Raw genomic sequence first — 72,089 nt, 5'->3', positions numbered from 1 at the left:
AAGTGTAACAGCTCACCCGAGAGTAAGGCATGGAGGGAGACCGAGAACTGTGATTGGTAATTGGGTTTGGATTGGGCTCTTTTGTCACGCTTAGTTCAAACAGTTAAAATGTGTGTCTCTTACACTGCAGGGATGTTGTCATGAGTTTCCCTGAATTTGAGTTTGAAATCCCACTCACACAGGGAAAGGGTGTTTGTTGTAAGTGGATATAGTATTTCATCTCTTTTTCTCTGTCTCTCCCATCTCTCCCTGCTCCTCCTACACCAACCGTCACCTCTCACCGTAACCTTCGCTCTCTCTCCCCCTCTGTCCTTGCCTCCACCGCTCTCTCTCACCTACCTCCTATCGACTCCTTCTCCCAACTCTATATAGACTCTACCTCCACTCTCTTCTCCTCCCTCACCTCCTCCCTCAACTCCATCTTTTCCCTCACCCCCCGACCTGCTCGCTCCTCCCCTCCCCAACCCTGGCTCTCCTCTGTGCTCGGCTCAGCAAGAACCACACTGCGATCTGCTGAAAAGAAATGGAAGAGAACCAAACTCCCTGCTGCCCTAGACCTCTACCGCTCTCTCCTCTCCTCCTTCTCCTCTACTCCCCTCCTGCTAAATGTTCTTATTTCCAATCTATAATCCAAGCCTGCACTAACAACCCACGTAAACTATTCTCTACCTTCTCCTCCCTCCTAAACCCCCCCTCCCCCCTCCCCCTCCTCCTCTATCTCCTCTGATGACTTTGTCTCTTTCTTCTCTTCTAAAATCTCAGATATCCGCAAACGCTCCAACCCCTATACCCACTGTGTCCCCTACTAACTCACCCTCCTTCTCCACCTTTCCTCCCCTCTCACCACTCCTCCCTGCTCCAGGGTCACAAACCCACCACGTGTGCCCTGGACCCCCTCCCCACTCACCTCTTTCAAGCTGCTGCTCCTGCTCTACTTCCCTTCATCTCCTCCCTTCTCAACACCTCTCTCCTTTCTGGTCTATTTCCCTCTGCCTTCAAACAAGCCTCTATCACTCCCCTCCTCAAAAAACCTGCCCTCGACCCCACCTCCCTCCAGAGCTACCGTCCTGTCTCCCTCCTACCCTTCCTCTCCAAAACCCTCGAGCGGGCTGTACACCGCCAGCTCTCTGCTTTCCTGTCCAACCACTCTCTGCTTGACCCTCTCCAATCTGGCTTCCACTCTGCTCACTCCACCGAAACTGCCCTCCTGTCTGTCACTAACTCACTAAACTCTGCCCGAGCTGCCTCTCTCTCCTCTGTCCTAATTCTCCTCAACCTCTCTGCTGCCTTTGACACTGTCGATCACTCTATTCTACTATCCTCTCTCACTGACCTGGCACTGCTCTGGCCTGGTTCTCCTCCTACCTCTCCAACCGCACTTACCAGGTAACCTGGCGTGGAGCAACCTCCACACCTCGCCCTCTCTCAACAAGAGCCCCCCAAGGGTCAGTCTTGGGTCCTCTCCTGTCCTCTCTCTACACCCGCTCCCTGGGCCCCCTCATCGCATCCTATGGTTTCTCATACCATTTCTATGCTGATGATGCTCAGATTTTCCTCTCCTTCCCCCCCTTTGACTCCACCATCCCCTCCCGTATCTCTACCTGTCTGTCTGCTATCTCCACCTGGATGCACTCGCATCACCTCAAACTCATCCTCTCTAAATCTTTTCTTTCCCTCCTCCTCCTCCTCCTCTGATCTCTCTATCGCCATTCCTCTGGAATCTACCACACTCTCTCCCTCCTCCTCAACTAAGAACCTCGGAGTCACCCTGGACCCCTGCCTCTCGTATTCCCAGCACATCTTCACTCTGGCATGCACTTGCCGATTCTTCCTGAGCAACATACGAAGAATCTGACCCTTCCTGGTTTAACGTCAATTCTTCCGATCTGAGCCCCCCATACCGCTGCAGGAGGCTCGGAGGCAGCTGACGAAAACTCTGAATCCTTATCGCTCATTCCCTTGCCTGGAACATCCTCTTCACAATTTCTACATTTATTCGAATTGCTGTTATTTATACAAACAGCTTGATCCGAATCTGATTTTACAGAACTTGTGGCAAAGTATTTTCGTAGCATACTGTCTGTTTTCACGCACCACCGTTTTGTGAGAATGATAACTGTGACGCTACAGTCAGAACATACTTCCTTCGACTGTTTGAACAAATGCCACCTTTCAGAACACTGTTTGTGGTGCCAGATTATGAATGTTTCTAAAGTTTTTTCTTTCGATTTTTCCAGTCCTTCACTCCATTTTCAGTGAAAGCGGGGTCTTTTGAACTTCTGAAAAGGTGTCTGCAAGGAAAGCAGAGAACCGCATCTGCCTGCTTTACTGTACTCTAAATATGAAAACGTATCACCAGGGTCCAAAATACAGGATTTAGTTGCATTTCAATGTCATTCGAGGAGGCAGTGCTTGAATGACATGCTTGGCTGGTTTAACGTCCATTCTTCCCACCGATCTGAGCCCCATATAGATTTTGGAAACTTAACAGTAAGAGTGCAGTTATTTTTTTTGCAAACATACCTTATGAAATACGTTGAATGCCCCTTGATTATAAGTATGATAATAAGTGTGTGTTTAGAAGCTTAATAGACAGTATTAATAATTGATTAAAATTGGTGTGGTGATGGAAATGGTGTTCGAAATTGGTGTAGGTACTGTAAACAGGTTAACGGATTTAAAGGAGGCTGTGTGGTCGAGTGGTTAAAGAAAAGGGCTTGTAACCAGGAGGTCCCCGGTTCAAATCCCACCTCAGCCACTGACTCATTGTGTGACCCTGAGCAAGTCACTTAACCTCCTTGTGCTCCGTCTTTCGGGTGAGACGTAGTTGTAAGTGACTTTGCAGCTGATGCATAGTTCACACACCCTAGTCTCTGTAAGTCGCCTTGGATAAAGGCGTCTGCTAAATAAACAAATAATAATAATAATAATAAAGGTTTATAAAAACAGTGCACCTTGTTATCCTGACTGTTTTTCTAATTTGCTAACATGTTTTAAAGTACAAGCTAGTGCTATGTTAAACTTCATTGATTTGGCCGCCTTATGTTGTGGGGGGGGGGGGGGGAGCCAAATACATATGTAGCATCCCTGAGTGGTCTCGGGGTCTGTTTTGTGCTATAAATTATTATACAGTACCAGTTCTCAAAAAGATGCAGGAGAATGAATCCGGTTTACAGCTTTTATTTGTGTCCCTCAGTCCGACTATTTTTCAAACGCAACACAATGAGACTCACTTGTAATTCAGACTCACTTGTAAACAGAGTAATTAAAATATATATATATATATATATATATATATATATATATATATATATATATGTGTGTGTGTCTCTTACTGTACGTCGTTGGGTTCAATAAATGCAGGGGGAAAAGTGTGGAATAGCTTCCCCAAACGACTCACACGCCGCCTATGGAGAGGAAAGTTATTGGTTGTTTTGCCGAACCTAAAACAGACGAAGTCCTAAATATCATTGCCAGTGATCGGTTTCCGAGAGCTTGTTTGAACAATGGTTAAAGCCAGGAAAGAAATGCAGCCGCTGAGTGTAAATCTAACGTCTGTGTAAATGATGGTGATGAAATTGCTGTTGTTCCGGAAGCTGTCCGGAAGATATGTGAAATACAAATTAGAAGGGGGTTGTTCATGTGGAGATGAATTTGTAATTATGAAAACTTTTTTTTTTTTACATTATGTAATAATTGTATTACTTTCCGCAAACAATATAAAATGATAAACTGAAATCGCAAGCCCTTTTGTAAGTGTTACTTTGAAATGTGTAATACTGGAATTGCTCATTGTTGAAATGATGCGTAATAAAACGGTATTCGCTTTTCTGTTGAATTGTTCCGAGTGTGGTTTCGTTGACAAATCAAATTACCTCAAAGTACCACAAGGTAACCACATACTACCACAAACACTCTTTCAATAGCATAAACAGCAATGCGTTTCTCTCATTTGAGACGCTGTACTTTGTTGCGTTTCAGTGCAGTACTCACAAGAACATTGGTTTTTAATGTTTATGTAAACGAGTTTAACTACACGTAACTTAATTAATGGCTTTTTAAACAAAACAGGTAATGGAAATACGCATTGAGAACCTCATGCATCAGGATCTATCGTTCTTACACGTATTTCTTCTCTCTTCTCGTCTGTATTTATTTATGACTTGTAGCGCTTTTTATACAATAGTATCTCAAAGCATAAATAAACTGCACGTCCCCTGCATGACAGGAACCCGCTGTAGCCCGGCCTTGTGGCTGTGTCGGGGCCGTTGCTGTGATCTATGTATACATGTATTTTATCATTGATTGAACACATTTTTTTTCCTGTATAAATATATCCATGTTCTTTGGTTAATTAGTAGGACCAGTTTTTTATGGATTCGTTAATCAACAATATGCATGCCCCGCATCCCCCCTCACTTCAAAGCCACACAGCCACTTTTAGTTAAAAGATTCGTAGGATTGATTAATCAAAATGTCCAAGGGCGACGTCACGGAAATGTTTTAAAAACAATTAAACGCGGTTTATATTGCACAGATGATACTGTAACCGTTAAAACACAGAGGTGTGGTAAAGCATGTTAAAACATGTAAACCAACTCTTATGAAGTCTCCCACAAGCTCAGCAAAGTGTAATAAAGCGCAGTGAAAGCATGGTAAAGCATAGTAAACTAACCCTTATGAAGTCTCCCACAAGCTCAGCAAAGTGTAATAAAGCGCAGTGAAAGCATGGTAAAGCATAGTAAACTAACCCTTATGAAGTCTCCCACAAGCTCAGCAAAGTGTAATAAAGCGCAGTGAAAGCATGGTAAAGCATAGTAAACTAACCCTTATGAAGTCTCCCACGAACTCAGCAAAGTGTAATAAAGCGCAGTGAAAGCATGGTAAAGCATAGTAAACTAACCCTTATGAAGTCTCCCACAAGCTCAGCAAAGTGTAATAAAGCGCAGTGAAAGCATGGTAAAGCATCGGGAAAGAGAGGTATGGTTAAGCATAGTACAAAAAAAACCATGGTAAACTAACTCTTATAAAAGTTTCCCATAGTACAGCAACGATTAATAAAGCACAGTGAAAGCATGGTAAAGCAGAGAGAGAGGTACGGTAAATAAATCAAATATTAAAATCAAACCATGGTAAATTAACACTTATAAATGTTTCCTACATTAAAAGCACAACAGCGTGTAATAAAGCACAGTGACCGCACGGGCATAGGCAAGCATTGTAAAGTACAGAGAGGTATGGTGAAGCATATATATATATATATATATATATATATATATATATATATATATATATATATAATACACAAACATAGTAAAACTAATGCATAGTATAACCATGAGAACTTTACCATGAAAACGTATTGTAAAGTTAATTTGCGACTAAACTTTTACAATTAGCGAGGGGGGATTTAAGAATTATATTTGATTTAATAAATAAACGAATCAATATGGAAGTACATAAATAAATAGGAATCCAAGTTCCGATGAGGACGCGAGTATATTAACATTGCACCGCCCTGTAAACGATTAGCTGTCACATTGTACGAGTTTTTACATATACAAAACTGCAGTTTATATACAGTATTTTTTTTAAGAAATTCATTGTACTCACCGGAATTCTTCAGTCGCTGGATTTGTTTTTCACCCAAGTTTAGTTTTTATTTGTTTTCTGTTTAACTTCCTAAGTCCCCAAATTTCGTTCCAAACAAATCTCACCGAGCCGAGCCGAGCCGACAGAAGGGGTAGAGAGAAACGCCAGACACCCCCTCACAGAAACACGCAGCACCTGTTAAGGGAATCAATCTCTTTTTGCTGCCAGTTACAAGATAGCCCGGGGGGGGGGGGGAGAGAGAGAGAGAGAGAGAGAGAGAGAGAGAGAGAGAGAGAGAGAGAGTGGAATTTTGTGAGAAACAGAGAGAGCGCGTGTAGCTCTTGTACATTAAATTTAGACACACTAATTTGGGCGATACTGTTTTGGCTGATACATCCATTTTGAATTTGAATGAGAGAGAGAGAGGGGAATTGATGAGTGTGTGTTTCTCTAGTAAAATAAACAGCCACTAGAAGTCTTTCTTTAATGTAAATTCAATGTGCTCGTTCGTGCGCGCAAAACGCTAAGGGGTGCAAATTAGGGGTACCTCATATAGCGCCATCAACATTAAATTCTGGCGCCAGGAGATATATTAAAAAAATATATTTTTTTATTCCTAAGCAACTCTAGATGATGATAGTTTATCATTGGGTCTGGACTACTCACATGACCCACCCACACTCATTCACATGCACAGGAGAGAAGGTTCGTGTCGTGTGGGAAAGTGATAGCAAAGTCACAGCGCACTTTTACACAGTTATCAATCAAGTCTTTGTTCAATAAGTTAAAAAGGTATGTGGGCAATAGCAGACTTAACAGGTAACAATACTGTAGCGTGCAAGGGGCTGGGGGTCATGACTGGTAGGTGACGCGATCTAAACATGAAGACATAACCCCGAGACCAGCTCCTTCAAGGTTAAGCATAGCTCCTGTAACACACAGGCTAATTCTCACCCCGTGATTAACCTTGTTGTTACGTTAATTAAATTAAGATTTATTATTTTTATTACTTTAATTTACTTAGTCTCCTTAACTTTAGTCACGTTTGTATGTTAATTGTTCTATTGACAGTTACGTTTAAATTGTTATATTTTAATGAGTAGCACATTATATATATATATATATATATATATATATATATATATATATATATATATATATATATATATATATATATAATGTGGACAGTATTCAACTTTTTGTGTGTATTTCCATTGGAATATAATTTCCATTTTAAATCCTCCCAATCAATGAACTTGAAGTATTTTTAGATGTGTCTGTCTGCATGGACTATACAGTATGCTTTCCTATTATTTAGGAATTTATATATATATATATATATATATATATATATATATATATATATATATATATATATATACACACATCACATTATTTTTACATACAATTACCCATTTATACAGTTGGGTTTTTACTGGAGCAATCTAGGTAAAGTACCTTGCTCAAGGGTACAGAGCAGTGTCCCTGTACCTGGGATTGAACCCACGACCCTCCGGTCAAGAGTCCAGAGCCCTAATCACTACTCCACACTGCTGGAGAAGGGGTTGTAGCATTCTGTGGCCCGTGGTCCGGACCACTCAGCGCTGTGACGTCACAGTGGTCCGGACCACTACAGTTGTCGCTGTTATGTTATGATTTCACAGTTTCCTTTTCATTTTCTTTATTGGCAGTTATGTTATTTACAAATACGTATGTTGCAGTAATACATGCCAGTGTTAAGGTTTATAATAATCAGTAAGGTTTAACTGAGTGTAACTGAGTGGTCCTAGTGGTCTGGACCACTGTGACGTCACAGCGCTGAGTGGTCCGGACCACGGGCCACAGAATGCTACAACCCTTTCTCCACTGTTGCCTCTTTAGTATAGTTTTCAAACTCTTACTTGTCAAACAGCTGCAGAGACAGGTTTGGAAGTACACTCGTCAGAAACTGGTTTTTATATGGTCATCTTACAGTTAAAGAAAGTGATCCACTCCATTTTTCATTTTGAATAAAAAAATTATTATCTTTATTATTTAAAACATTGATGTTTATATTATGTCAATAATGTTGTTGTGACAGAGACACTTGATATATATATATATATATATATATATATATATATATATATATATATATATATATATATATATATATATATATCAAGTGTCTCTTGATAGTTCCCTTCTTCAATTTCAGTATCTGCCATATGATATTTATAATGCACATTTTTATTGCCTGCATGCCATACTTTACACTTTTCTCTATTAAATGTCATGTGTCTGCCCAGTTCTGAATGCTGTCTAGATCATTTTGAATGACCTTTGCTGCTGCAACAGTGTTAAACACTTCATAATCCATGTGCATGCATTTCCTTGAATCCCTACTGCTTTCAGTTTGAGAATTAATCTTTTATGCAGGACTTTGTCAAAAGCTTTCTGGAAATCTAAATAAACCATGTCATATGCTTTGCAATTATCCATTGTCGATGTTGCATCCTCAAAAAAATCATGCTGACTGTCTCCCAGGATACTGTTACCATATAGGTAATTTTCCATTTTGGATCTGTTATAGTTTCCATAAGTTTACATATAATAGAAGTCAGGCTTATTGGTCTGTAGTTACCTGGTTCGGTTTTGTCTCCCTTTTTGTGGATCGGTATTACGTTTGCAATTTTCCAGTCTGTCGGTACAACCCCTGTGTCAAGAGACTGTTGCATGATCTTGGTTAGCAGTTTGTAAATAACTTCTTTCATTTCTTTGAGTACTATTGGGAGGATCTCATCTGGCCCAGGGGATTTGTTTATTTTAAGAGCTCCTAGTCCCTTTAACACTTCTGCCTTGGTTGTGCTAAAGTTATTTAAAACTGGATAGGAACAGGTCGACATGTGGGGCATGTTGTCCGTGTCCTCCTTTGTAAAAACCTGTGAAAGTAATCATTTAATATATTTGCTATTTTTTTTTCTTTGTCTATGATTTTTCCATTTGTATCTCTTAGACATTTAACCTCCTCTTCAGCCCCCTTAGTAATGTTTCTATCTCTCTCTTGGCCTTTCTAACTTCCTTTTTGACTTGTGTTTGCAGTTCCAAGTACTCTTTCTGTGTGCTTTGTTTTTGGTCCCTTTTAAACGCTCTGTAAAGCCTTTTTTCGTGGATTTTTTTTTTTTAATTGATCTATTAAACCATTTTGTTTTAGATTTAGATTTGTCTACTTATCTACTTAGATATATCTACATGTTGTCCAGGCTAATATATTTCCTACTGCTGAGATTAGTTCTTGTGCAATGAAAACGATTATGCTATTTACAGAATACTGTGGTGAGACTTGGCCCAGGCTAATGGTTTTTCCACCCTCAGAAGAGTACTGGGGTGAGAATTAGTCTGGGGTGAGAATTAGCTTGTAATGTCGGCTCTTTGTACAGCAGTATGTGCGCTATGCTTCAGCAAGGGAGCTCCTGGGTTTGTGTCCCACCTCTCCGCCTGTGAGCCGTGGTTCTCCACACTACATTGTAAAACATTTTTTCGTGTTCGCAAGCCTTTTAATTTACCACGAAAGGTATGCTTTACTAGTTTATAAACACATTTTGTTGATTAAAAAATGCTGATGCTTTGGTTAGATACATACCTGTAATCACAGATTTATGTTAAAAAACAAATCAATTGTTGCAGCTAATGTAAATATAATCCATTAATACAATGTAGCTGAATTCACAATCTATTTTTCGTTTATATGTTGAACGTTTGGACTACTCAGATCTGCAGTGTTAGGTTTCTTAATATAGCAATTTTGGTTTTAATATATATATATATATATATATATATATATATATAGTAAGGCAGCAGGTTGAGTGAGACAGCAGGGAGGGGGTTAAAACCTCCCTGCGAGAGAATGTACGTTTGTTTGGTTGTTTGCTTTATTGTTTCATTTAATTTGATAATTGTGTTATTGTTTAATTTAATTGTTTGTTAATTGTTTTATTTATAATGATCCCCTGCACCTGGCTATTATTGTAAATTAGAGCCAGGTGCAGGGTATTTAAAGAGGAGCAGTCCGTCTGCTCGAGGCTTCTGAGGAGAAGGAGTGCTCTGCTTCCTGGCAGTTGTAAAGTAAGGTAAAAGTGTGCTGTGTTAAACCTGCGTAGGTGGTGTTGGCAGGTAAACGGCTTAGCCGTCCTGCAAGTTAGTGAGGGAAAAACTTGTATAGTAAGCGCTCCGAACGGAGTTAGGTTTTGTTTTGTGTGTTTTGTTTTCATTTTTGTGTTCATTTTTGTGTGTGGGTGCAATTTGTTACTATATATATATATATATATATATATATATATATATATATATATATATATATATGCAGTGGCTCTCAAAAGTATTCACTCCCCTTTGACTTTTCCACATTTTATTGTGTTACAACATGGAATCAAAATGGATTTAATTAGGAGTTTTTGCCACTGATCAACACAAAAAAAGTCCATAATGTCAAAGTGAAAAATAAAATCTACAAATTGTTCTAAATTGATTACAAATACAAAACAGAAAATAATTGATTGCATAAGACCACCACATGGTCTCATTTGAAGTATTTTTTAAAACCCCAAAAGTAATGACTAAAGCTAAGGTTTACAATTTTAGAAAAGCAAACTACGAAGGTATGAAACGGAGACTAACAGAAGTAGATTGGTGTAAAATAGAGAAAACATCCACAGGAAAAGGGTGGCTGTTTTTAAAAATGTAGTACTAGAGGCGCAAAACAATTACATCCCAAAAGTAGACAAATCTAAATCTAAAACAAAATGGTTTAATAGATCAATTAAAAAAAATATTCAGTGAAAAAAGGCACTTTACAGAGTGTTTAAAAGGGACCAAAAACAAAGCACACAGAAAGAGTACTTGGAACTGCAAACACAAGTCAGAAAGGAAGTTAGAAAGGCCAAGAGAGAGATAGAAATCAATATTGCTAAGGGGGCTAAAACCAATTCTAAAATGTTTTTCCAATATTATAACAGCAAGAGAACATTCAAAGAGGAGGTTAAATGTCTAAGAGACACAAATGGCAAAATCATAGATGAAGAAAAAAAATAGCAAATATATTAAATGATTACTTTTCACAGGTTTTTACAAAGGAGGACACGGACAACAAGCCCCACATGTCGACCTGTTCCTATCCAATTTTAAATAACTTTAGCATAACAGAGGCAGAAGTGTTAAAGGGACTAGGAGCTCTTAAAATAAACAAATCCCCTGGGCCGGATGAGATCCTCCCAATAGTACTCAAAGAAATGAAAGAAGTTATTTACAAACTGCTAACCAAGATCATGCAACACTCTTGACACAGGGGTTGTACCGACAGACTGGAAAATTGCAAATGTAATACCGATCCACAAAAAGGGAGACAAAACCGAACCAGGTAACTACAGACCAATAAGCCTGACTTCTATTATATGTAAACTTATGGAAACTATAATAAGATCCAAAATGGAAAATTACCTATATGGTAACAATATCCTGGGAGACAGTCAGCATGGTTTTAGGAAAGGGAGATCATGTCTAACTAACCTGCTTGACTTTTTTGAGGATGCAACATTGACAATGGATAATTGCAAAGCATACGACATGGTTTATTTAGATTTCCAGAAAGCTTTTGACAAAGTCCCACATAAAAGCTTAATTCTCAAACTGAATGCAGTAGGGATTCAAGGAAATGCATGCACATGGATTAGGGAGTGGTTAACATGTAGAAAACAGAAAGTACTGATTAGAGGAGAAACCTCAGAATGGAGCGAGGTAACCAGTGGTGTACCACAGGGATCAGTATTAGGTCCTCTGCTATTCCTAATCTACATTAATGATTTAGATTCTGGTATAGTAAGCAAACTTGTTAAATTTGCAGACGACACCAAAACAGGAGGAGTGGCAAACACTGTTGCAGCAGCAAAGGTCATTCAAAATGATCTAGACAGCATTCAGAACTTGGCAGACACATGGCAAGTGACATTTAATAGAGAAAAGTGTAAAGTGTTGCATGCAGGCAATAAAAATGTGCATTATAAATATCATATGGGAGATACTGAAATTGAAGAAGGGAACTATGAAAAAGACCTAGGAGTTTATGTTGACTCAGAAATGTCTTCATCTAGACAATGTGGGGAAGCTATGAAAAAAAAGCCAAGAAGATGCTTGGATATATTATGAGAAGTGTTGAATTTAAATCAAGGGAAGTAATGTTAAAACTTTACAATGCATTAGTAAGACCTCACCTAGAATATTGTGTTCAGTTCTGGTCACCTTGTTACAAAAAGGATATTGCTGCTCTAGAAAGAGTGCAAAGAAGAGCGACCAGAATTATCCCGGGTTTAAAAGGCATGTCGTATGCAGACAGGCTAAAAGAACTGAATCTATTCAGTCTTGAACAAAGAAGACTACGCGGTGATCTGATTCAAACATTCAAAATCCTAAAAGGTATAGACAATGTCGACCCACAGGACTTTTTTGACCTGGAAAAATAAACCAGTACCAGGGGTCACAAATGGAGATTAGATAAAGGGGCATTCAGAACAGAAAATAGGAGGCACTTTTCTACACAGAGAATTGTGAGGGTCTGGAACCAACTCCAGTAATGTTGTATATATTATATATATATATATATATGCATACATATACTGCTGTGTAAAAGTCTTAGACATGTTGCATTTTTCTACTCTGTTGCATTATGAGCATCAACAATTTACTCAAAGCCTCCACTAGTGTTTTCTACTATTATAATAACCTTGACTAAAGAAGGAAATAGCTTGCATCACTTGATTTTCAAGGTCTGGTACCCAAAGCATAATCAACAAGTACAGAGAAACATCATCTGTAATTGACAAACCCAACCTAGGATGAGCAATACTTGAAGATAATATCCTTAAGGAATAGAAAGATGACAAGCGTTGAATTGACAACAGAACTGACAGAAGGCACAGGTGTCGTTGTCCATCCATCAACAGTCCAAAGCACCTTTGACCATTGTTCCATAGTCCAATTTCTGTGTTCTTGTGCAGATTTTAGCCTTTTAGTCTTGTTCCCCTTTCTTAACAGAGGTATTCTTACTGCAACACATCCTTGGAGTCCTGATTTCAAGAATTACCTTCGTATTGTTGATTTGATGGACAACGACACCTGTGCCTTCAGTCAGTTCTGTTGTCAATTCAATGCTTGTCATCTTTCTATTCCTTCAGGATATTATCTTCAAGTATCATTACAGTATTTTTCAATTGGCCTCTATTGATGCCTGTTGTGTCATTTTAGAAAAAGAATCGTGCTATGTTTGAAGTAGACTGGAATTCTGAGTGCTTGAAGTTGTGAATTATATCAAATGATAAACAAACACATTGAAAGAAGTATTTATTAACATTTGAATATCATGAATATTATTTACCGTATCTTAATGTTAGTATATGTCGGTGCATGTGATTACATGATGCACCTCTATACTCACTGTTAGATGCAGTTGCTACAGTAGCATTCATTTGATGTTCTGGACCCCGCACTTAATCATCACCACCTATGGCCCCACACAGCCTAAGACTGGCCCTGGTCTAATAATGTAATGAGTTTATTTTGATATTTCTAAATTCAGCACAACTGAGTGTCTAGTTATGAAAGATGTATTTTAAATTAGACGTACTAACTTTGGCGATATTTTCTGACAGATACATTTAAAATTGTAATGGAGAGATGGAAGAAAGGAAGAAAGAAAGTAAGAAATCTGTTTTAGTTTTGCTTCCTGAGCTCTAGCAGAGCTTGAAGATGTCATTTCTAACCTCCTATACTACTGCTGCGAGTAATAGCAAGAGCATGCCTGATTTGTTCTGTTCTGTTCTGTTCTGTTCTATTCTATTTCAGTCTATTCTAGTCTAGTGTTATATTCTATTCTATTCTCTGTGTGTGTCACTGTGTGTGTGTGTGTGTGTCAGTGTGCATCTCAGTGTGTTAGTATGTGCATCTCAGTGTGTTAGTATGTGCATCTCAGTGTGTTAGTATGTGCATCTCAGTGTGTTAGTATGTGCATCTCAGTGTGTTAGTATGTGCATCTCAGTGTGTTAGTATGTGCATCTCAGTGTCTCTCAGTTAATGTAGATACTTTAACCACCACAGTCCTCAAGATGTGCCACTGCTGCTAAAATACTGCAAAGAAATTTGCAAATCTTCAACAGCGTTTGAAAAAAGGGATTACCAATACATTTTAAACCGAGTGTGAAATCAAAGCTGGCTTACTGCTTTAGTCAGCAAATGATGCAACAAGAATACTAATTACATGATATTCAGTCTCCCTCCCCCTACTTACCACTAGAGCCATTCTCTCCGCAGCCCTAACCACTAGAGCCAGCCAGCCTCCCTACCAGTCCCTAACCACCAGAGCCAGCCTCCCTCCCTCCCAGTCCCTCATCAGCTCTAACCACCAGAGCCAGCCTCCCTCCCTACCAGTCCCTAACCACTAGAGCCAGCCTCCCTCCCTCCCAGTCCCTCATCAGCTCTAACCACTAGAGCCAACCTCCCTCCCTACCAGTCCCTGACCACTAGAGCCAGCCTCCCTCCCTCCCAGTCCCTCATCAGCTCTAACCACTAGAGCCAGCCTCCCTCCCTCCCAGTCCCTCATCAGCTCTAACCACTAGAGCCAGCCTCCCTCCCTTCCAATCCCTCATCAGCCCTAACCACTAGAGCCAGCCTCCCTCCCTGCCAGTCCCTGATCACTAGAACCAGCCTCCCTGCCTACCAGTCCCTCATCAGCTCTAACCACTAGAACCAGCCTCCCTCCCTACCAGTCCCTGATCACTAGAACCAGCCTCCCTCCCTACCAGTCCCTCATCAGCTCTAACCACTAGAGCCAGCCTCCCTCCCAGTCCCTCATCACTAGAACCAGCCTCCCTCCCTACCAGTCCCTCATCAGCTCTAACCACTAGAGCCAGCCTCCCTCCCTGCCAGTCCCTGATCACTAGAACCAGCCTCCATGCCTACCAGTCCCTCATCAGCTCTAACCACTAGAACCAGCCTCCCTCCCTACCAGTCCCTGATCACTAGAACCAGCCTCCCTGCCTACCAGTCCCTCATCAGCTCTAACCACTAGAACCAGCCTCCCTCCCTCCCAGTCCCTCATCAGCTCTAACCACTAGAACCAGCCTCCTCCCAGACCCTACTCAGCTCTAACCACTAGAACCGGCCTCCCAGTCCCTTCCCAGCTCAGATCACTAGTTAGCCTCACTCTCTTCTCCCTCTTGTTCTTCCTTGTCCCCCTCCCTCTCCCTTATCTTTAGCACACATGAATTTTAATGACATAAAACCTGCAGTAGCGTTTGTGACTTGCATATAAATGGGTATAGCATTGGACTCAATAGCAATAGCAATACACTGTGTTCTAGTATAGCTGCCATAGCACTGTCAATAGAGTGTACACCAGGGACTGATTCACCTGCCATAGCACTGTCAATAGAGTGTACACCATGGGACAGATTCACCTGCCACAGCACTGTCAATAGAGTGTACACCAGGGACTGATTCACCTGCCATAGCACTGTCAACATCAATATCAGGGTCTACTATATCGTATTTACTGAAATTAGTCGCCCCTTAATTCAAGTCACACCCTCAAATTCGAAGACCTAAAAATAATAATAATAATAATACGCTTCATGCAAGTCACATTTAACTCTTAAAAACCCCACAATAATAGGCAGTTAAATTGCTTTTTAATTTCTAGGTGCCAGCGTGTAACACTGTATTACCGTACATGAGTGCATCAGAGTAAGTAATTTACTGTATTAGAAATGTGAAAAGGAAACAGACACAGTGCAGTGCTTACAGTATTGAACGGCAGTCCTGGCAGTTTACAGCAGCTGGAAAAGAGCAAATTACTTTGAACTATTTTGTTCTCCTTTGTTTCATTTGTCCAAAGTGACTTCCTGTCACGTTCGCAAGCAAACATAGCCCTTCAATTGCGTCTCCATCTCCTGACACGTCTCAGACACCCCAAATTCACACTAGAGGGCTGGATCGCATCAATATCAGGGTCTAGTGCTGTATATTATAAAGACATTTCAGAGGGCTGGATCGCATCAATATCAGGGTCTAGTGCTGTATATTATAAAGACATTTCAGAGGGCTGGATCGCATCAATATCAGGGTCTAGTGCTGTATATTATAAAGACATTTCAGAGGGCTGGATCGCATCAATATCAGGGTCTAGTGCTATATATTATAAAGACATTTCAGAGGGCTGGATCGCATCAATATCAGGGTCTAGTGCTTTATATTATAAAGACATTTCAGAGGGCTGGATCGCATCAATATCAGGGTCTAGTGCTTTATATTATAAAGACATTTCAGAGGGCTGGATCGCATCAATATCAGGGACTAGTGCTACATATTATAAAGACATTTCAGAGGGCTGGATCGCATCAGTATCAGGGTCTAGTGCTATATATTATAAAGACATTTCAGAGGGCTGGATCGCATCAATATCAGGGTCTAGTGCTTTATATTATAAAGACATTTCAGAGGGCTGGATCGCATCAATATCAGGGTCTAGTGCTTTATATTATAAAGACATTTCAGAGGGCTGGATCGCATCAATATCAGGGTCTAGTGCTATATATTATAAAGGCATTTCAGAGGGCTGGATCGCATCAATATCAGGGTCTAGTGCTATTTATTATAAATACATTTCAGAGGGCTGGTTCGCATCAATATCAGGGTCTAGTGCTTTATATTATAAAGACATTTCAGAGGGCTGGATCGCATCAATATCAGGGTCTAGTGCTGTATATTATAAAGACATTTCAGAGGGCTGGATCGCATCAATATCAGGGTCTAGTGCTATATATTATAAATACATTTCAGAGGGCTGGATCGCATCAATATCAGGGTCTAGTGCTTTATATTATAAAGACATTTCAGAGGGCTGGATCGCATCAATATCAGGGTCTAGTGCTGTATATTATAAAGACATTTCAGAGGGCTGGATCTCATCAATATCAGGGTCTAGTGCTGTATATTATAAAGACATTTCAGAGGGCTGGATCACATCACTATCAGGGTCTGCTATATATTATAAAGACATTTCAGAGGGCTGGATCGCATCAATATCAGGGTCTAGTGCTGTATATTATAAAGACATTTCAGAGGGCTGGATCGCATCAATATCAGGGTCTAGTGCTATATATTATAAAGACATTTCAGAGGGCTGGATCGCATCAATATCAGGGTCTAGTGCTGTATATTATAAAGACATTTCAGAGGGCTGGATCACATCACTATCAGGGTCTGCTATATATTATAAAGACATTTCAGAGGGCTGGATCGCATCAATATCAGGGTCTAGTGCTGTATATTATAAAGACATTTCAGAGGGCTGGATCACATCACTATCAGGGTCTGCTATATATTATAAAGACATTTCAGAGGGCTGGATCGCATCAATATCAGGGTCTAGTGCTGTATATTATAAAGACATTTCAGAGGGCTGGATCGCATCAATATCAGGGTCTAGTGCTATATATTATAAAGACATTTCAGAGGGCTGGATCGCATCAATATCAGGGTCTAGTGCTGTATATTATAAAGACATTTCAGAGGGCTGGATCACATCACTATCAGGGTCTGCTATATATTATAAAGACATTTCAGAGGGCTGGATCGCATCAATATCAGGGTCTAGTGCTGTATATTATAAAGACATTTCAGAGGGCTGGATCACATCACTATCAGGGTCTGCTATATATTATAAAGACATTTCAGAGGGCTGGATCGCATCAATATCAGGGTCTAGTGCTGTATATTATAAAGACATTTCAGAGGGCTGGATCGCATCAATATCAGGGTCTAGTGCTATATATTATAAAGACATTTCAGAGGGCTGGATCGCATCAATATCAGGGTCTAGTGCTGTATATTATAAAGACATTTCAGAGGGCTGGATCTCATCAATATCAGGGTCTAGTGCTGTATATTATAAAGACATTTCAGAGGGCTGGATCACATCACTATCAGGGTCTGCTATATATTATAAAGACATTTCAGAGGGCTGGATCGCATCAATATCAGGGTCTAGTGCTGTATATTATAAAGACATTTCAGAGGGCTGGATCGCATCAATATCAGGGTCTAGTGCTATATATTATAAAGACATTTCAGAGGGCTGGATCACATCACTATCAGGGTCTGCTATATATTATAAAGACATTTCAGAGGGCTGGATCGCATCAATATCAGGGTCTAGCGCTGTATATTATAAAGACATTTCAGAGGGCTGTATCTCATCTATATCAGGGTCTAGCGCTATATATTATAAAGACATTTCAGAGGGCTGGATCGCATCAATATCAGGGTCTGCTATATATTTAGGGCTTCTAGTTTTTAGTTTTTATTTTCCATATCGCTCCCCCCATTTAAACCTTAATTAATAGTTGTTAAGCCTTAAGTGAATACCAGCTTGTTTAAATTAACGATGCACTACTAGAAACTAACGCAGTGGACATTAATACGCTGAATTCGGTGATCAGAGCCAGAATGAAATGCAGGTTCAAATAGAATCAGGTGAGATCAATGCACGTCGTTTGTTAACTCAATCAAGATATACAAGGTTAAAAAGAAACAGCTTCCTTTAGTAATTAGTGTTTGAATTAAGAAAACGAATCGGCTCAAAATATGTTTAAAGAGACATCACGTGATCAAAAATAAAACCCGAAAACTAGAAGCCCTATATATATTACAATGACATTTCAGAGGGCTGGATCGCATCAATATCAGGGTCTACAATATATTATAAAGACATTTCAGGTGGCATTTCAGGGTCTACTACAGCATATAATTTGTACAGTATTGACATCTACTGGCTACTGTAAGCACTGCAATGGAAATCTAAATTTACTTCTGTGGAGGCTGTGTGGTCCAGTGGTTAAAGAAAAGAGCTTGTAACCAGGAGGTCCCCGGTTCAAATCCCACCTCAGCCACTGACTCATTGTGTGACCCTGAGCAAGTCACTTAACCTCCTTGTGCTCCATCTTTCGGGTGAGACGTAGTTGTAAGTGACTCTGCAGCTGATGCATAGTTCACACACCCTAGTCTCTGTAAGTCGCCTTGGATAAAGGCGTCTGCTAAATATACAAATAATAATAATAATGCTAGGAAACTTATGTGGACTGTCTGAATCGTGTTTGGTGTTGCTGTATAATATATCAAACTATGGAGATTGAAACTCAGGGGGACTCTCTGAATCGTGTTTGGTGTCACTGCTGTATAATATATCAAACTATGGAGATTGAAACTCAGGGGGACTCTCTGAATCGTGTTTGGTGTCACTGCTGTATAATACTGTATAATACTACAGCTATTGAAACCGAACGTGGTAATATTTAGAAAAATGTAAATAAATAAATAAATAAACCCAATCCCATTATAAATCTTTTTTTAGGTTTATTAAAGTTTGATCAAATATTTAGAAGACGATGGCAAATATTTACAATTGATTTTAATTTTTTAAAACAGTACATAGTTTCAAATATCAAATGTTATGTTTTTTGTATTTATTTTGTATATTCCCCCTTCTGAAGACTCCAGGGCTGGACGATATTGAAAGTGCCAAGGGTTTATAAACATGGGTTTATAACATGGGTATTAAAACAGGAGAGACACACACTATAGGATATTAAACAGGGGAGACACACTAGAGGATATTAAACAGGGGAGAGAGAGGCACACACACACACTATAGGATATTAAACAGGGGAGAGAGGAATTAAATGGGTTTTCGTTGTTTTAAAACAGAGTTCACTTCTTTAAAAGTTCATGTCTCTGTTTTTATATTTTATTATATTTTTTAAGTATTTTATTATTTTTCCTTGACCCCTCATCTTTTCATGCTTGCTATCACTGAGCGCTCAGTATCATTACAATTAATCAAATACTGTGGGTTTTTTATAGGTCTCTGTTGCTTTGACTACGAGAGCCTCTCTTCAGTTCTAGTTGCATGCCATAGACATGTGTCCTTTAGTTTTGTTGGCAATACCCTAGATGGCGCTGGTGCTTACTAATATAAAGATGATCTAGCGCAGGGGTTCCCAAACTGCGGCCCACGGCCCAAAGGTGCTCTGCAGGTTTAATATAGCTACAAGTGTAATGTAAGCTAAAGGAATGTACCTTTGCAAGCTGTATTTGTTGTAATGGAAACAAAGTTGCAATGTGTGAACGGTAACTTAGCAACAAAAGTACAATCCATTCTACAACTCTAAAAAGTAAGAGCTTGCAATTTGAATTTGTCACAATGGATCGGTTTATTCTTCAAAAACGAGAAGGTTACACTGGTGGTGAAGATGAGCTTCTGGACCTCCTAAATCTACTCAGAATGAGCCAGTGAAAAAATGTGGTGAGAAACTATGATGATGATGAGTACTTGAAGTTTGAATTTTCCTTTAGTGGATCGAGCGAGTATCCTTTGCCTCAGTGTGTTATAAGCTATGAAACTAGAAAATGAGTGTTTAAACCGTCAAAATGTGAGCGTCACCCGAAGCAAAAACAAAGTGCAGTACACTGCAAAATAAAGCACTAGAGTTTATCTGAGAGGAAAGACTAAACACTGAAGATGGAATCAGGTGGAGCACCAGTATGAGAAACTGTGCAAGGAGGAGCAGGCTCACCTGTCATATTAAGAACACTCCTGGACTGTAAGCTGTATTTATAGTTTCTATTTGCGTCACTTGTTAGGGTGCAGGTAGCTCTGGTGTAACTCAAATTTGACGCCTGTTCAGGTGTATATGAAGAAGGAAAAATTAAAAATAGCTTAATTTCAAAAGGTATTTAGCTGTGAAAAGGTGCATTATTTCAAGATTTGATTAAAAACACCTGTTTAGTATTTGCAATTTACTTTATTAAAACTGAAGTGTTTCAAAGAATGTTTCAAAGATCTAGAAGAGCTTCATCCAGTGCAGACTGCTGGTGATTTCTATCCTTAAAAATATTAACATTCAAATGAAAATGTAAATATGCATTTACAGTGTTACAGGTTTAAACATACAGTTGTATGCAAAAGTTTGGGCACCCCTGGAAAAAATGTATGTTACAATGAATCTGACCTGACCTCTGCATGGTACAAAGTTAAACATGACACCTTTCTGCAAATTTTAATACAGGATTACTATTTATTTGTATTTATTACAGATTCAAAATAATAAACAAAAGTGAACATGGCGCGTGCAAAGGTTTGGGCACCCTGTCACTTAGTACTTGGTAACACCTCCTTTGGCAGATATAACTGCTTCCAAACGTTTCCTGTAGCCAGCTAAGAGTCTTTCTATTCTTGCCTTTGGAATCTTTTCCCACTCTTCCTTGCAGAACTCTTCCAGCTCAGAAAGATTCTTAGGTCTCCTTGCATGCACTGCATGTTTGAGATCTCCCCACAGATTTTCAATAATATTCAAGTCTGGGGACTGTGACGGCCATTCCAAAACCTTTCTCCTCCTTTCTTGTAAATATTTCATGGTTGATTTTGAGCTATGTTTTGGATCATTGTCTTGCTGAAATATCCAACCTCTTTTCAGCTTCAGTGTCCTGACTGACTTTAGGACATTAGCTTCTAGGATTTGTTGATATTTAGTTGAATCCATTCTTCCTTCCACCCGCACAATATTTCCGGTTCCACTGGCTGCCACACAACCCCAAAGCATAATAGAGCCACCCCCGTGCTTAACAGTTGGCAAGGTGTTCTTTTCTTGAAATGCTTCACCCTTTTTTCACCAAACGTATCTTCTTTGGTTGTGGCCAAACAGTTCAATTTTCGTTTCATCAGTCCAAAGCACATTGTTCCAAAAAGCTTCAGGCTTGTCAAGGTTTTCTTTTGCATACTTTAGACGCTGACTTTTGTGATGAGGTCGTAGAAAAAGCTTCCTCCTGACAACTCTCCCATGCAGATCCTTGTTGAGTAAGGTACGCTGGACTGTGGACCTGTGAACAACTACTCCAGTGTCAGCTAAACTGTTCTGAAGGTCCTTTGCAGTGACCTGTGGGTTCTGTTGTGCAGATCTGACCAGTTTTCGGGCAAGTCTATGTGATATTTTTCTTCCAGATCTTGCCTTGACTTTAACTGTTCCATTTCTTGACAGTGTTTCTGACAGTTGAAATTACTAGCTGGAAGCGTTGAGAGAGTTTTTTATAGCCTTCTGTTTTGTGAAAGTCAATTATCTTCATTTTCAAGTCCTCAGACATCTGCTTAGAGGAGCCAATGGTTGTTGAAACCAGGCAGAACAACCATCACAGTCTGACAGATTAGAAGGTATGAAGTTACTTCAGAGTAATAGTTCAACACTGGAATTGACTTCACCTGACTAATTGAAGCCCTAACAAGTGAATCAACCTTTCTGGGTCTTAGTAATCATTTTTTTAAGAAGTAATTAAGAATGGTCCAAAAGGGTGCCCAAACTTTTGCACGCGCCATGTTCACTTTTGTTTATTATTCTGAATCTGTAATAAATGCAAATAAAAAGTAATCCTGAATTAAAATTTACAGAAAGGTGTCATGTGTAACCTTGTACCATGTAGAGGTCAGGTCAGATTCATTGTAACATACATTTTTTCCAGGGGTGCCCAAACTTTTGCATACAACTGTATACAGTACAATGTTTCAGTTCATTTTCTTCAAGAAGTGTTACTAGTGGGCTGCGGTGCCTAATGCAGCTGCACAGGTGGGCCTCAGGTAAAAAAAAAGCCTGGGAACCCCTGATCTAGACTACATTACACATGTCCATGGCCAGTATCTAGAACTGAAAGCAGCTGCTGAACTCCGAGTCAAAGCAACACAGACTTACCCTTTTGTTTTTTTTTATTTTTTAAGCACAGTATTTGAGTGACGGCAACAATAAGAAGCACTCGGAATGACTGCAAACAAAGGTAAAGGGGGCCAGGAAAAAAAAGTCTAAAAATCAAGCAGAAAACAAGTCAAGCGTTTCAGCTCAATGCCTTCATCAGTGTAATGTGTATCATCTATTTAAATCCAGAGTATATGAAAACAAATTTTAAAAAACCTACAGTACAATTCCTGCCCTAATAAAATATAATTGAATTTCTATTATAAACAAACACAAACATTTCTCTTATATTTTATGTTATCTCTAACTAGCAAATAGATTGGAGTGGAGTTTATCTTGTAATAACATTGAGAAGTGATGCACTCTGGGAGTTGTAGTTCTTAGGGGGCACAAACTCATTTTATATTACAAATACAAGACCACATTTCCCAGAGGTTCTCTTCTCCAGCTGATTTCCAGATGTATGCTGGGATACTGGCGGTCCTAGGCTGGTAAACTCAACTTTTTCCCTTTTAAAACTGTGGAGAGAGAGGAGAGAGGGAAGACATGAGAGGGAAGGGAGAGCAGATAGGGGAGAGGAGAGAGGGGAGACAGAAAACCAATGTTATATTTAACATTTTTTATGTGGTAAGGACAGCGTCACTGGCACAGCTGTTACTCCCAGGAAGCAGACCCAGAGACAGAAGCTGCAGTTTAAACGCCAGTGCTCACTTTTAATAACAAAACAACAATACCCAAAACACACGGACAAACAAACAGGCGCAGAGGTCAAAATAAACGACTCGAAACAAGACAAAAAACACTATACTACTCATCACTATACTACTCATTCGCTTTCCACTTCTGCAACCCAGAGTATCTCCCGTGACTCCACTCACCTCAGCACCAACGAGAACTCCCAATATATCAGAGCACCGCAAAACACACCAACACCAACACTATCCTTCACCAGCATTCACTCTAAAATGAACACCCGTGATCACCCTTTTTATACACTTTACGGCTCCAGCCACATTCCCACGGGAATTTAACCCCCTCCCTGCCTGCCAAGCCAACAGACAGACAGACAGACAATGAGATTGACTGACAGACAGACAATGAGATCGACAGACACACACACACACACACACACAATGAGATCGACAGACACACACACACAGAGACAGACACACAGACAATGAGATCGACAGACACACACACACAGAGACAGACACACAGACAATGAGATCGACAGACACACACACACAGAGACAGACACACAGACAATGAGATCGACAGACACACACACACAGAGACAGACACACAGACAATGAGATCGACAGACACACACACAGACAGACAGACAGACAGACACACTGACAATGAGATCGACAGACACACACACACAGGCAGACACACAGACAGTGAGATCGACAGAAACACACACACACACACACACACACACACACACAGACAGGTAGATAGTCACCCTTGGAGACGTAGAGGTAGAAGAAGTCGCAGTACAGCACGGTCTGCAGGACCCCCGAGAGGAGCGCGATCAGGTCGTAGAACCCCTGGCTGAAGAAACGCCACATCCAGTTGAGCAGGTAGAGCAGCCGGTACGAGCCGAGAGCAAACAGGTAGTGACTGGTGATAGACTCTGCCTCCCCAGTCTTACTGACCAGGAACAGCTGCGGCAGGATCGCCACAGACTCCAGATAGATCGAGAACGTCCACAGGATCTACAGCAGGGACAGAGACAGACTGGGGTTAGAGATCGAGAACACAGCACCTGGAGCAAGGGTAGAGGAGGAGTTAGAGATCAAGAGCAGGGTAAAAGATCTAGAGCAAGGGAGAGAGAGAGAGAGAGGGTAAACGGGGTTACAGTGATCTACGACAGCAGCAGCAGGATTGCAACAGACTAGAATCTAGAGCAGGGAGATGGTACTGGAACAATCAGTAGAGCCATCAAGAACAGTAGAGGCTAGAAGCGTATCCGCGCGTTACCTCGAGGGGGGTGAAGTCATGGTTGACCAGGAATGCCAGCAGCGCGCACGGAGCGATCAGGAACTCGATCCGGAATGTGTCATGATTCCCGTCGTACGAAGCCTTGAACTTCCCGTAGATCAGGAACACAGTCGTGTAGGAGCACACAATATACACCACCTAGAACACACAGAACAGAGAGGATATAAAAACACATAACCTACAACACACAAAGAGAATACACAATCACAGGATATACACCACCTAGAACACACAGAACAGAGAGGATATAAAAACACATAACCTACAACACACAAAGAGAATACACAATCACAGGATATACACCACCTAGAACACCCAGAACAGAGAGGATATAAAAACACATAACCCTAACCCTAACCCTACAACACAAAACAACACCCTACACACCACGGATTAGTTTCTATAAGAGACACCCTACACACCACAGATTAGTTTCTATAAAACACACTCTACACACCACGGATTAGATTATATAAGAGACACCCTACACACCACGGATTAGTTTCTATAAGAGACACCCTACACACCACAGATTAGTTTATATAAGAGATACCCTACACACCACGGATTAGTTTATATAAGAGACACCCTACACACCACGGATTAGTTTATATAAGAGACACCCTACACACCACAGATTAGTTTATATAAGAGATACCCTACACACCACGGATTGGTTTATATAAGAGACACCCTACACACCACGGATTAGTTTATATAAGAGACACCCTACACACCACGGATCAGTTTATATAAGAGACACCCTACACACCACGGATCAGTTTATATAAGAGACACCCTACACACCACGGATTAGTTTATATAAGAGACACCCTACACACCACGGACTCACTGTAACTCTGTTTCTTACCTTCATGCAGGTGTTGTACAGGGAGATGTAGTTTGTGAAAAGGTCAAGGTATCTCGCGGTGAAAACGATCGCAAAGAGAATCTGACTGCGCCCAGAGATACCTGTCAAATAATAAAGAAATGAATATAAAATACCATTCAAATAATGAAGGAAGAAATTAATATAAAATACCTGCTGAATAATAAAGACAAGAATATAAAACACCTGTCCAACGCTTCATGTGATTGTAGCGGACATAATCCCTGAATCTGACCTGTCCTGCACTTTCATTCACTACAGGGGTCTCGGATGTGCAGTTTAGGAAGATGTTGAGCAAACATGGATTTTCATTGTATCTGCTGCTACACCAGGGTAAAGAAATCTCTGTTTGCACAAAGCCATGCTTTCAGATCACGCTGAACTTCCTTGGTCACCTGGAGGGTGAAACTGCACCCCGTCCACGGCTTCTTTCATTAACCAATCAGCTGCTGCTTCCCCTGCTGACTGACACGCTTTCAGAGAGACGCTGCTCAGGTGAACTAGTAAGTTTATAAATGTAATTTCATGTCTGCTGTAACTATGTGTTTCTTTCTAAACTGCACATCTGAGAGCTGTGTAGAGAGCGGAAGGGCAGGACAGGTCAGATTCAGAAAGTATTTGATCAGCTACAATCGTTTTTAACCAGGGATGCAACAGGACTCTTACATCCATCCCTGAAGCTGCTCCTTATAACAGAGCTACAGGCTCACAGGTGAGACGCACTCATGTTGTGATGAGAATCAGTTCATTCACAGCAGATTTACCAGGGGTCTGATTGTTCAAACTCCTGGTACCTACCCGTCATTGAACTGTACCAAATGCCAGAGTCGAACAGGAGTCAGTGGGGACGAGATATTGATCATCATCATCATCATCATCATACTAAGAATATCACTTTGGTTAATATAATCACACTCCAGTTACTAGCACTAATATATCAGTGACACAGCTGATTCCCACTCACTTAATCTCTTTTCATATAATTATTATTTTTTTATTATTATTTATTTCTTAGCAGACGCCCTTATCCAGGGCGACTTACAATTGTTACAAGATATCACATTATTTTTACATACAGTGCCTTGCGAAAGTATTCGGCCCCCTTGAACTTTGCGACCTTTTGCCACATTTCAGGCTTCAAACATAAAGATATGAAACTGTAATTTTTTGTGAAGAATCAACAACAAGTGGGACACAATCATGAAGTGGAACGAAATTTACTGGATATTTCAAACTTTTTTAACAAATAAAAAACTGAAAAATTGGGCGTGCAAAATTATTCAGCCCCTTTACTTTCAGTGCAGCAAACTCTCTCCAGAAGTTCAGTGAGGATCTCTGAATGATCCAATGTTGACCTAAATGACTAATGATGATAAATAGAATCCACCTGTGTGTAATCAAGTCTCCGTATAAATGCACCTGCACTGTGATAGTCTCAGAGGTCCGTTTAAAGCGCAGAGAGCATCATGAAGAACAAGGAACACACCAGGCAGGTCCGAGATACTGTTGTGGAGAAGTTTAAAGCCGGATTTGGATACAAAAAGATTTCCCAAGCTTTAAACATCCCAAGGAGCACTGTGCAAGCGATAATATTGAAATGGAAGGAGTATCGGACCACTGCAAATCTACCAAGACCTGGCCGTCCCTCTAAACTTTCAGCTCATACAAGGAGAAGACTGATCAGAGATGCAGCCAAGAGGCCCATGATCACTCTGCATGAACTGCAGAGATCTACAGCTGAGGTGGGAGACTCTGTCCATAGGACAACAATCAGTCGTATACTGCACAAATCTGGCCTTTATGGAAGAGTGGCAAGAAGAAAGCCATTTCTTAAAGATATCCATAAAAAGTGTCGTTTACAGTTTGCCACAAGCCACCTGGGAGACACACCAAACATGTGGAAGAAGGTGCTCTGGTCAGATGAAACCAAAATCGAACTTTTTGGCAACAATGCAAAACGTTATGTTTGGCGTAAAAGCAACACAGCTCATCACCCTGAACACACCATCCCCACTGTCAAACATGGTGGTGGCAGCATCATGGTTTGGGCCTGCTTTTCTTCAGCAGGGACAGGGGAGATGGTTAAAATTGATGGGAAGATGGATGGAGCCAAATACAGGACCATTCTGGAAGAAAACCTGATGGAGTCTGCAAAAGACCTGAGACTGGGACGGAGATTTGTCTTCCAACAAGACAATGATCCAAAACATAAAGCAAAATCTACAATGGAATGGTTCACAAATAAACATATCCAGGTGTTAGAATGGCCAAGTCAAAGTCCAGACCTGAATCCAATCGAGAATCTGTGGTAACAACTGAAAACTGCTGTTCACAAATGCTCTCCATCCAACCTCACTGAGCTCGAGCTGTTTTGCAAGGAGGAATGGGCAAAAATTTCAGTCTCTCGATGTGCAAAACTGATAGAGACATACCCCAAGCGACTTACAGCTGTAATCGCAGAAAAAGGTGGCGCTACAAAGTATTAACTTAAGGGGGCTGAATAATTTTGCACGCCCAATTTTTCAGTTTTTTATTTGTTAAAAAAGTTTGAAATATCCAATAAATTTCGTTCCACTTCATGATTGTGTCCCACTTGTTGTTGATTCTTCACAAAAAATTACAGTTTCATATCTTTATGTTTGAAGCCTGAAATGTGGCAAAAGGTCGCAAAGTTCAAGGGGGCCGAATACTTTCGCAAGGCACTGTACAATTACATTATTTTTTACACATTATTTTTGCATACAATTACCCATTTATACAGTTGGGTTTTTACTGGAGCAATCTAGGTAAAGTACCTTGCTCAAGGGTATAGCAGCAGTGTCCCCCACCTGGGATTGAACCCACAACCCTCTGGTCAAGAGTCCAGTGTCCAGAGCCCTAACCACTACTCCACACTGCTGCCCCAGGTGGTTCGGAAGCTTCCATGTCAGTAAGCTGCTGTGCAGTATTGAAATGTTCTGCTATATAAAGCAGCGCAATCTACCACACAGAACAATGTTTACAGCTCTCTCCTGTGTGCTTAATGGATGTGTTGTTCAGGTACAGTAGACTGTATATTGAAATGTTATTAATGAGCTCTATTGGAATCAGTGCATCTCAACACTTCTCTGTGTGTTTAATGGATGTGTTGTTCAGGTACAGTAGAGTGTATATTGAAATGTTATTAATGAGCTCTATTGGAATCAGTGCATCTCAACACTTCTCTGTGTGTTTAATGAATGTGTTGTTCAGGTACAGTAGAGTGTATATTGAAATGTTATTAATGAGCTCTATTGGAATCAGTGCATCTCAACACTTCTCTGTGTGTTTAATGAATGTGTTGTTCAGGTACAGTAGAGTGTATATTGAAATGTTATTAATGAGCTCTATTGGAATCAGTGCATCTCAACACTTCTCTGTGTATTTAATGAATGTGTTGTTCAGGTACAGTAGACTGTATATTGAAATGTTATTAATGAACTCTATTGGAATCAACGCATCTCAACACTTCTCTGTGTGTTTAATGAATGTGTTGTTCATGTACAGTAGAGTGTATATTGAAATGTTATTAATGAGCTCTATTGGAATCAGTGCATCTCAACACTTCTCTATGTGTTTAATGGATGTGTTGTTCAGGTACAGTAGAGTGTATATTGAAATGTTATTAATGAGATCTATTGGAGTCAATGCATCTCAACACTTCTCTGTGTGTTTAATGGATGTGTTGTTCAGGTACAGTAGAGTGTATATTGAAATGTTATTAATGAGCTCTATTGGAATCAATGCATCTCAACACTTCTCTGTGTGTTTAATGGATGTGTTGTTCAGGTACAGTAGAGTGTATATTGAAATGTTATTAATGAGATCTATTGGAGTCAATGCATCTCAACACTTCTCTATGTGTTTAATGGATGTGTTGTTCAGGTACAGTAGAGTGTATATTGAAATGTTATTGATGAGATCTATTGGAGTCAATGCATCTCAACACTTCTCTGTGTGTTTAATGAATGTGTTGTTCAGGTACAGTAGAGTGTATATTGAAATGTTATTAATGAGATCTATTGGAGTCAATGCATCTCAACACTTCTCTGTGTGTTTAATGAATGTGTTGTTCAGGTACAGTAGAGTGTATATTGAAATGTTATTAATGAGCTCTATTGGAATCAGTGCATCTCAACACTTCTCTGTGTGTTTAATGGATGTGTTGTTCAGGTACAGTAGACTGTATATTGAAATGTTATTAATGAGATCTATTGGAGTCAATGCATCTCAACACTTCTCTGTGTGTTTAATGGATGTGTTGTTCAGGTACAGTAGACTGTATATTGAAATGTTATTGATGAGATCTATTGGAGTCAATGCATCTCAACACTTCTCTGTGTGTTTAATGAATGTGTTGTTCAGGTACAGTAGAGTGTATATTGAAATGTTATTAATGAGATCTATTGGAGTCAATGCATCTCAACACTTCTCTGTGTGTTTAATGAATGTGTTGTTTAGGTACAGTAGAGTGTATATTGAAATGTTATTAATGAGCTCTATTGGAATCAGTGCATCTCAACACTTCTCTGTGTGTTTAATGGATGTGTTGTTCAGGTACAGTAGAGTGTATATTGAAATGTTATTAATGAGCTCTATTGGAATCAATGCATCTCAACACTTCTCTGTGTGTTTAATGAATGTGTTGTTCAGGTACAGTAGACTGTATATTGAAATGTTATTAATGAGCTCTATTGGAATCAGTGCATCTCAACACTTCTCTGTGTGTTTAATGGATGTGTTGTTCAGGTACAGCAGACTGTATATTGAAATGTTATTAATGAGCTCTATTGGAATCAGTGCATCTCAACACTTCTCTGTGTGTTTAATGGATGTGTTGTTCAGGTACAGTAGACTGTATATTGAAATGTTATTAATGAGCTCTATTGGAATCAGTGCATCTCAACACTTCTCTGTGTGTTTAATGGATGTGTTGTTCAGATACAGTAGAGTGTATATTGAAATGTTATTAATGAGCTCTATTGGAATCAGTGCATCTCAACACTTCTCTGTGTGTTTAATGGATGTGTTGTTCAGGTACAGTAGAGTGTATATTGAAATGTTATTAATGAGCTCTATTGGAATCAGTGCATCTCAACACTTCTCTGTGTGTTTAATGGATGTGTTGTTCAGGTACAGTAGAGTGTATATTGAAATGTTATTAATGAGCTCTATTGGAATCAGTGCATCTCAACACTTCTCTGTGTGTTTAATGAATGTGTTGTTCAGGTACAGTAGAGTGTATATTGAAATGTTATTAATGAGCTCTATTGGAATCAGTGCATCTCAACACTTCTCTGTGTGTTTAATGAATGTGTTGTTCAGGTACAGTAGAGTGTATATTGAAATGTTATTAATGAGATCTATTGGAATCAGTGCATCTCAACACTTCTCTGTGTGTTTAATGCTTGTTTTGATGGGTTGCTGCACATAAAGCAAGTCACAGGTTTTTGCTGTCCCTTTGGAGTGATATTAACAGGGTTGAACTAACATAGTTATTAACTTAATTACATTACAACTGCAGATTGTTATCAGTATGAATAACAGGTACAATTATTATTGCTATTGTCAGTTGTATTAGTATTCATATTATTAATAATACTTACCAGCACATGACCGTGTTTTCCAAATTTTCAGAAGCAGAATGACAATTGCTATCAAGTGCGCAAGATCGCCAAAAAATCGAAAAATATTCATATTTTGACTTTAATAACGCCGTGTTTAAAATGTGTCTTAATATACAATCCAGCGTCTGCCTGCCTCACTCACACACTCGAAAATCGAGTAATGAATTGTGTTATAAATTATAGTTCTGTAATATTTCGTCCGTCCTCCCGTCACACTTTATTTTATTTATTTATTTATTTTTGCTTGCTTTATTTTGTCTTTATTGCACTTTCTTCATCATATACATTTATAAACATACACAGAGATTCGTTTCTAACTAGGAAGTTAGGCCCGTTCTAGCCTGCGCTGAGGATGCTGGTATATCGGCGGAGTGAATGTGCTCTCACGCTGTGCGCGGTTTTAATTCTATGGTTTTACGTCTTGCGCTATAGTGTGTTATTGCGGCGTCCCGACACACGGTGGTGCTATTAACATGTCATACAGTCCTGAGGTAAAGTCCACTAATTACAATACTTCAGTGCTCCCGATTCATAATATATGATTTTAAAATGTTGATATCAATTCTGCTTTATAGATTATTTTCCTGAGCTCTAGCAGAGCTTGAAGATGTCATTTCTAACCTCCTATACTACTGCTGCAGTAATAGCAAGAGCATGCAGGTCCTGCTCTATCCTGTCCTGTCCTGTCCTGTCCTGTCCTGTTGCGCTCACAGAGTGACACTCATGTAGTGGCGAGCAGGTTTCATGGGGGCGGCCTGTGTCCCTACAGCTGAAAAAAAAAAAACATGTTCCTTTGAGGGAGGATGGAAACAAACTGGACTGTCTACTAGGCTGTTTCTGGGTCCCCGAGTGGCTCACCTGGTAAAAGCACAGCCGCATGGTATGCAGGGGGTCATACAGCACAGGTTTGCATGCTGGCTGTGTGAAGTCACCAGTCTTTGCTGGGGATTACAAAGGGAGCGTCTCATTGGCTCTGGAGCTCCCGTGGGTTAGGGAGGCAGACCTGCAGGGAGTGTTTCTCCTCATCACGCTACAGCAGACCCTACCGGCCAGGCGCCCAGCGAGCTCAGAGCGGACACCCGCAGGGCTGGCCTTGGTCCTCCAGAGGCCGGTATCTCGCTGACATCCGCTCTCGAGTTCCTGGGTGTAGAAGAGGAAGCTGGCTCGGTCGTGGGATCGGAGGATGCCCGCTGAACCTTCAGTTCTCCTGAGCTGTGTGGGGAACTGCTGGGGTGAGGAGGGGGAAAGTAATTGGACATTCCAAATTGGTGAGAAAATCAGGGGTAAAAATAATTGGGAACACAAATAACAAAAAACTAGGCTGTTTCTATACTTGAATATCTAATGATTTCCTCTTTATACAATAACAACATATTTAATGATCAAGCCAGCAGTGCGAGTGGTACAGGAATCCATGTCTAGGAATGCAGAACGACCGGCGGTGGGGCTTTTATCATTGAGTTTCTCCCACTCAGGCCCCTCACTCACTAAAGAGCTTGGTATCCCTAAGTCATTTAATATAAGCAAATAACAATAACAGGGGTACAATGCATTCACCCTTTATTGATCCTGCTAATACTGTATTCAATTTCAAAATAGTTACTCTTATTTTAGGAATTTTTTTCGAGCGAGACACCTACACATCATGAAGCACTTAAGGAAAGCTACGGCATTGAAAACAATATTTCTTAAATGTATTACATTTTACATTTTCAATTGAAATTATCCAGGATGCACATCGTGTGATATTATTGGGGTGACGTGGTGTAGCAGTGTGATAGCACGGGTGTGCGGGGCGGGGCGGGGCGGGGGGGGGGGGGGGTAGCAGGGAGGGGGTTAAAATCCTCCCTGCAAAAACACGTCGGAATGTGGCTGGAGCCATGAATTGAATAAGTGATTAAATGATTCATTTAGGCTCCAGCCACAGGTGTATAAATAGGGTGATCCCGGGTGTTAGTTCAGGTAGTGATGGTGAGGAACAGCACGGTGGTTTTGTGTGTTTGTTGTTTTTTTTTAATTGTATAAATAAAAGTGCATAAGCGTATAAACTGTAGCTTTTCTGGTCTCTGAGTCTCCTTGACGATGCACCGTGTCACATATGCTGTCAGGAGAGGGATAGTGGCCCTGGAGACTCAGAGAACAAACTGCAGGTTTATTTGAAAAAGGAAAGAAAAAGTGAAAAGAAAATGGAGTGGAGAGAAACTGTGCTGGAGCAGCAGTGCTGGTGGAGGTGGAGGAGGCTCCGTTGTGTGGGGAGTGTGGGTACAGCTTCGAGGAGTGCTCATGGATAGACCCCCTCTTCAGGGAGGCCCTCTATCAGGATGAGGTGGCGTCGGCTGAGGAATGGCTCCGCCTGAAGGCTCTCCCAGCGCTGGCCTGGCAGGAAGAGAAGGAAAGGAGCTGCCGGTCCCGGGGGAGAGCGAGGGAGGTGTGGCTGCTCAAGAGCCATGGAGCCTCATCTGTGAGGAGAGGGGCACTGTGGGGCAAGCGAGGGAGGTGTGGCTGCTCAAGAGCCATGGTGCTTCATCTATGAGGAGAGGGGCACTGTGGGGCGAGCGAGGGAGGTGTGGCTGCTCAAGAGGCATGGTGCCTTATCTGTGAGGAGAAGGGCACTGTGTACTAAACTGCCCCCTCTAAGAAGAGGAGTGCCCATTGACGCGTCATCATTGACACTGCCAGCGTTGCCAGTAGCAGCATTTCCATTGCCAGAGTGCCCCACACAGCTGTCAACATTGACACTGCCAGAGTTGCCACTGTCAGCATTGACACTGCCAGCGTTGCCACTGTCAGCATTAACACTGCCAGAGTTGCTCTGTAACGATCAGGGAATTAACAATATTATAATCATCAGCAAAATCCAAAGGAATAAGTTCAGGACGCAGAATTTCAATAAATAAGCAAGCATATTGTATCAGACAAACAGTCCGCAGTCAGCAGTGGCATAGCTTGGATTTGAACCAGTGATCTCCAAGCTCTAGGGCGCATCCTGCACGCTGGCAGAGTGCCTTTACCAGATGCACCACTCGGGAGGCCCTGCTGTCTTTTCTCTTATAAAACTGAATAACAGCAAACTCAGTTTAGACAAAAACAACAAAAAATATATATGCAAGGAACGTTAATTAGCAAATAATCCAAGTTGCATTGAGAGCTCACTGCAAGAACACTGCGATTGAACAACCAAAAACAGTGTCAACAAATAAAAATATAATAATACTCCACAAGTGCAGTTCTGCTCACCCCGTTACAAAAAGGATATCGCTGCTCTAGAAAGAGTGCAAAGAAGAGCAACCAGAATTATCCCGGGTTTAAAAGGCATGTCGTATGCAGACAGGCTAAAAGAACTGAATCTATTCAGTCTTGAACAAAGAAGACTAGCGGTGATCTGATTCAAACATTCAAAATCCTAAAAGGTATAGACAATGTTGACCCAGGGGACTTCTTTGACCTAAAAAAAGAAACAAGGACCAGGGGTCACAAATGGAGATTAGATAAAAGGGGCATTCAGAACAGAAAATAGGAGGCACTTTTTTACACAGAGAATTGTGAGGATATGGAACCAACTCCCCAGTAATGTTGTTGAAGCTGAAACACTGGGATCCTTCAAGAAGCTGCTTGATGAGATTCTGGGATCAATAAGCTACTAACAACCAAACGAGCAAGATGGGCTGAATGGCCTCCTCTCGTTTGTAAACATTCTTATGTTCTTAAGTTCTTAAATGGTAATGTTTTACCCCAAGGATGAAATATGGTACGGCTGAGATACTTCCTCAGTGAATTGCCCATAAAAGAAAATCCATAAAAATAAAGTCCAAAAAGAAAAAATATTCCACAGGAAAGTGTGGCCAATTATCCGGATCAGGCTCAGCAAACCATTTAGCTAAATAATTAAAGTTTTAGTTTGAACATTTACCTTTCTTATCTTATTCCTTTTTCTCTTTAAATAAATTAAATGTATGTACATAAGAACATAAGAATATAAGAACATAAGAAAGTTTACAAACGAGAGGAGGCTCTTCAGTCCATCTTGCTCGTTTGGTTGTTAGTAGCTTATTGATCCCAGAATCTCATCAAGCAGCTTCTTGAAGGATCCCAGGGTGTCAACTTCAACAACATTACTGGGGAGTTGGTTCCAGACACTCACAATTCTCTGTGTAAAAAAGTGCCTCCTATTTTCTGTTCTGAATGCCCCTTTATCTAATCTCCATTTGTGACTCCTGGTCCTTGTTTCTTTTTTTAGGTCAAAGAAGTCCCCTGGGTCGACCTTGTCTAACATTTTGAATGTTTGAATCAGATCGTCGCGTAGTGTTCTTTGTTCAAGACTGAATAGATTAAATTCTTTTAGCTTGTCTGCATACGACATGCCTTTTAAACCCGGGATGATTCTGGTTGCTCTTCTTTGCACTCTTTCTAGAGCAGCAATATCCTTTTTGTAACAAGGTGACCAGAACTGAACACAATATTCTAGGTGAGGTCTTACTAATGCATTGTAAAGTTTTAACATTACTTCCCTTGATTTAAATTCAACACTTCTCACAATATATCCAAGCATCTTGTTAGCCTTTTTTATAGCTTCCCCACATTGTCTAGATGAAGACATTTCTGAGTCAACATAAACTCCTAGGTCTTTTTCATAGTTCCCTTCTTCAATTTCAGTATCTCCCATATGATATTTATAATGCACATTTTTATTGTCTGCATGCAACACTTTACACTTTTCTCTATTAAATTTAATTTGCCATGTGTCTGCCCAGTTCGGAATGCTGTCTAGATCATTTTGAATAACCTTTGCTGCTTCAACAGTGTTTGCCACTCCTCCTATTTTTCTGTTGTCTGCAAATTTAACGAGTTTGCTTACTATACCAGAATCTAAATCATTAATGTATATTAGGAATAGCAGAGGACCTAATACTGATCCCTGTGGTACTCCACTGGTTACCTCGCTCCATTTTGAGGTTTAATCAGTACTTTCTGTTTTCTACATGTTAACCACTCCCTAATCCATGTGCATGCATTTCCTTGAATCCCTACTGCGTTCAGTTTGAGAATTAATCTTTTATGCGGGACTTTGTCAAAAGCTTTCTGGAAATCTAAATAAACCATGTCGTATGCTTTGCAGTTATCCATTTTCAATGTTGCATCCTCAAAAAAATCAAGCAGGTTAGTTAGACATGATCTCCCGTTCCTAAAACCATTCTGACTGTCTCCCAGGATACTGTTACCATATAGGTAATTTTTCATTTTATATCTTATTATAGTTTCCATAAGTTTAGAAGTCAGGCTTATTGGTCTGTAGTTACCTGGTTTGGTTTTCTCTCCCTTTTTGTGGATTGGTATTACGTTTGCAATTCTCCAGTCTGTCGGTACAACTTCTGTGTCAAGAGACTGTTGCATGATCTTGGTTAGCGGTTTGTAAATAACTTCTTTCATTTCTTTGAGTACAATTGGGAAGATCTCATCCAGCCCAGGGGATTTGTTTATTTTAAGTTTATTTTTTGAATGAATTGGCTAGGTATTAACTTGTTTGAAGTAAATCTGTTAATCACAAATAGGTCAAAATAGCCTCTGTGTTCACCTCTCTCAAAGTACACCACTGACCAAGAACCAAAGCCTCTGATCCAACAATGACCTGCTAAGGATTCACATATATTGACAGGAGTTGGGGGAGGGGGTATATATGCCCCATGTTCCAAAATATAATGACTTTCCGAATATGGCTAATTACTGTAGATCTGCGAGGCAACTTTACCAAAATGAAACTAAGACTAAAAACATGAATTCAAGGGGGGAAAAATGTCTGTGTCAGTCAGAAATGAGTTGACAGAAATGAGAAACGCGCATCACAACTTGTTTTGACTTGTTCCGATTTACCACCTTGCCAGAAGCTGGCAACAGTTTCTAAATTAGCAATTGTAAAAATAGCACAGAGTGGGAGTTCTATCTAGATCAACACAGACACTGTTGGTCCCCTGTTTACTAGTCCTGATTAAACTGGGCATGCAACACTTTTCTTTACCCGCAACGACTGCATGGCTTCCTTCGTTTTGTAATCAATTCATTTTTCTACTTTACTGTTATTACATAGAATGACTTTGATAATGTTTTGCAAATGAACAAATATTCAAATACGTATCTGAATCCTGAACAGATATCTGAACATGAAATGGACCATGTTTGTTCAGCAGTATAATTAATATATCTTACATGGATAGAATCATAAAGTACAGTATCTAGTATCTCTTATGTTACATATTACTATAATAAACATTATGCATTTCATGTAACGGTCTGTGTGTCACACACAACATTGTGAACAGGATAACTGCCTTGATTTTGTACCGATCTTCATCAAGCTTTTTTTTTAGGGCAGCAGTTTGGAGTAGTGGTCAGGGCTCTGGACTCTTGACCGGAGGGTCGTGGGTTCAATCCCAGGTGGGGGGACACTGCTGCTGTATCCTTGAGCAAGGTACTTTACCTAGATTGCTCCAGTAAAAAAAACTGTATATAAAAAAAACTGTATAAATGGGTAATTGTATGTAAAAATAATGTAATTGTTTGTAAACGTAATGTGATATATTGTGAAACTTGTAAGTCGCCCTGGATAAGGGTGTCTGCTAAGAAATAAATAATAATAATAATTGTATTATTCAATCCTGGCCTCCTGTGTGTGTTTTTGGTTGCATTTGACTATAATCTTTCACTCCCTGTCCTCTTACTGCGTGATTCTGAGGACCGTCTCTATCAGCCTGCACTGGGTTTCATAAAAGGTAATGTTGGAGAAAACAGGATACATGAATCTAGTTGATAATTTTGGACAAATCCTTATATCAACAGAAACATTATGTACATTAAAGTACTTCTGTATACACGTTGAGTTATTTTATGTACTTATTTATTTTATTCAGTCAAATGTTTGCCAGAAAACTGTCAAGCTCTGCTCCAGGTTCAGACCCCAGAGCTGGTTCCAGGGCTCCAGAGCATGGACAACCCTAGATTGGGGTCGTGGGTTCAATCCCCAGTGGGGGACACTGCTGCTGTACCCTTGAGCAAGGTACTTTACCTAGATTGCTCCAGTAAAAACCCAACTGTATAAATGGATAACTGTGTGTAAAAATAATGTGATATCTTGTAACAATTGTAAGTCGCCCTTGATAAGGGCGTCTGCTAAGAAATAAATAATAATAATAATAATAATAATAATAATAATAATAATAATAATAATAATAATAATAATAATAATAGATTGGATATTAATAGAATATAAATATAATAAATAACAAAATTAACTTAGGTGGCACAAGCAATATTCATGCTTTATTGCACTTTGCTATGCTTTTAACTATGGGAAACATTTCTAGGGTTATAACGAATGGATGTGCACACCTAGTAAGATCTATGAATAGTCGTTTGAGTCACTAGATTCACCTTCCAGTCATTATCATGACCAGAGCAGCACTCGTCTCTCACTGTGCGTCTGTGCAAGTGTGTGCATGCATGGGTCTGATTCATTGCACAGACACGGAGTGGGAAGTAATTATCAAACTCGTTATTAACATATCTAATTACAAAACACGCGCAGACATGGCAGTTATTATTATTATTATTATTATTATTATTATTATTATTATTATTATTGCATGTTATCAACATTCCGTTTCAATAGCAAATAAATAAACTGCCAATTTAAAAGCGTTCATCATTAATAATTAAAAAAATGTGTACAGCATTGGAAGGTAATGGAATTACAAAAATACAATAAATAACAAAATTAACTTATGCGCGCAAGAAATATTCTTCCTTTAACTAACCGAGCAACTGTAGTATTCTAGTTTAAAAATAATACAGTATAAACATTTCTGGTTATTTATTTATTTATTTTACATTTTAATTAAATTCTCAAACACTTCCCACTGCCCCATTTTCACACACAAGGAGCGTCTCCGAGAAACGGGTCCGACGGGGAAACAACGAACCGCAAAACGGAAATAAACTCTGTTCAGTTAGTCAAAATAATTCGAACTTGGCGAGAGAGAGGGGGTCATTATTTTATATCCCGTTTTACCCCATACTCAATTCAGATCCCCTCGTCTCCTTACTTTTATCTCACTAAATATCATGATGTCCTTGAATAGATAAAAGTTCCTCCTGTTTGAAATACAGGCTAAAGATTTACAAGTGAATCAGTCCCCTGATTATCTAAATGATAATAATATATAGATGGGTAGATGTTTTTAAAAGATTGGCTAATTTTATGACGCTCCCTAAAAAATAAAATAATAATCATGCAAAAAAAACAAAAAAAAACATTAAACACAACGACCCTCTCCCAAATTCTCTTTTCTCAAGCTTGAGTCCGGATATTTGTAGTCGGTCCCTGGATTGCCAGGAAGTGAGTCAGAGAGAGCGGAGAGAGAGAGGGGGATAGAGATTCACAAAATTGTTATTGTCTGCATTTAAATCGACGGGGTGAGGGAATCAAAAATAAAAATAAAAACACGCGTGGACTCTCCTGAACCCCGTACGGCTGTGTATGTCCGCGTTTTTATGAATCTTTCGCGGATACAGAATAGTCTTTCTCGGCTCCTGTAGTGTAAAAACAGAGATCTCTATGCAGGAATCGCGGGGACTCTGCGCCTTCCTCCCCCATGCAGTAATTACATGATATAGGCGGCACTTCATTATAATTACACTGTGTGTTTTTCTGCTGAGGACTCAGGAATAACACAAAGGGGGAAACGGGAAGAGGCAGAAAAAAACAACGGAAAAAGAAAAAAAAAAAGAACTTGGGAAGATTGTAATTCTAGGAGGAAAAAAAAACGTGAAAAACAATCATGAACGAGGAACGCAACAGTGCTCCTAAACCTACAGGTAACATTTTTTTCATATATAATTTGTTTTCACGCATGGTTGTTGTATATTGTATATGAAATCCGCGTGTGCTTGCGGTTTGTATTGGACTTCTTAAAGATATTTGACTTTGGTGCGTGCTTTGTGTGTGTGTGTGTGTGTGTGTGTGTGGAGCAGTGGTGTCGAGTCCATATGGTATTCTATATTATGCTGTCCCGTTTATATTTTAATCGGTTTGACTATATATAATGTCTGTGTAGTATAGCGGCTTTTACTACTTTTTTTGGGGGGGAGGGGGGCAGACAGACACACGCGTTGTCTTTTCCATTGTACGCCTTGGAAAGCGGCTTGCTGATACATAAAGACTTGAACAGCAGCAACATAATATCGATGTTGTTTACATTACATTGAGATGTCCCGAATGCTAGACTGTATCGCAGGCTACTGATAATAAATAACAATACGACTATAATAATACAATCACTTTGGTTATTATAGCCACACTCCAGTTTATAACACTGATGTATCCGTCATACAGCTCATTCCCTCCCCGTTTACTCTCTGTTAATAAAAGCAGGAGATTAGGAAGTTTCCATGTCGGTGAAGCCCGGAACACATTCCCCGATGCGCCCGTCCATCTCTGCGGAGGAGGTCGCGTCGCAAACATAATATTTACGAGCGGGCATCGCTCACTGCCCAGTGAAATCGCAGGAAGAGGCGCACAATTTGTTAGTTTTTTTTATGATGTTTCAGCTGCCCTGGATGCATGAAGTACAGCGGCAATGGGGCGAATCAGTAGTCGAAAACATAAGCATATGTCAGTACTAATATCTACAATTTTGATCAGAAGGCGACGTGATCGTAAACAACATGTGACTGGAGACATAATGATGCCGGTCTCTGGTAGAAAGACACGGTGGTCACTAAAGTTATGGTATAGCCGCGCCCCTGTAATATTTGCTTTCGCTTGAAACGTCTTCTAAACACCACATATCGATGTCGCTCTTACTCAAAGAACAGCGTTTTTCCTACAAGTACTTGACACTGTTTCGGTATGTTGTGTTTCTTTGACAGTGATTTGATGTTGTAAGCACTAAAAGAACACGGACAACAGCACAATCACAGAACCTAAACTGTTCTCCAAGCTGGAAAATTGCAATGTGAAACCAATATTATTATTATTATTATTATTATTATTTGTTTATTTAGCAGACGCCTTTATCCAAGGCGACTTACAGAGACTAGGGTGTGTGAACTATGCATCAGCTGCAGAGTCACTTACAACTACGTCTCACCCGAAAGACGGAGCACAAGGAGGTTAAGTGACTTGCTCAGGGTCACACAATGAGTCAGTGGCTGAGCTGGGATTTGAACCGGGGACCTCCTGGTTATAAGCTCATTTCTTTAACCACTGGACCACACAGCCTCCTATTAGAACTCTAGTCTGCATGAAGCTGCAAGTGAACCAAACAAACACATTTGAATTTACTTTAAAAGAGACCCTAATTCGCCTGGTGTGAAGTGAACTGAAGCAAACCTGAAAGAAAAAATCAGCTCATTTGCAAGTGAACCACGATTCGAATCACTTGCAAATCAAATAGGTGTGAAAGTGTCTCAAGTGTGAAGAGCAAGCAAATTGATACATGGGGGGAGGGGGGGGTCAGTCTGTCTGTCTGTCTGCCTGCCTGCCTGCCTGCCTGTCTGTACATCCGTCCGTCTGTGTGTCACACGTTTACACCTTGAGAACACAAGACGTTATTCCACACACTGTAAATCATTTTAATAGACTTTACCAGGACACCTCATTGGCTTACCTAATGAAGGTCTTCCACCTCTCCAATTTCCATTAATCTCGTCATTGGCATTTCTTCTTCTGTCCATGCTGTTATTATTTATTTCTTAGCAGACGCCCTTACACAGGGCGACTTACAGCCGTGAACAAAAATACATTTCGAGATGCACGTTGATACACGTCACATCGTGGGCTTGTCATCGCCCCGATCGCTCTGCTTGTGAACGTGCAGCCGTGGCGATGGGGGATGGATGTCACTGACAGGCTGGTTGTTTTTGTTTTTTCAGTGAAACGTGATGATGAGGAGTATGAGATTTCAATTCCCTTTGAAGAAAATAATTTTGAGCAGCCTGATTATTACAGCCAATCAGAGAACACTTTTGACGGTGAGACCCTGATATTGATGTGATGCAGCCCTCTGAAATGCCTTTGTATCAGGTGGGGGAATGACCTCACATTAAAATGAGATACACTGCTTAATTGTTTTTATTGCACTGTATATTGTAATGAATCTAGTCCAGGGTGTTGTGTGTGTGTCTCTGTGTGTGTGTGTGTGTGTGTGTGTGTGTCTGTGTGTGTGTGTGTCTCTGTGTGTGTGTGTGTGTGTGTGTGTGTGTGTGTGCGTGTGCGTGTGATACAAGCTGACTGACACCCACTCAAGGTCAGAACAGCCAGTCAGACACTCTGACCTGTCCATGGTGAGTGGATAGCAGCTTGCACCATACAGCGCCCTGTACCATAGTCTCTGTGTGTATACAAGTGTGTGTGTCTTTGTTCAAAAAGTCCCCACAAGGCAGGAAGACCTGACAACCGTATGAGGACACAGGCCATGCTGTCTAATCTTTTAAAAAATGAAGTGAGAAATCCTGTGTGAGCATTATTGTGGGTTGTAAAGAGGATATCTTAGACCCCATTCACACTTGCGAACTTCTCATATGTGAATTCTCTATAAAAAACAAAACAAAAGGCAGCCCAGGGCTGACCTGGATTTGGTCCACTGTCTCGATGTGGCCCGGGCCTGCAATCCAGGACCAGGGCCGGGGTTTACATCTCTATAAACGCAAAGCAGACTCGGGGGGCCGCCTTTCTGTATCACATGACCAGTTTGGTTATGTCGCTCGGTACTCCCATACTCCCAGGCACACGAAAGGTAACTAGAAAGGGGAGTGCTCTGCTAGCCAAGACTGCATTTCTACATCAATCAGCTTTAATCATAAAAATATTAAATAAAACCAAATCTAGCGGGTTATCGTTCAGGTTGTTTCTTTCACATAATACAGCGCTCACCCGTTATAACACGCCTCGTTACAGTGCGGAATCGGTTATAACACGATAGGGTCGTAGCTTCCATTGGCTCCATAATGCCATTACAGGAGCCCTTTTAAACTCATTATAAGGCGGAACACAAATAGCACGGTCTTGTAACTGTGGGCTCCTCACTATAGTGTTATAAAGGGTGAGCACTGTGTATGAGCTGCAGTGCCTTCATAATTAAGCTTCATTTGTCACAGTTACCTTTCCTTCCTGTTATTTAGTAACTAAGTGATACATATAAATGTTGCAGGATTGTGGCTCTCAATGCGGCGACTTGCATGCAACGATATACACAGCGACAGAAGTGTGCGTCTTTACATTACAATTCACATCATTTCTTTTATCATTTCTGACAGTGTGTAACCTGCCTCTCGTTTGGAGCGATGCTTTTTTTGTTTGTTTCATGAAATATTTTACATTCATTTTTTCTCATTAGAATTAGTACTGTAATTTACAAAACAAAAATGGCGTATACAACACACACACACACACACACACACACACACACACACAGAGTCGAATTGGGTACTGTGTGTGCCGCCCACGCGAGTGTGTGCTGGGAGGGAGTGAACCTGAATATGCTGTGTAAATGACACCTGAAGTAGATTTCAAACAGAATGCAATCACACTCTTAACTGCAACTTAAAAAAACCCCCAAAATTAAACATAAATGAAATCAGTTTTGCTGTGGACACGTTTCTCAGTGTGATTGAGATACAAGAACGGCTTAACAGGTATCAATCGAATAGTTAAAGAAGAGTAACAGACAACACGTTTCAAACAACGTCGTTGACTGTTATTCTGAGTGGAAACAGCCTTTATCTTTATAAAGAATAAACAGTGTCGGGACAGTAAATATGACACTGAATAAAATAACATGATTTATATAAGTATGAAATGGACGGGAGAAGTACAAACGAGAGTCTGCATTGCCATTACACACAAAATAAATAAACAAGCTGATCGTGGGAATTATGCATTTCAAATACTGTGTTTATAATTGAACTTTTGATGGAATGAATATATAGAAAGGTAGAACGCGTGTAACCAAATACCCACCATCTATCTCGTCTCATTTCTTTTTTTACAATAATCTCATTTCACCCTCTGATGACTTGGAGGTGGCATTTTAATATCAAAATGAACATTTTACCAAAATTTGAATAAAAAGAAATGTAACAAAATAGCAAAAAGCTTGTATTCCCACGATGCTGTATTACTGTATCACTGCGGTTATGTGTTGTTTGCAAGCACACAGCATGCAGGGTGAAAAATGACATCATGCTTTGATATCTTGCTCATGTAAATACACCCCTAACAGAGCACAGCATGAGAATTAAAAGTGAAGTGTGCATTTGTTTTTGCGTGACAGTGTTTTCCAATATGAGCCCGATAATAACGGTTCCGGCGGGCGGAAATAATCTTCGGCCCCTGACCAAATCCTTTGGGTCACGTTGTGCGAGAACATTCTGCAGCCCTGCTCTGTGTGTGTGTGTCTTTGTCTGTCTGTGCGCGTGTGTTTGTCTCTGTCTCTGTGCGTGTGTTTCTCTGTCTGTCTGTGTGAACTGTCGATTCTGCACACTGTCTTCTAACTGGCTGTTTCCTCTGCCCTGCTGTGTCCTGATTAGCAGAGATCTCAGAGCCCACCCCCAGCTCGTACATGGTGGTGACAAATCTTCGAACCCAGCTCCAGATCTCCCTGGAGAAGAACTCCTGGCTTCAGAAGAGGATCGAGGACCTGGAGGAGGAGAGAGACTTCCTGAGGTGTCAGCTGGACCGCTTCATCGCATTCACCAAGGGGGACCAAGGTGAGGTGGGGGGGAGAGGAGAGGGTGGTGCAGGGAGGATCAAGTGGTGAGGAGAATAGTAGAATGGTATAAATTTGTTCCATGCCATTCTCTTCAGTAGTGAGGCTGCTTATCCTCCTTGTTGCTCACTCAGATCTCTAAAGCTCAGTCTCATTTCTTTCAGAAGGTGATTCCAGATCCTACTCATGGGAGAGACGCAGAGACAATGGTAAGTCTGTCTACCTGCATGTCCATCTATCAGTGTGTGTCTCTCTCTCTCTCATATTAATCTCTCTCTCTCTCTCTCCTGACCCTCTGCAGACCCCTCCTCCTCCTCTCGCAGGTCTGGTTCCTCCACGTTCTCTCGTCGCTCGTCTCAGCCTGCTGCTCCGAGCCAGCCCCCACAGCCCCCCCCACCCCCCCGGCACCATCCCAGCTCCCAGCACGGCTCCAGAACCCAGTCCTCCCAGCAGCACCACGGGGCCAGCAACACCAGTAACAGTGCCACCTCCACCACGGCTTCCTACCACCAGCAGAGCACAGCAGGAAACCAGTTAAACCAGCTGCCAGGACTGCAGGGTGAGAGGCGAGCTGGCAAATTACGTCTAATTAAGTCAAATGCATCAGATTTACAGTGTTTTCCTGTTAAAAGCACGTCTCCGTGAAAATATATATATATATTGCTTACGATTCTAAGTCGCCCTGGATAAGGGCGTCTGCTAAGAAATAATTAATAATAATAATAATAATAATAATAATAATAATATATATATAATTCAATCCCTCCCCTATCCAACGATATGTGTTTACAGCCTGTAATGCAAAGTATGGTGGCCCAGTAAGTTAAAGAAACGAAGTGAGTTTATCGCGTTTACCCGATCACAGAATGACACTTCTGCGTGATCGTGTTACATCATCACGTCCTTAAAGGGTTAAACTATTAAAGCCTTTAATGTCCAAAAATAAGCTCATTATTTAACCGCAAGTCAGTCTTGGATTTACTGTGCACGCTGAACTAACTTTGAGTTTCAAGAGGTAAAAAAAGTATTTCAATGATTTATATTAAAATAACCTCACAATTCAAATGTGAAGATGTACGCGTGCTGCGTTTTTTGGTTAAAATGGCAAATCGCTGACTTTGTTGTACAATAAGTGCCTCTAAAAACACTGTCTCTTACTGTAAACCACCTGTCAAAAGTGGGAGGCACCCACTGAGCAGCTGCCCCAGTGCACTAAGCCTGTACTGCATTAAAACACATAGGAGTCCTATCAAACATATCAAAATGTGATCTTTTAAATGCTTATGTTAAAGTAAGTTACTTTGTCTTAAGTGCAACACTGTAATTGCTGTATTGTTACAAAGGCACAGTAGCGCAAATGAGTTCAGAGGCAGAACAGCATCCACTGCTGAGACGAGCCGATCTAACGTGAAAGCGCATCCCTTATTCCCACCCTGGAACTCTGAAACCACACCTGACATGTAATCATGAAATGTAGTGTGTCTTCCTGACACACAGCACTAACCAATCGTGCATTTTGAGTGATAGCTGTGGTTAAGGCTTCGAAATACGTTAATTATAATATACAGTGCCTTGCGAAAGTATTCGGCCCCCTTGAACTTTGCGACCTTTTGCCACATTTCAGGCTTCAAACATAAAGATATGAAACTGTAATTTTTTGTGAAGAATCAACAACAAGTGGGACACAATCATGAAGTGGAACGAAATTTATTGGATATTTAAAACTTTTTTATCAAATAAGAAACTGAAAAATTGGGCGTGCAAAATGATTCAGCCCCCTTAAGTTAATACTTTGTAGCGCCACCTTTTGCTGCGATTACAGCTGTAAGTCGCTTGGTATGTCTCTATCAGTTTTGCACATCGAGAGACTGAAATTTTTGCCCATTCCTCCTTGCAAAACAGCTCGAGCTCAGTGAGGTTGGATGGAGAGCATTTGTGAACAGCAGTTTTCAGTTCTTTCCACAGATTCTCGATTGGATTCAGGTCTGGACTTTGACTTGGCCATTCTAACACCTGGATATGTTTATTTGTGAACCATTCCATTGTAGATTTTGCTTTATGTTTTGGATCATTGTCTTGTTGGAAGACAAATCTCCGTCCCAGTCTCAGGTCTTTTGCAGACTCCATCAGGTTTTCTTCCAGAATGGTCCTGTATTTGGCTCCATCCATCTTCCCATCAATTTTAACCATCTTCCCTGTCCCTGCTGAAGAAAAGCAGGCCCAAACCATGATGCTGCCACCACCATGTTTGACAGTGGGGATGGTGTGTTCAGGGTGATGAGCTGTGTTGCTTTTACGCCAAACATAACGTTTTGCATTGTTGCCAAAAAGTTCGATTTTGGTTTCATCTGACCAGAGCACCTTCTTCCACATGTTTGGTGTGTCTCCCAGGTGGCTTGTGGCAAACTGTAAACGACACTTTTTATGGATATCTTTAAGAAATGGCTTTCTTCTTGCCACTCTTCCATAAAGGCCAGATTTGTGCAGTATACGACTGATTGTTGTCCTATGGACAGAGTCTCCCACCTCAGCTGTAGATCTCTGCAGTTCATCCAGAGTGATCATGGGCCTCTTGGCTGCATCTCTGATCAGTCTTCTCCTTGTATGAGCTGAAAGTTTAGAGGGACGGCCAGGTCTTGGTAGATTTGCAGTGGTCTGATACTCCTTCCATTTCAATATTATCACAGCTTGCACAGTGCTCCTTGGGATGTTTAAAGCTTGGGAAATCTTTTTGTATCCAAATCCGGCTTTAAACTTCTCCACAACAGTATCTCGGACCTGCCTGGTGTGTTCCTTGTTCTTCATGATGCTCTCTGCGCTTTAAACGGACCTCTGAGACTATCACAGTGCAGGTGCATTTATACAGAGACTTGATTACACACAGGTGGATTCTATTTATCATCATTAGTCATTTAGGTCAACATTGGATCATTCAGAGATCCTCACTGAACTTCTGGAGAGAGTTTGCTGCACTGAAAGTAAAGGGGCTGAATAATTTTGCACGCCCAATTTTTCAGTTTTTTATTTGTTAAAAAAGTTTGAAATATCCAGTAAATTTCGTTCCACTTCATGATTGTGTCCCACTTGTTCTTGATTCTTCACAAAAAATCACAGTTTCATATCTTTATGTTTGAAGCCTGAAATGTGGCAAAAGGTCGCAAAGTTCAAGGGGGCCGAATACTTTCGCAAGGCACTGTATGTATATATATATATATATATATATATATATATATATATATATATATATATATATATATATTATTATTATTATTATTATTATTTATTTCTTAGCAGACGCCCTTATCCAGGGCGACTTACTGTCGTAAACAAAAATACATTTCAAGAATCACAGTACAAGTAATAATACAATTAAGAGCAAGATAAATACAATGACTTTGGTTCTAGCAAGTACAAGTATATGACAAAATACGATTCAATAACTGAGCAGATAACAGTGTCAGTGATAGTTACATCAGGATATAATTCAATACAAAATACTACAGATTAAATAACACTTGGCAGATTACAGTACTCTACAGGATTAAATGCAGTAAAATAGGGGGCAGATAAGAGCAAGTAAAGCGCATATATATATTATATATACATATATATAATGATACACACACATTGTCATTCATAGGGGATGAACCTGATCACGCTCTGTGAACCCACCCTACTTCATTGAATTTTAGTTTTTTAGTATTTAAGTTATTGTAGTTGGGTCTCCCTGTTGATTTCTAATACAATCTTGTTCTGTCTCACGCAGCTCTGAAGGGTGATGGAATGGGAGGACTGGGGTTTGGGGTGAATGGAGATGAAGATCTACTGGGAGAGGAAGATGAGGGGCTGTGGGAGGAAGAGGAAGTGATGTCGGGAGAGGAGGCCATGTCGGACCGAGGGAGTGGGGCCTCCAAGAGGGGCATGGCCTCAGCTAACGGTCACCATGCTGTCAAGAGGAGGCGTGTCATCAGAATCTCCAGAGAGAGGCAGAGAGGTGAGCGGTGAATCGGAGGGGAGAGGGTCAGGGTTTTGTGATACTCAAAGGGAGTGCCAGAGAGATCAATGGTTAATACTTAATTGAGGCAAAATAACAGCTGCAGTAATCCATTAATTGATTAATTGAGGCAATGAACTGAGGAGACAGAGGGAAGGAGATACTTCTTCACAGAGTGGTGAGGGGATGGAATGGGTTACAAAGGGTTACCTAGCCATGTTGTTAAGGCAGAATCACTGGTATCCTTTAAAACCCAACTTGTTTTACTACTAGAAACCAGACTGGATATTATGTTTCGACTCTGTTCACTCCGCTCTCAGTTAAAAAACATTCCTCTACAGCAAGATCTTCTAATCCATGTTTAACAGAGACACTGGTCTTGAGTAACTCTCTCCTCTGAGTTAAAGCCTATTCATTCTACAGTAAGAGTTGACTGCAGTATGACTCTAACCCCTCTCTCCTCAGTCAAAGACCCAGCGGGCGTGCTGTTCCGCTACAGGAAGATCCTCCTGACCTATCAGAAGCTGAAGAACATGACGAAGGCGTTCCAACACCACGGCGTGGACCGGAACACCGTGGCCTCGACCACGCCCATCGCCGAGCTGCTGCTCGTGGCGCCCGAGAAGATCGCAGAGGTGGGAGAGTTCGACCCGGCCAAGGAGCGGCTGCTGGACTACGCGCGCCGCTGCTACACCTCGCTCGACGAGGAGACCGCGCTCAAAGTGCAGGCCTTCAAGAAGAACAACCTGCTGCTGCCCATCTCCTACCGGTTCAAACGCTAGAGAGAGGGGGAGGGAGAGAGAGGAAACAACCTGCTCTTCTCATACCGTTTCAAACACGAGAGGAGGGGAGAGGGGGAGAACAACCTGCTGCTGCTGCTGCTGCCCATCTCCTACGGGTTCAAACGCTAGAGAGAGAGAGAGAGAGAGAGAGAGATAAAAACACACACAACCTGGACAACCTGCTGCTGCCCATCTTCTACTGCGCCAGACACTAGAGAGAGGAGGCGAAAGAAAATAGAGAGATCTACAGATTCAAACACTAGAAGGAGAGGAGAGAGGGAGGGAGTGGGTAGTAAGAGAGCTTCCTAGTGATTTTCATAGCGTTTGAAGCGCGAGAAACAGAGAGGGAGGTTAATGCAGATTGGAGAGAAGGAAAGGAGCTTCAAACGCCATGCTTCAGTTTATTTCTACAATTGAAATACACGGTTCAGAGAATGCGCTAAATATATTCAGGAAAGCGAGGGGGCTTCAAACAACATATATATTTTTTTATTTAAAAATATATTTAAGAAAATAAATTAAGTTAAGTTTTGCTGTGAAATATATTTTAAGAAAATATCTCAATATATTTTTACATTTTTAAATTAAGTCACTACATTTATTGTAAATCCATATGAGGCGCAATCGATCTCGGAAACGATCACATCGTGGATGAGGTGAAAAAAACCCATATATTCAAATCTAGGGACCAGTTCAAATATATAAATACTAATTCAAAATGGCATTTTAAGTTATATACAGTCCTTAAAGCTAAAAAGTATTAAGACAAATATATCAAAAATCTACACCAGTTATTTCTGAAACACTAAAAATGTCAAATGTCTAAAGCTTTGAACCTGTAACTTTTTTAGTCGGTATATCTAGGCTCAATTTTCAACGTTTATTTTTTTCACCAGAGACCCTAATAAATCACTCTGATGTTTCAAAGTAATATTTCTTTTAGAGCCAGGTTCTTTATCGACTCGTCCTGAATCCTGTTACTGTGCATCGGGTTGCAGGGGCTTTCTGCTCAATGCCGTCGTTCTCAGTTTATTGTGCTTCGGACCAGCAGCCGGGGCTGAGGTATCCAAGCTGAGCAAAATCGAATGCAACGGGCGTCAATCAAACCTGACGCTTTCCTGTTGGTGACTCTGGATAGCTCCGCCCCACCCAATCACAGCTCAGCTGGTAAGAAACACCTCCTAAACTGAAAGCGGTGAAACCTGTTGTGCATGGAACAAGATGTTCCGCTGAAGAACCCGTCAAACACTCTGAAAGGGGAGGGATTTATTAAACGAAGCGAGCTCTAGCAGAGCTTGATGTTATTTCTCAACCTATACTACTGCCGAAAGTAATAGTAAGCTGTCACTGAACAATATTGTAAACTTTTTTTTGAGTTGGTCTGTGAGGTGCTTCAGGTTCAAAGTATTTTTTTTTTTTTAAAACGCATTAAATTGTAATAGAAGGGGGATGTATCCGGACACCCTTCTATCATTAAAACACTAACAGCAGCAAAAAGCTAATTGTGGCCTTAGCACTTCTTGGTCACTTTATTAGGACCTGTCCCTGCTATCGGGTCACCGTTTGATCTCAGCATTGACGTGGCCTCGACTCCACAAGGTGTTGGAAGGTGTCTCTGTTGATCCGCTCCCTCGTTAATATTGCCTCTCCGACCCTCTTCTTCCCCCTCGCTCTCTCTCTTCACACCCCGTTCACTTTGCCATTGCTGATGAAACTCAAGAGCAGCCGAACCAACAGAACTGTCCTTCCTACTGATTGCAATCCCCTCAACGGAGCTCTCCGAATCATGTCTGAACTACATCGGGTACAGCAGAGTGGAGCCATGATTAACCTGCCCCCTCCCTGCAAATACATCAGTAAGACACATACACACAGTATACACACAGCAGTCTCTGGCTAAGAGACAACCCCTCGGGAAGCAAGCAAAGTGTTGACAGTGACAAAGAAAGACTACAGACACAATCTGCCAAGGCCAATCACTATGAACCAAATGCAAATGTATTTATTACGTATGTCGTGAAGCACGTGCATTAACAGAATAAGAGAAAAGCAATAGGCAAGCTTATATTAAGAAACTCTAATAATAAACTAACTGAAAAACTCAATTAACAAAACCCCTACATACGGTAAAAATTGCTCTCTAGATTACTCTCGCGATGGCAAGTCAGTTTTGAAAAGATTGAATAAGCCATTCGAATTTGATTTTGATGATGAGGAGTTACCAGGTTACAAAACACTCCTGTATCGGTCGGCAATGAATCGCTAGAGAAAGGGTTTCTTTTAAGAGGAGTTCCGGTTCCATTAGGCGGAGCTTTTACAATGGGAAAATTCCATAAGTGTTCTCTTAGGAGGTGTTACTATATGCAAAGACTACTATATCTATCTATCTATCTATATATATGTATCTTACTTACTGCTGTGTTTTTTTTTTTATTCACTAGGGGGGCAGGGTGTTTGCAGGGTAATAATGCTTAAACTTTGGGGGGTATCTTACATAAATATTAAACAAAACAGTGCTGAATTTAGAAATACTAAAAGAAACGTCATAAGTTCAACGACGGGCAGTTTCAAATTTGTTAGATTTGAATTCCCAGTCTGGTATACCTGATATTGATTCTGAGAGCTCTGTTGAGGCCACAGGAAATTATACAAAGTGAATCTAAACTACAAGAACAGTCCGTTGCTTAAGATGACTGAGGTTTCACTGCTGTACCAAGTCGCTGTTTCAAATGTAGTTTAATGTAATTGTAGCTGACAAAATCATTCCCTGAATCTGACCTGTCCTGCACTTCCATGCACGGCACACTCCTCAGATGTGCAGGTTTGAAAGATGGTAGAGCAAACATGGATTTTCATGTGATATCTGCTCCTACACTGAGTTAAAGAAAGTTCCCACTTTCCATGCCTTACTCACAGGAAATGTGTTACACTCTGTCTGAAAGCGTGTCAGTCAGCAGGGGAAGCAACAGCTGATTGGTTAATGAAAGAAGCCGTGGACGGGGTGCAGTTTCACCCTCCAGGTGACCAAGGAAGTGCAGCACGATCTGAAAGCATGGCTTGTGCAAACAGAGATTTCTTTACCCTGGTGTAGCAGCAGATACAATGAAAATCCATGTTTGCTTCAACATCTTTCTAAGCTGCCTATTTGAGGCGTGTGTAGCGGATGGGAGTGCAGGACAGGTCAGACTCAGGGAATGTGTTTGTAAGTTACGATCAGTTTTTAATAAAGTTTTGAGAGGAAGTGCAGAAAGTGATCTATAAGAATGATACTGATGCAAAAAAAAGTGTCTTCTAATTTGTTTTGTTTTTTTTACATTTTGAACTGATTGAATTACTTCAGTAATTAAAGCTGTAATCAATAGTTATGAAAAGTATGTTTATAAAAAAAAACAAAATGTTGATATTCGTACTGAGAAATTGATAATAAACATTTGTTGTTGTTCTGGGAAAACCTTGTTTTGATTTTAATATTTTGTCTAGTCGACCCCCCCCCCCCCTTTCCCTCTCTTCTGGTACAAGACTGCTGTCGGTCTCCTCACTAAATTAACAGACGTGAATCTGTGCAGTCGATTCCCCCCCCACACACACACACACACTTTCCCCGTCTCGTATCGTACAAAGTGGAGGAAAATGAAAGTTTCTGAAACAAATACATAAAAGGAAAATATATCTAAACTGGTGAGAAAATAAAAACTCAAAACAAGGTCATTTTTAGCAATAAAACTATTTAATCAGCAGATTAAACACACACATGGAGAAGTCTCCATTACTAACATAGCTGTTAGTATACAAGCTTTTAAAAAAAAAACACACCTCACAAAGTTCAGCTCGAAGTTTTTTGCTGCAGATCCTTGAGGTCAAGCCGACGCAGGCAATGCTGTCCAGAAATTATTCAACGTTTTCTTTTTTACACAACAGCTCAGGAGAAGGTCAGTGAACATCCTCCGATCCTCAAGCCACAGCGATGTGAGCTACCGCCCCCTGGAGGACAAAGGCGAGTCTTGCAGTTGTTTTTGCTTGCCTGGCCAGTAGGGGCAGCTGTAGCACAGTGAGGTGACTCAGTAGATTTTGCCTCCCTAACGTTGCACAGGAGCCAATGCTCTGCTCTTCAGTTCTAGTTGTCTGCAGTAGACGTGTAACACAGGCTGGATCAGCCGCAGTGTCTTTATAGGAGTAAGAGCCAGCTAGTGTCACTTTGTAAACTCATGCCATGCTTCTCGAACCAGTAGCAATTCCGGCACGGTGGACGGGTGTTATGGGGAGGGAGTAATGAAGTTATTGTCAGTCAACAGGGGAAGCTGTTGAAGGGAGAGGGAGGACACAACAGCTTCACTCTCCGTATTTCCAGGACAGTGCCGCACTATCTGACAGCATGGCTTGGGCAAGCAGAATTCTGTCACCCAGAGTAGTAGCAGATATCATGTTTAAAAATTAAAATACATGTTTACTATAACGCTTCTTTGAAAAATGCACATTTGTGACCTAAGTAGCAAATATAATGTAAGTGCAGGACAGGCCAGATTTCAGGTATTGTTGTGTCAGATACAATCCTTTCATCCAGGGGTGAAATTCTGCCGGTACTCAGTACCGGGACTTATTTGATCTGCTTTTCATGCAACACACATGCATTCCATCCACTCTTACTCAGTTCACTGGTTAATGATTCAGAAGTTGATTGACCATTCCACGAGTGAAAAAAATGCCAGTTTAAGATTCTTTATACAGTAAATATGATTTTTTTTTAAAATTACGAGCAGTTATTATATGTATTGGTAATCAACGGCCAGGCACTGAACAGCTTTCATCATTCCGTTCAAATCATGTGAAAGACTGACTTTTGAACTCTGCCAGCCCCGCCTACTCTCTGTCTGTATTAATGTAGAGTAGGCGGGGCTGGCAGAGTTGAATGCTCACACTGTCACATGACTGAATGAAATGAGGAAGGCTGTTCTGCTTACCCTAACCCAGGTGCAGCACAGAAACCAGAACCAGAGAAAACGCAGGCCACAGGGGGGAAGAAACGCTTCTTCACACAGAGTGGTGAGTGAATGGGAGGGGTTACCAACACCCCGTTTCCACTGCCAGTCCAGCCTGCCCAGGCCCTAGAAAAGGGTGTTTCCACTGCTGGCCACATGAGCCCTGGTCGACCGTGGTTTGCTGTATCCTACCCGATGTGGCCAGACCTGTTCACAAAGGAACTACATCATCACAGAGCAGGGAGGTGTGTGCTGGATAAGAAGCCGACGGGGACAGAGCGACACATTTCAAGCTTTTTTCACTACGGCTGTCAAAGTTTGAGTTTGTGGCGGCACTTGGGAGAACGAAGAAACAAAAATTATTTTAACAATCGGGCTGGCTCTGAAATCCACAAACAGTTAATGGGTGCTGTGAGGAATTCCACACGTTCTTTCAATTGCAGCATCCGTTGCTCGGGCAGTTTTTTTTCCCTGAGCGTAGTACTGTTACAGGTGTCTTTGATACACAGCACAATACTATCCCACAATCCCCAGTGACCTTTTGACACAGGACAAGAACTTCTGATGTTGGCCACGTTTGGAAAAAACACTGGTGCGTTTTTCTGGACGTAGGGCGAGCCGCGGCTCACAGCAGAAATGAGGCACCAGGTTTACCGAAACACGTTGTGGAGGCTGAATCACTGGGATCCTTTAAGACCCGACAAAGTTTTGAGATCAATCAGCTACTCTGAGCAGGATAAGCACTGATGGGCTGAATGGCCTCCTCTTGTTCAGGACATTATTTTAGAATACACAGTAAAATAAGATAATTGTCTCATTTTAATTTAAATATATTTTTAATAATGCAGATTAAGATACTGGTTGGCCCTGGGGGGGAAAAAAAACTATTACTGGAGTGTGTTCAATAAGCAGAGAGCCCAGGGTGAGAGCCAAGCTCTGAGCTGCCTTGCTGGAAGTTCAAAATGGCTGACCTGCAAATTTTTTTTTTTCCAAATAAGGACTTGTTTGACCAACACATGTCTGGGAAGTATTATTTTTGTTGTCATTTTGTTTTTGTTTTTAAACAGATTATGATATATTTTTTGAAAGAAACATGTTTATAACTTGACAAATCAGGCCTCGAGATGATAAATCAAAAGAAAAGTGTCGTAACTTCACAAAAACACAGCAGCACAGTCAGCACCGCTTCATCAGGACACCTTGGGAGATGTAAAAATATCCCAATTAAACAAGGACCTCAGTCACACTTACATTCATCACTTACAACATGCATAAGAGAAGTATTTTTACAGTACTGTTATTACTAAAGAAAAAGAATGAAATCACATCACATTAAGAATAAATGTTAAAAGTTTTTATTTTTATTTTTTTAATCCTAAACAAAATTAATCAATGTTTTTTTTATTTCTAAATGAACAAGGCGAGACACCTGGGATGTTGACACGCCTGATTTCCTTCCACAGCAGCCTGAGAAATTACAGAGACTCCAGCTCCTTCAAGAGTTCAACCTGGTTTACTCAAATCATAGAGTAATCACGTAATTACTGCACTGCGCTGACCTTGAAAAGCGATCTCCGTTCATCATTTTAAAATACAGTATCCCAATTAAACAAAGTGAAGTCCCAATTAAATGACAGAAACAGCACTGGGAAGAACCATCTCCCATTTAAGCAGACATTCAGATTATCAGTGTCCCGATTAGGCGGTGCTGACTAGTAATTACATTTTAAAAAATGAATTAAACACATTGTGATATCTTGCCTGGCATTTTGAAACTGCTCGCTCCTCACACAGCTTTGCATGACCGCGTCCGTCGATACGGGGGTCCAGGGGAGAGAGCTCTGCTTATTGAATGCACCACTGTTGGCCAATCCACAGTTAAGGAGTTAGGTGCTACAGGTGGGAGAGACTCAGAAGGTGGGGCAATTAGGAGAGTTTGGGGGGGGGGGGGGGGGGGTTCTTTCTATCCTTTTGTTTTTTTCATCTCATTGTTTTTTAGATTTACCTCTTATTTGTGAGTTTGAGGGAGCTGTTTGGATTATGTTTTTCTGTATTCACTACACAGCCTGAAGTGGTTTAATCTGTTCATTACACTACTGTTTGGATTCAGCACTGGAGGAGGACTGCGTGCCCTGCTTGAGAAGAGGAACCCGGCTTATTTCAGCTTTGTAAGGGGTTTCTGTTCAAGTGAAAGAGCTGGACTGCACTCTTCTTTTACCCTGGTTCCACACTTTCAGTGTTGCATTTGGTAAGACTGTTCCTTTTTTCTACAGTGCTGGACTAACTTTGGGTTGTGTGGGACATTATCAAGCGTGTATATAGATAGATAGATCAATCTATCTATCTATCTATCTATCTATCTATAGATAGATAGATAGATAGATAGATAGATAGATAGATAGATAGATAGATAGATAGATAGATAGATAGATATAGATATACACACTGTAGGGAGAATGGGGCTCCAACAGAGATGGATTTAACTTCTGTTGTAGAGCAGTTTGATCCATTCTGGTTTTACTATGAGTTTAATAACACACACACCTGAGCTTGTTATCTATACACACTGTAGCTAATCAAGCACATACTAAAACCTGGAATGGGTGAAACAGCTATGCAACAGGAGTCGTATTTCCATCCCTGTCTAATACATATAAACTCATGAACTATACAAGTTTTATTAAATAAATAAAGGAATCAAATGTGATACTCAAATCAGTATCAGGCAGTTTCACCTCTTATTGATGTGTTGGTTGAGATTATCGTTTGTGCTTTCTTTTTATTAGTTTTTTCTTTATTTTTTGATTGTTAAAAGGTCTATTATATATTATGAAGACATGTTAGATGGCTGTATCACATCAATACCAGGGTGTAATATGTATTATAAAGACATTTCAGATGGCTGTCAAATCGGACACTGTTCCTGCCTCGGGCTCGTATTTGTGCCCCTGCTCCTCTGCGGAGTGTTTCCTCTGGCAGTGTCGTCTCAGAGTGGTTCTCTCGGTGAACCTCATCCGGCACACCTGGCACTGGTACGGCCGCTCCCCGGTGTGCACTCTCTGGTGCTGGAGCAGCTCCCCCGGCTCTCGGAACCCCTTCTGACAGACGGTGCACTGGAAGGGCTTGCCGGCGTCGGAGTGGACGTGCCGGTGGCGGGCGAGGTGCGAGGAGCGCTTGAAGGCCTTGCCACAGTCGGTGCACACATAGGGCTTCATCTCCAGGTGACTGATGCGGTGCCTCTCCAGGTAGGAGCGGTAGGGGAAGGCCCTGGAACACACCGTGCACACGTAGGCTTTGATGTGGGTAGGCTGAGGGCTGCCAGTGGCTCGAGACAACTCCGTGTCGCTCTGGAGCTCCCCGCTTTTGGGAGTCAGTATCGGCCGCATGCACAGGGTGTAGGGGACCCCCATGGCGTCAATCAACAGGACCCCCCTCGCGCTGTACAGGTCCTCGGGGTCGGAAGTTTCAGGGGGTGCCGGCAGCAGGCTTTGTGGGCAGTCCGGTTTGTGGGCCTGCTTGTGTTTGGTTCCTCTTTGCGCTTTCTGTTTTGTATCTCGTATTGCATCTTGACACCTGGGTCCAGGATCAAAGTCTAAATCTGTTTCTGAATCTGTCTTCTGTGAATTCCTGGCTGCTTTTGTATTGATATGCGTCCGATTTTCTTCTTGCATTTTCTTTTGCATCACTTTTGGTTTTGTATCTTGTTTTGTATCCAAATCTAACTCTGATCCTGAATCTGTGCTCTGTGAATTTCCAGCCGCGTTCAAACCAACACGCGTCAGAATGTCTTGTCGCGTTTCTTTAGTTCGTTTGGCTTTCCGTTTCTTATTTTGACACCTGGGTTTGGAATCAAAGTCTAATTCTGATTCTGAATCCGTGTTTTGTAGATTCCCCGCTGCGTTCTGCAGTTCCTGTTTTGTGACCTGACAGCTTGTTCCATGTTCTGTGTGTAATCCAATACTGAGTTTGGCTTTCGTGTTCCTAATTCCGTGGTTTGGGCATTGCGATCTCTGCATTCCCTCGCGGTTCAGTTTTGTGTTGTGCCGTGGCGATGCAGTTTCTAAATTTAAATCTGAAAAAAGCCCGTAACAAACCAACTTGGTGTCTTCAGCGACATTTAAACCCTGGTCCGATCCCGTGGTCTCTGAGAAATCCAGCCTCAGCTGCTGCTTCCTCTCATGTCGTTTCGATTCACAACTGAGTCCCCAATCCGATCCTAATTCCAAACTCCTGATAGTGCTGGCACCACTTTTGGGAATTGTAGTAGGATTTGTGGTTTCCGTGTTCAAGGCATGTTTCCCAATGGGATTTGTCCCACTCTGTTTCCTTTTCCGAGACTTATTTCCGGAATCTGACTCCAAATTCAAGTCTGTTCTCACATCCTGTTGCGTTTTGTTGTGGATCTGAGAATCTGGAGTAAGAGCATTCACACCAGTGTTTGTGTTTGAATTTGAGGTCGTACCCGAGTCCATATTGATTTCTTCTGGTCTTTTACTACCGATTTGTAAATCCGGAGTAAGTGTGTTCACATCTGAACTCATATTGGAATATGAATTTGCACTAAAGTCCATTTTCATGTCTTGCACTGATTTGCTCCAGATTGTTCGTTCACGCAGGTGTTTCTATCTCAATGTGAAGTTGTACCCGACTCCATGCTGGCTGCTTCTTGTGTCTTATTGAATGTGGATGAAGTTCAATCGCAGCTGCATTTCCATTCCAATCTTGCGTTTGTTTCATATTGTCTATTCTCGGTTGCTGGGTTTTCCTGCAGAGTGTTAGTTAACATCTGAACTCGTGTTGGAATTTGGATTGGTATTGGAGCCTTTTGCACGGACTGTCTGAATCGGGCGGGTTTAACCTCTCTGCACTCGTGTTGAGGTCAAGCTGCTTTCTTGTTTGCATTCTTCCCTCTATCTTTCTCTCCCTTTCCAAAGAAATAATTTCTGTTTATTTCATGAAGGCTTGCAACACAATCTTTCTTTCTTTCTTTTTTTCTTTCTTTCTTCTGTTTATAGTCAGGGAATTTCAAGTAAACTAAACACTGTAAAGAGACAAAAAAAATTAATTATTTGCAAAATACAATACAAAACTCTAGATTTCTGCTAAAGAATGTCCTAACAAGTTTCACCAAACATGATTCAGACAGTCAGGGCTCCAGACGAACATGTTGCCCCTAGGCCTAAGATTTGGGGTTCCAAATCAAATTGTTGGGTGAGACTTCTTTATGAGCAAGTTGTTGCTTCCATATTCAACTGCTTAAAATACAAGAAAAACACTGAAATGATACAAAAACAGAAGTGTGATGTTTGTGCCACTTGTTTGCTGCCTCATTGTTCATCTCTGCTGCCTGGCCTGTCCTCCTTGTAATCTGCTGTCCTGCACCACACCTGTCCCCAATGATGCTGTCCTGCACCACACATGTCCTCAATGCTGCTGTCCTGCACACCACCTGTCTTCAATGCTGCTGTCCTGCACCACACCTGTCTTCAATGCTGCTGTCCTGCACACCTGTCCCCAATGCTGCTGTCCTGCACCACACCTGTCCTCAATGCTGCTGTCCTGCACACCTGTCCTCAATGCTGCTGTCCTGCACACCTGCCCTCAATGCTGCTGTCCTGCACCACACCTGTCCCCAATGCTGCTGTCCTGCACCACACCTGTCCTCCTTGTGATCTGCTGTCCTGCACCACACCTGTCCTCAATGCTGCTGTCCTGCACCACACCTGTCCTCAATGCTGCTGCTGTCCTGCACCACACCTGTCCTCAATGCTGCTGCTGTCCTGCACCACACCTGTCCTCAATGCTGCTGCTGTCCTGCACCACACCTGTCCTCAATGCTGCTGCTGTCCTGCACCACACCTGTCCTCAATGCTGCTGCTGTCCTGCACCACACCTGTCCTCAATGCTGCTGCTGTCCTGCACCACACCTGTTCTCAATGCTGCTGCTATTCCTGCCTGTTATTGTCAACCTTTGGTGCTTTAAAACTGAACTTCAAATTTCCTTGAGTTCTACCTTTTGGTAACTAATTGGAATTTGGCCTAAACTTAAGCCTCTGCACTTATACAACTATCAAATCGTTCTTGTTCTTCAGGGTTGGTGTCGCCAGCAGTTAAAATATCTGCATCACTTGGCCAGGAAGTGTAATTTGGTCTTCATTTCCTTTTACCTGAGGAAAGCCAGCACTTAACACAAGGCTTTGGGTCAAACATTTCAAGGTAGGGGCTTTCTGCACTGACTCAAACAGCAGCCACATTAAGTGAGTTGCTGTGACAGAGAGCGAATGAATCCGAATCAACAATCTCCCTCTCGACCGGTGAGGGCACTGTACAACAGGAACTGCGTGCCTCGTACTGAATGGTTGGGCAGTTCATTCCAGGGGCTGTCGGAAGCCAGCCATTCAGGAAGAGGGCGGTGTCATGGTTCCTGGAGTCCTCACCCTAGTACGGTGAACAATGTTTCAGTCATGAATTGGAGGAGACGTGATTGAACTAGCTATCGGAGGGGGCGGGGCTTAGGGTACTTTAGGGGGACGTGATGCCGTAATCAGCTCCTTTGTTGTGGTTAATGGGAGGAAACGAGGACGATTAAACCGTGAGTGAAGTGTCGCTTTTGTTTAACTGTGTGTGTTTATCTCCACCAGATGGCTAAACACGGATCTGGGAGCTACCGCTTTTACGCCAGCGATACACCCGGACTGCACTGCACCTGAACACACACCAGCACCACTGTTTATAGCACTGCACCTGAACACACACCAGCACCACTGTTTATAGCACTGTACTTGAACACACACCAGCACCACTGTTTCCAGCACTGCACCTGAACACACACCAGCACCACTGTTTATAGCACTGCACCTGAACACACACCAGCACCACTGTTTATAGCACTGCACCTGAACACACACCAGCACCACTGTTTATAGCACTGCACCTGAACACACACCAGCACCACTGTTTCCAGCACTGCACCTGAACACACACCAGCACCACTGTTTATAGCACTGTACCTGAACACACACCAGCACCACTGTTTATAGCACTGCACCTGAACACACACCAGCACCACTGTTTATAGCACTGTACCTGAACACACACCAGCACCACTGTTTATAGCACTGCACCTGAACACACACCAGCACCACTGTTTCCAGCACTGCACCTGAACACACACCAGCACCACTGTTTATAGCACTGCACCTGAACACACACCAGCACCACTGTTTATAGCACTGCACCTGAACACACACCAGCACCACTGTTTCCAGCACTGCACCTGAACACACACCAGCACCACTGTTTATAGCACTGTACCTGAACACACACCAGCACCACTGTTTATAGCACTGCACCTGAACACACACCAGCACCACTGTTTATAGCACTGCACCTGAACACACACCAGCACCACTGTTTATAGCACTGTACCTGAACACACACCAGCACCACTGTTTATAGCACTGCACCTGAACACACACCAGCACCACTGTTTATAGCACTGTACTTGAACACACACCAGCACCACTGTTTATAGCACTGCACCTGAACACACACCAGCACCACTGTTTATAGCACTGCACCTGAACACACACCAGCACCACTGTTTATAGCACTGCACCTGAACACACACCAGCACCACTGTTTATAGCACTGCACCTGAACACACACCAGCACCACTGTTTCCAGCACTGCACCTGAACACACACCAGCACCACTGTTTATAGCACTGTACCTGAACACACACCAGCACCACTGTTTATAGCACTGTACCTGAACACACACCAGCACCACTGTTTATAGCACTGCACCTGAACGCACACCAGCACCACTGTTTATAGCACTGCACCTGAACGCACACCAGCACCACTGTTTATAGCACTGCACCTGAACGCACACCAGCACCACTGTTTATAGCACTGTACCTGAACACACACCAGCACCACTGTTTCCAGCACTGCACCTGAACACACACCAGCACCACTGTTTATAGCACTGCACCTGAACACACACCAGCACCACTGTTTATAGCACTGTACCTGAACACACACCAGCACCACTGTTTCCAGCACTGCACCTGAACACACACCAGCACCACTGTTTATAGCACTGTACCTGAACACACACCAGCACCACTGTTTATAGCACTGCACCTGAACACACACCAGCACCACTGTTTATAGCACTGCACCTGAACTGAGAGCACGCACTGTCCGGAGACATGTCTGTGTCTGTGTTTTGTCTCTATGTTTGTGTTTCGTGTCTGTGTTTGTTATTATTATTTCAGGACTGCAACCCCTTGGTTTTGACGCTGGAAATACTATCACTGACACTTATCTGCTGTATTATTGAATCATATTTTGTCACACTTGTACTTGCTTGAACCAAAGTCATTGTATTTATCTTGTTCTTAATTGTATTATTACTTGTACTGTGATACTTGAAATGTATTTGCTTACGATTGTAAGTCGCCCTGAATAAGGGCGTCTGCTAAGAAATAAACAATAATAATGATACCCATAGTTGGGTAGAGCCAGCATTATTATTTAAGCGGTCAAGGAGACCAAACAGGAAAATAAAATAACTTGAACCGTGAACTTTGTGTTTGTTGTTGTCTGGAGCACCTGCATCACCCCTACACCTATGCACAGCAACCCACACGTTCACAGTTGCGTAGCTTGAATTGAATTCTGTTTTGTGCATAATATCCACGATCACACTGGGCGGTTGCTGTCAACACTATCTGAGGCTTGCTACAGTAGATGCAGACTCTGCAGTACTAGTGCTAGATGCAGCAGAAGAACTAGAGAACATCGGATATTTTTCTATTCAAAGTGACTCTCAAATTCGTCTTTGTACTACACCAGCAAGGTCTGCATTGATTTGTTGATGGCGGCACAACTCACAAACTTTCATCAGCTTGAGATGGTCACCTTTTCAATTGCTTTGTTGTTTAATCCACAACCGTTTTGTTCTCAAGAACCTTATTAAAGCTGTATTATTTTCACAGATGTCTTGATTTCCATGAAATGTACCCATTTGCTGTGTAATATGAAAATTCCCATTTCTGAAAGAATTGTAGAAATATACATTTTTTTATCACTTAAATAAATACAGCAAACGTTTGCTTTATTGACACACTACCTATTAGAGTGGGCGAACAGAGCGTGATCGGGTTCATCCCCTAGAGAAGGACAGTCTGTGTGTATTGTCAATGTGAGTGATTGAGTTCATCCCCTATGAGGACAGTCTGTGTGTATTGTCAATGCGAGTGATTGAGTTCATCCCCTATGAGAAGGACAGTGTGTGAGTATCATCAATGCGAGTGATTGAGTTCATCTCCTATGAGGACAGTGTGTGTGTATCATCAATGACAGTGATTGAATTCATCTCCTATGAGAAGGACAGTGTGTGCGTATCATCAATGCGAGTGATTAAGTTCATCTCCTGTGAGAAGGACAGTGTGTGAGTATCATCAATGAGAGTGATTGAGTTCATCTCCTATGAGGACAGTGTGTATCATCAATGAGAGTGATTGAATTCATCTCCTATGAGAAGGACAGTGTGTGCGTATCATCAATGCGAGTGATTAAGTTCATCTCCTGTGAGAAGGACAGTGTGTGTGTATCATCAAGGAGAGTGATTGAGTTCATCCCCTATGAGGACAGTGTGTGTGTATCATCAATGAGAGTGATTGAGTTCATCCCCTATGAGGACAGTGTGTGTTTATCATCAATGAGAGTGATTGAGTTTCTCCCCTATGAGGACAGTGTGTGTGTATCATCAATGCGAGTGATTGAGTTCATCTCCTATGAGAAGGACAGTGTGTATCATCAATGCGAGTGATTGAGTTCATCTCCTATGAGGACAGTGTGTGAGTATCATCAATGAGAGTGATTGAGTTCATCTCCTATGAGGACAGTGTGTGTGTATCATCAATGAGAGTGATTGAGTTCATCTCCTATGAGGACAGTGTGTGCGTATCATCAATGAGAGTGATTGAGTTCCTCCCCTATGAGGACAGTGTGTGCGTATCATCAATGAGAGTGATTGAGTTCATCTCCTATGAGGACAGTGTGTGTGTATCATCAATGAGAGTGATTGAGTTCATCTCCTGTGAGAAGGACAGTGTGTGTGTATCATCAATGAGAGTGATTGAGTTCATCTCCTATGAGGACAGTGTGTGCGTATCATCAATGAGAGTGATTGAGTTCCTCCCCTATGAGGACAGTGTGTGTGTATCATCAATGAGAGTGATTGAGTTCATCCCCTATGAGGACAGTGTGTGTGTATCATCAATGAGAGTGATTGAGTTCATCTCCTATGAGGACAGTGTGTGCGTATCATCAATGAGAGTGATTGAGTTCATCTCCTGTGAGAAGGACAGTGTGTGTGTATCATCAATGAGAGTGATTGAGTTCATCTCCTATGAGGACAGTGTGTGTGTATCATCAATGAGAGTGATTGAGTTCATCTCCTATGAGGACAGTGTGTGTTTATCATCAATGAGAGTGATTGAGTTTCTCCCCTATGAGGACAGTGTGTGAGTATCATCAATGCGAGTGATTGAGTTCATCTCCTATGAGGACAGTGTGTGAGTATCATCAACGCGAGTGATTGAGTTCATCTCCTATGAGGACAGTGTGTGTGTATCATCAATGAGTGTGATTGAGTTCATCTCCTATGAGGACAGTGTGTGCGTATCATCAATGAGAGTGATTGAGTTCCTCCCCTATGAGGACAGTGTGTGTTTATCATCAATGAGAGTGATTGAGTTTCTCCCCTATGAGGATAGTGTGTGTGTATCATCAATGAGAGTGATTGAGTTCATCTCCTATGAGGACAGTGTGTGTGTATCATCAATGAGAGTGATTGAGTTCATCTCCTGTGAGAAGGACAGTGTGTGTGTATCATCAATGAGAGTGATTGAGTTCATCTCCTATGAGGACAGTGTGTGTGTATCATCAATGCGAGTGATTGAGTTCATCTCCTATGAGGACAGTGTGTGTTTATCATCAATGAGAGTGATTGAGTTTCTCCCCTATGAGGACAGTGTGTGCGTATCATCAATGAGAGTGATTGAGTTCATCTCCTATGAGGACAGTGTGTGCGTATCATCAATGCGAGTGATTGAGTTCATCTCCTATGAGGACAGTGTGTGAGTATCATCAATGAGAGTGATTGAGTTCATCTCCTATGAGGACAGTGTGTGGGTATCATCAATGCGAGTGATTGAGTTCATCTCCTATGAGGACAGTGTGTGAGTATCATCAATGCGAGTGATTGAGTTCATCTCCTATGAGAAGGACAGTGTGTGTGTATCATCAATGAGAGTGATTGAGTTCATCCCCTATGAGGACAGTGTGTGAGTATCATCAATGAGAGTGATTGAGTTCATCTCCTATGAGAAGGACAGTGTGTATCATCAATGCGAGTGATTGAGTTCATCTCCTATGAGGACAGTGTGTGTGTATCATCAATGAGAGTGATTGAGTTCATCCCCTATGAGGACAGTGTGTGTGTGTGTATCATCAATGAGAGTGATTGAGTTCATCTCCTATGAGGACAGTGTGTGTGTATCATCAATGCGAGTGATTGAGTTCCTCCCCTATGAGGACAGTGTGTGTGTATCATCAATGAGAGTGATTGAGTTCATCTCCTATGAGGACAGTGTGTATCATCAATGAGAGTGATTGAGTTCATCTCCTATGAGGACAGTGTGTGTGTATCATCAATGAGAGTGATTGAGTTCATCTCCTATGAGGACAGTGTGTATCATCAATGCGAGTGATTGAGTTCATCTCCTATGAGGACAGTGTGTGTGTATCATCAATGAGAGTGATTGAGTTCATCTCCTGTGAGAAGGACAGTGTGTGAGTATCATCAATGAGAGTGATTGAGTTCATCTCCTATGAGGACAGTGTGTGTGTATCATCAATGAGAGTGATTGAGTTCATCTCCTATGAGGACAGTGTGTGTGTATCATCAATGAGAGTGATTGAGTTCCTCCCCTATGAGGACAGTGTGTGCGTATCATCAATGCGAGTGATTGAGTTCATCTCCTATGAGGACAGTGTGTGTGTATCATCAATGCGAGTGATTGAGTTCATCTCCTGTGAGGACAGTGTGTGTGTATCATCAATGCGAGTGATTGAGTTCATCTCCTGTGAGAAGGACAGTGTGTGAGTATCATCAATGCGAGTGATTGAGTTCATCTCCTATGAGGACAGTGTGTGCGTATCATCAATGCGAGTGATTGAGTTCATCTCCTATGAGGACAGTGTGTGCGTATCATCAATGCGAGTGATTGAGTTCATCTCCTGTGAGAAGGACAGTGTGTGAGTATCATCAATGCGAGTGATTGAGTTCATCCCCTATGAGGACAGTGTGTGTGTATCATCAATGCGAGTGATTGAGTTCATCTCCTATGAGGACAGTGTGTGAGTATCATCAATGCGAGTGATTGAGTTCATCTCCTATGAGGACAGTGTGTGAGTATCATCAATGCGAGTGATTGAGTTCATCTCCTATGAGGACAGTGTGTGCGTATCATCAATGCGAGTGATTGAGTTCATCCCCTATGAGGACAGTGTGTGTGTATCATCAATGAGAGTGATTGAGTTTTTCTCCTATGAGGACAGTGTGTGAGTATCATCAATGCAGCAGTTTTGAAATAGAAGTAAGATTATCCCAGTAATTATCAATCGCAAACTATATATATATATATATATATATATATATATATATATATATATCCTTTTTTTCTGCTACATGTCTGTCCTAAAATATTTAAGTATGTTTGTGTGGTCATATGTTTAACAGAGCTCTAAAGTCACTACAAATTGTAAAACCTGTTATATTTATAGTTTATAACAATTTCTCAAAATAGAATATAAATCTCACAAAACATGGTTCTTTTGATTGTACAATTCACCTAGATTACATTCGGCACAATAAATAAATAAATAATAAAATAAATTCTCAGTGGCTTTTATTGTATAACAGTTTGTTTTTAAGACAAGTGACTCTATCAATGTTGTGACTTTATTATAATTTACAAAACTACCGATACTGATACTGTGGGAAACGATCTAAATCTGCTATTGTTATTAGTTATAAAGTTGTGTGTTTTTGTGCTTTTTCGTCGTTTGTTATTAAATGAATGAGATAAACATAACAATTTTCATAACAATAATCATACCGCTGGTGATGATAATAAAATAATAATAATAACGTCTATAGACATACTCTTTCTTTACAAATGTTTAAAATTTTACATTTTGAATTCACATGTTGCCAACGATAACTTGTGACTGAACAGGCATTCTCAAAATAATATTCATTGTCTCGTATTATCATAAAAACTACGACGAATGCGCGCAAGAGCACGTTTTACGTGAATCGGAAACTCTCAGTTAACGTGTTGTTTTGTTTATCTCGCTAATTGTCAAGTTAATTCAAATGAAATGTTTAAACTGTAACACCGCTGTCTACTCACCCCAAAACATTTCACACTCTTGTTGAAATCCCCTTGGTCAAAACGGGGTCCCGCACCAAAACAGTGCCCCGGCGACACAAGGAGAAGGTATTTCGTGTTCCCATTACACATTTTCAACTCAGTTAAGGAGATACTTCGTTGTGATGATTGTTATTATTTTTTAAATGTAGAGTTAATGTGAAAATGCATTGCTTATGATATGTTTTTGCCTATTAGAAGAGAGGACGAGGTAAAAACTATATACAGTAATAAAGGTATTTTTATTTTAGGCAGATTAATCAACATATCCTAGTTAAGTCGGTGTATTTTTTTTAATTTCAACTTTCTAAACATGTTTTTAAAGCGTTTATAAAAATGTAAGATGCTTTTAAAACGATAACACCCTCTTCGAGGTACGGGGAGAGCTCCCGGGTGAACTGGTATTTGTAGTCCGTCAAAGAGGCGCCATTTCTTGAATTTGTAGTTCTCTAACCATTTCATGGCGTGTGCTCCTCTGGGATTTGTAGTTATTTTTTTGTCGCCGCCGTTTGTAAGAGGTGCGGTGTTGTTGTTTTTTTAAACAGTTTATTTACAATATTGATAGTGTAATACACATACAAGATACGGATAGTGCTAGTGACGGGGGCCGTGGCACATTACAATGCATTATTATGTATTTCTTAGCAGACGCCCTTATCCAGAGTGACTCACAGTTGTATACAAAATAAAATACATATCAAGAATTACAGTACAATTAAGAGCAAGATACAAAATACAATGACTTCAGTCCTAATAAGAGCAAATTCAAAACACAGTACGATTTGATATGGGGGCAGTTCAGGAGCAGATAACAGTGTTGATAGTTACATCAGGGTTAGATACGAGTGCAAGTGAAATACAAGATACTACAGATTGGGTTCAGTACAGGATTAAATACAGTAACATAGGGAGCAGATAAGTGCAAGTTAAAGTGCATTAGAGGCAGAGTGCTATATAGTCCAGAAGGGGAGAGTTGAGTTTTCTGAAAAGGTGTGTCTTGAGGAGGCGCCGGAAGGTGTGTTTTTCATATAAAAACACAGAGCAAGGAAAAGCATATATCACATTATATACACTTCTATAACAAGGTACTTGTTCATAATATCCAATAAGTACTGAGATGTCCTAGACTTTACTAGAGAAGGGGACTTGATTACTCTGATGCCGCCTTTAAAAAAGCAGTTAACAGATGGTTTCATAAAAAGACATTTACATTTCTGAATTAAATACTTTCCAAGCAGCAAGATAAGGTTGATAACATCTCTGGCTTCAGTGTTTTCTATTGTATTAAAATACCCACGTCAGTATATAGATAGTACATTTGGAATTTTCAAAGACCATAATGATAAACGCCATTCCAAAAATGCTTTGTAAAAGAAGTTTAAAATAATACGCGCGTCGTTGTTTCAATATCAGTCGCAGGAATACAAAAAGTCTCTCAAAGCATTGTACAATACAAAGCGTCACAATAAAATACATTCGTATCAGGATCCTAAGGCGTGCCAACAATTACACCATTAAATTAAAAACAGTCTGATAAAGAATATGTTGAATACAGCAATTCAAAATTATATTTAAAAACATTGGTTTTAATTGTAAATAAAACAACAAAGAGTTTAAAACCATGTAATAAAATTAGAATTTAAAAAAGAACAAAAGGAAAATGCAGTTTAGATTGTAAAATAGGAACACAAAGAGAGAAAAGCTAAGATAGATAGGTAGATAGATAGATAGATAGAAATAGATAGATAGATAGATAGATAGATAGATAGATAGATAGATAGATAGATAGACAAAGATTGAAGATATATAATTCCAGGTTGTAACACTACAAAATGTGGAAAAGTCCAAGGGGGGTGAATACTTATGCAAGGCACTGTATGTATATATATATATATATATATATATATATATATATATATATATATATAATCTACATGTTGTCCAGGCTTGCTCTAAACAAGATCATTGGTTTGTGGTGTGTGAAACATGTTTGTTCTATTACAATAATGCTAATGTTCACCCTCCCAGAAGAGTACTGGGGTGAGAATTGGCCTTACAGGGTGAGGATTAGCCTAGGACAGAACTCACCCGGGGTGAGAATTAGCCTGTAACACCAGACAGTGCTGCTGGCCTCCTCTCGTTCGAGAGTTTTTCTTATGCTTTTATTTATTATCTCCAAGGGCGGAGGAGGCGTGTTGCATGCCCAGGCACCGGACACAGAGGAGGTGCTTGTCCTCTGAAGGGAGCTTCGCCTTGCAGGACGTGCAAGCGTGGTATTTAGCCATGCTTGATGTCTCTATTTGTGTTGAGAACCCCAGAGGCGTGAAGCGGATGATATCGATGTGCTGGGACACTGAAGCACGGAGTATCCAAGCACCGAGCACTGAGGGCACGTGCACCAGGGGGTGCTGATGCACCGAGCACTGAGGGCAATGCAGTAGGGGGTGCTGAAGCACCGAGGCTCTGAGGCACCGAGCACTGAGGGCACATGCACCAGGGGGTGCTGATGCACCGAGCACTGAGGGCAATGCAGTAGGGGGTGCTGAAGCACCGAGCACTGAGGGAACGTGCACCAGGGGGTGCTGAAGCACCGAGGCTGAGGCACCGAGCACTGAGGGCACATGCAGTAGGGGGTGCTGAAGCACCGAGCACTGAGGGCACGTGCACCAGGGGGTGCTGAAGCACCGAGGCTCTGAGACAGTGAGCACTGACGGCACATGCACTAGGGGGTGCTGAAGCACCGAGGCTCTGAGGCACCAAGCACTGAGGGCACGTGCACCAGGGGGTGCTGAAGCACCGAGCACTAAGGGCATGTGCACCAGGGGGTGCTGAAGCACCGAGGCTGAGGCACCGAGCACATCCACTAGGGGGTGCTGAAACACCGAGGCACCGAGCACTGAGGGCACGTGCACCAGGGGATGCTGAAGCACCAAGAACTGAGGGCACGTGCACCAGGGGATGCTGAAGCACTGAGGGCATGTGCACCAGGGGGTGCTGAAGCACCGAGGCTCTGAGGCAGCGAGCACTGAGGGCATGTGCACCAGGGGATGCTGAATCACCGAGAACTGAGGGCACATGCACCAGGGGGTGCTGAAGCACCGAGCACATCCACTAGGGGGTGCTGAAGCACCGAGGTTCTGAGGCACCGAGCACTGAGGGCATGTGCACCAGGGGGTGCTGAAGCACCGAGCACATCCACCAGGGGATGCTGAAGCACTGAGGCTCTGAGGCACCGAGCACTGAGGGCACATACACCAGGGGGCGCTGAAGCACCAAGGGTACGGAGCTTCTAAGCACCGAGGGTGCTGAAGCACTGAGGCTGTAATGCATTGAGGGCACTGAAGTACTGAGGGCGGCAAAGCACCAAAGTCACCAAGACATGGAGCGTCGAAGCACCGAGGTTCTGAGGCACCAAGTGCACGTGCACTGAAACACCAAGGCACAGAGCGTCTAAGCACCAAGACACTGAGGCTCTGAGGCACAGAGGGCATAAACACCAAGGTACTGGGCAGGTGCTTAGTCTTAACCGCATGCAGTCACACACAACCGGGGCACCGTGTAGCGTACGCCGCGGTGGAGCACAGGCTGAAGAGCTGCAATAGTAGAGTGTACTGCTTGTGACTTTTTTATTATTATTATTTAACTGGAACAGCAGTGAGATAAATACACATGTATGCACACACAACAGCAAGCTGCAGTTAGAACAGGATGAGACAATCCGGCAGAGTCAACTCGACAGTGGGGCGCAGCCAAGCCGGGTCCCAGTGTAGGAATCATGCATTTTTTTTTTTTTAGCTGCAATAGCATAGATACAGATGCTGCAGAGTTAGAAAGCAGACTACAATCGCAAAATGATGCAGACTGCTGAAAAAGAGAAATATTAAAACGCTGTTGCTCAGCTCAGTCTACAGATGTCGAGTTTCTGATTCCGGGGAAGTGGCAAGCTGACTTCCAGCAATATAAGTATTTCAGGGGAACTCCAAAAAAACTCGAGTTAGAGCTCTTTCACACAGACTGAACCACAGCAACTGGAGAGTATACCTACCTTACCTACCTGATGTAAGAAGCCAAAGAGGAAGTGAGCTCCGTGGAGCAACTGTTTGTTCCCTTGGGA

At 41.4% G+C, this 72,089-nt stretch overlaps 4 protein-coding genes across 9 annotated transcripts in view; 1 reads left to right on the top strand and 3 right to left on the bottom strand.

Annotated features, from left to right (window-relative positions):
• The window catches only part of LOC131725072 (voltage-dependent calcium channel gamma-6 subunit-like), a 15,874-nt gene extending 9,577 nt beyond the window's left edge, over positions 1 to 6,297 (bottom strand). Inside the window, exons 1-2 of one of the 2 annotated variants that reach the window (XM_059018560.1) lie at positions 6,259 to 6,297; positions 5,614 to 5,813 (exon numbers count right to left, since the gene is read on the bottom strand). The gene's annotated coding sequence lies outside the window, so the exon portion shown is untranslated. Of the gene's footprint in view, positions 1 to 5,613; positions 6,065 to 6,258 lie in introns of those variants that run through there. The other variant, XM_059018561.1, reaches the window with a different exon arrangement.
• A 12,707-nt stretch (positions 6,298 to 19,004) lies between these two features.
• On the bottom strand, positions 19,005 to 31,338 carry LOC131725073 (ER lumen protein-retaining receptor 1). Its single transcript, XM_059018564.1, has 5 exons — positions 30,933 to 31,338; positions 25,291 to 25,391; positions 24,399 to 24,557; positions 23,881 to 24,133; positions 19,005 to 22,930 (listed from the first exon to the last, which is right to left on the bottom strand). Exons 1-5 carry the CDS (start codon positions 31,021 to 31,023, stop codon positions 22,896 to 22,898), a joined length of 639 nt encoding a protein of 212 aa, XP_058874547.1. The 5' UTR covers positions 31,024 to 31,338; the 3' UTR covers positions 19,005 to 22,895.
• Positions 31,339 to 39,166: 7,828 nt separating this feature from the next.
• On the top strand, positions 39,167 to 52,937 carry LOC117409946 (coiled-coil domain-containing protein 106-like). 5 transcript variants are annotated; one of them, XM_059018594.1, is made up of 7 exons: positions 39,172 to 39,818; positions 41,877 to 41,975; positions 44,532 to 44,711; positions 44,878 to 44,919; positions 45,012 to 45,269; positions 48,477 to 48,704; positions 49,170 to 52,937. In XM_059018594.1, exons 1-7 carry the CDS (start codon positions 39,782 to 39,784, stop codon positions 49,484 to 49,486), a joined length of 1,161 nt encoding a protein of 386 aa, XP_058874577.1. In that variant the 5' UTR covers positions 39,172 to 39,781; the 3' UTR covers positions 49,487 to 52,937. The 5 variants fall into 5 exon arrangements, with proteins under 5 accessions (XP_058874578.1, XP_058874579.1, XP_058874577.1 ...); XM_059018593.1 differs by having other exon boundaries at positions 39,175 to 39,818; positions 44,535 to 44,711; positions 44,875 to 44,919; XM_059018592.1 differs by having other exon boundaries at positions 39,175 to 39,818; positions 44,875 to 44,919.
• A 2,864-nt stretch (positions 52,938 to 55,801) lies between these two features.
• LOC117968863 (zinc finger protein 449-like) lies at positions 55,802 to 68,237 on the bottom strand. Its single transcript, XM_034916701.2, has 2 exons — positions 67,958 to 68,237; positions 55,802 to 59,503 (listed from the first exon to the last, which is right to left on the bottom strand). The coding sequence occupies exon 2, from the start codon at positions 59,037 to 59,039 to the stop codon at positions 57,357 to 57,359; it is 1,683 nt and encodes a 560-aa protein (XP_034772592.2). The 5' UTR covers positions 59,040 to 59,503; positions 67,958 to 68,237; the 3' UTR covers positions 55,802 to 57,356.
• Positions 68,238 to 72,089: the final 3,852 nt, after the last annotated feature.

Source organism: Acipenser ruthenus, chromosome 60 (genome assembly GCF_902713425.1).
Source record: "Acipenser ruthenus chromosome 60, fAciRut3.2 maternal haplotype, whole genome shotgun sequence".
In the NCBI taxonomy this organism is placed as follows: domain Eukaryota; kingdom Metazoa; phylum Chordata; class Actinopteri; order Acipenseriformes; family Acipenseridae; genus Acipenser; species Acipenser ruthenus.
This window is presented reverse-complemented; position numbering and strand designations above follow the sequence as displayed.

What these genes read in the sequence shown, in the direction of transcription:
- LOC131725073 (XM_059018564.1), bottom strand. Translation starts at nt 31,023, where the DNA reads ATGAATATTTTTCGATTTTTTGGCGATCTTGCGCACTTGATAGCAATT. An exon ending in GAAAACACGGTCATGTGCTG is followed by an intron (nt 25,392 to 30,932) that starts GTAAGTATTATT and finishes ATTATTTGACAG; the next exon opens with GTATCTCTGGGCGCAGTCAG. An exon ending in TGTACAACACCTGCATGAAG is followed by an intron (nt 24,558 to 25,290) that starts GTAAGAAACAGA and finishes TGTGTGTTCTAG; the next exon opens with GTGGTGTATATTGTGTGCTC.
- LOC117409946 (XM_059018592.1), top strand. Translation starts at nt 39,782, where the DNA reads ATGAACGAGGAACGCAACAGTGCTCCTAAACCTACAG. An exon ending in GGAGAGACGCAGAGACAATG is followed by an intron (nt 44,920 to 45,011) that starts GTAAGTCTGTCT and finishes GACCCTCTGCAG; the next exon opens with ACCCCTCCTCCTCCTCTCGC. An exon ending in CTCCAGAGAGAGGCAGAGAG is followed by an intron (nt 48,705 to 49,169) that starts GTGAGCGGTGAA and finishes CTCTCTCCTCAG; the next exon opens with TCAAAGACCCAGCGGGCGTG.
- LOC117968863 (XM_034916701.2), bottom strand. Translation starts at nt 59,039, where the DNA reads ATGAAAATGGACTTTAGTGCAAATTCATATTCCAATATGAGTTCAGAT.